A 72,089-nucleotide genomic window follows, 5' to 3' on the forward strand; every position below is an offset into this window, starting at 1 on the left:
TCATCAGCAAGTCTTTATGCCAAATCTAGAACCATCATTTGGGTGAGTCTAGGTCTTGCTGCAACACGAAACCGAGTTTTGAAATCTGTACAAGAAATAGAGTATTTGGCGGAGAAAGAACCAGACAGTACAGATATTTTGAAGACAAACATGTTGGATACATACTATCCAAATAGAAGTACTCATCTTGAGAACGTTTGTCTCTATGAAGTTCTGCAAACCTATACTTTTAAAAGGAACGTCACAGAAGACATCAATAAAGGTGTATATGCTGTAATTGGATGTGAAGGCTGTCTAGTGAAACAAAAAAAACGCCATTTGATTAATCATCGAAAATTGAGTTGTGAATCTCCAGACAAAAGGGAATTTTATTACTTAGCTCTTTTACAACTCTTTAAGCCTTGGCGAACATAAGAGGAAGTACTTGGAGATTTTCTTACTTATGAAGATTTGTTCAATGCAACCAAGGATACCATAGAATGTCCTGTTTTTTCAAATTATCTGCAAATGTTGAACGAGCAAAAATAGAGCAAGAAGCTACAATTACAGCAGAGATTGCTAGAGACAGTTCTCAAGATAGTCAGAGTTCTGCTTCATTGAGTCAGGATCCACTAGGAGGACCAATTATACAAAATGAAGCTGCCACTGCCATGGATGAAGTTGAAAGAGCCATGGAACAAGCTCAGGAGGATGGAGTTAACTTAGAAGATTTGGAAAAAGAACTAAACGTTGAGCAGAGACAAATATATGACGAAGTCACAGAACACATTGAGCATGGTTTATCTCATGAGAAAAAAGAGTGCTCATGTACATCATTTATACCTGTCCGACTGTACGTGAGTGGAGAAGCAGGAACTGAAAAAAGTTTCCTGATTAAAGCAATTGCAACATATCTGCAGAAAAGAACGGAGTCATCGCTCTCTTGTGTTGTTACTGCTCCAACTGGGTTGGCAGCACACAACATTAAAGGGATTACTTTACATCGCTTATTGATGCTGCCAGTAGAGCATGATAACAAATTAGAATACCACGAGCTATCTGGAGAAGCTTGTTGTGAAGTTTCAAGAGTCCTAAAGAAAATGAAACTTCTTATCATTGATGAAGTAAGCATGGTATCAAATGTAATGCTTGCTTTTGTGCATTTAAGAATGCATGAAATTCTTAAAACAGACTATGATGTGTTTTTTGGAGGCAAACACATCATTGTTTTTGGAGATCTACTGCAACTAACTCCAGTGAAAGGACAGCCAGTGTTTAAAATGCTTACGCATGAAGATACCAGGAAGTGCTTAGGAAGCATTGGAAATGTTAACATATGGTTAAATTTCAAATATGCAGAACTGCTTCAAAATATGTGACAGGCAAAGGATGAAGATTATAAAAATATTCTACAAGATGTAAGAATTGGAAAACTAACTGAGCATGGCAAAGAAGCTTTACATGGACGATTCATTTCAAATTTGTTTCCAAATGAAAATATTCTCCCAGAGAATATATTTATGAAAATTAAAATCCTGAAAACAAATCTGTTATATGCTTGATGCCAACTCTGAAAGAATGTTCAATCTTCAACAACAAAATGTTAAAGTTGGAAAATCAAGAGATTCTGACACTGGAAGCTATTGATAAAATAGAACATGAAGGAGCAACTATTATTTTGTCTGAAAAGTTTAAATCAAAATTGGATTCTTTAGGGAAGACAATATCTAAAACTGCTGGTTTGGAAAAGACTCTGTATGCATCTTTAAATTATTGTATAATTTTACGACGTAATTTACATGTGGAAAGAGGTTTAGTAAATGAAGCAATGGGTCATGTTGTTGATTTTGTGAATTACCGAAATAGAGATGGAATTGAATTTATAAAAATTAAATTTGATGGTATTGAAGAAGTACAACAAATCAGTTGTTGTTCTGCACGATTTTTGCTTGTGAAAGATTTATATGTCCGCCGAAAACAGTTTCCTATTTCTTTGGCATATGCAGTGACTATTCATAAATCTCAAGGTTTAAGTGTAGATAGTGCTTTGGTGAATATTGGAAGTTCTGTGTTCAAGGAGGGTATGGCATATGTTGCTTTATCTCGAGTCAGAACTTTATCAGGATTGTACTTTATTGATTTTGATGAGACAAAGATTAATGCAGATCTAAATTGTGTAAAAGAATATAGTAGGTTAAGAAGAGAGTATGCTCCAAATTTACCTCAATATCCTCTATTTGAAAAGCGTGTGAGAGGCCGAAAAAGAAGAAATGAGAAAAATTGTAGTGAAGTTGTAGCAAAAAGAAAAAAGGTAGTTGAACCAGTAATTGTAAGCATAAACAAAATGGATTCAGTTAAAGATGTTGTTGGATTTCAGTTTGAAAATAGTTCTGGTGTCAACTGCTATGCTAATGTAGTGGTTAATGTTGTTTTTTTTCTCCAAACTGTACAAGAACAGATTGCTGAAAATCGTGATCAAACATTTTGTTGTTTATTAAATTCTGTGTTAGAGAAATGTAGCAGTGATAGAACAAAAATACAAAGGGTTTCTGAAATTCGAAATGTTTTAGACATATGTTCTGGTCTAAATCAATTTTCACAGAATATTCAGCAAGATTGTCAGGAATTTCTAATGTGTATGCTTGTTGTTTTGCAAGATGAAGGTGTAGATGTAGAAAATCTTTTTGGCCTTTCTTATAAATGGCAACATGACTGCGACAATTGCTCCTTTTCAAGTAGTACTACAATAGACACTGAAAGATTTATATATTTGACTTTACCAGAATGCAAATCAGTGTAATTTAATAATCTAGTTAGACAACCAAATCAAAGCATGGTCTGTACTCCATGTAAATCAGCAATGCTATCAACATTATTTATACAAAGATATGGACAGTATGTCATTTTAAGTTCCAACGATGTAGACCTGATGGAACTAAATTGACAACATTAATTACAAATGGCTTCTCAATTATCAATTTCAGGAAGAACCTTTACAACTGCAGCAATTATTTACCATGATGGTCCTTCAACAATATCAGGGCATTACACAGCGTATTTAAAATGTCATAAAGGATGGAAACACTGTAATGATACTCAATTGACTTTCAAACAACGTTTGCCTTCTGACTTACAAAATTCTTACCTAGTGTTCTTACAACCAAAATTTTAGGGAAGGTAATTGGCCTATGAAGATTGCAGCAGTTAATATAACTTAGTTTGCTTTACAAAATTACTTTCCGATTGAGAGTGATGAAGATAATAAAAAACATGTAGTTCTCATAGAGATAGTATATATATATCACATAGTGTGTGCTGTGAGTATTATAGAAAATATTTATAAAAAGTAAGCTAAAGGGGGAAATGTTTCATAATGTAAAAGATGTTGGAGCTTTTCTTTCAGAAACTTGGGTAAATGAGAGATTAAGAATACTCTTGACTTATTTCCAAAGAAAAGGACTTTCCATATACTATTTGGCCTCGTGGAAAAGTAGATGGATCAAAAGTGAGTTTAGATATGTTTTTTCTAAATTTTACATTATTTATTAAAACATTGTATGGATTTTTTAAACACAATTATTTTGATTGTGTTTTTTTTTTGCCCGCTGTTATATGATGAGTAGTATTGAAGTCACTGTTTTAAGTGAAATTCAATATATTCTGAGAACAGCAAAAATAAACCATATAACATGTTGTACAAATTATTTTGTATTTTCTATTATTAAATATATATTATTCTCCCCTTCTCTTATGCTCACTCACCTATTTCCACCCTCTATTACTCCTCTTAACTCACCCTCACTGGCCTTTTTTCACTCTCCCTCACCTCCCTTCCCTTATTCCACTTTCCTCACTTATCCTCATTCTCCACTCCTTCACGGCCCTTTCCCTCTCTCCCATCCACCACTTTCCAGCTGTCAGTCACTCTACTTCACTCCCCTTCCCCTTGTTTCCTTTCTTTGTTCCCTCAATAATTCCCCTTCTCTCACTCACCTTATTACACTTCACTCACTCCTTCTCTCACGTCCTCTGTCCTCTCACATCCTCACTCCCCTTCCCTCACTCCCTCTCTCTTAGCCTCACTCTCTCGATCCTCTCACTCTCTCCCTCCCCTTCCGTCACGCTTACTCCCTAAAACTCACCCACACTCCCTTACTTACCTTTCTTTGCTCATTCACTCAGTCCCTTTCTGCCTTCACTACCTCTATGTTCTCACTCCTTCTCTTCCCTTGTCTCAAGCTCACTTGCTTTTATCCTCTCTTCATTTTCCCTTTTTCATCAGCCTCACTGCCCTTCACTCACCTTCCCTCACCCTTGTTCCCTTAGTCCAGTTCCTTCATTTATCCTCATTTATCATCTTTAACTACCCTTCCTCTTTCTCTCCTCACGCACTCACCTTTTCCCAGTTTTTTTTCTCACTTTTCTTCTCTTTCTTCCCTTCCTTTGCTCCCTCAGTCATTCCCCTTCCCTTACTCACCTTACTGCCCTTTACTCACTCTTTCTCTCACTCCCTCTGTTCTCTCATATTCTCACTTGTCTTCCCTCACTCCCTCTCTGTTACCTTCACTCCCATTGTCTCCTCACTGTCTTACAACCCTACATTCACCCTCACTCACCTTCCATGCCTCATTGTCATTATTCCACCGTTATTCACTCCTGCTTCTCTGTCGCTCACTCCCCTTTCTTTACTCCCCTTTCTTCCCTTAGTTTTCCTAATGCACGTTCCTTTAGTATCTTAATCACCTTCAGTTCATTTCTCTCTCCTGCTCTTGTTCACTGTCACTTAATGTATCCATGTCATTATCCTTTTAGTAATTTGCTCTCTCTCTATTTCTTTTTAACTCTCTCTGACCTTCACCATTCCTTTGTTTTTCTTTCTGAGTCCTTCATTTCTACTTTATCTCTTACTAACCTTTTATGACTTTTAATCTCCTACTTTGTCACTTGTATTGTAAAATATATATTATAAATATTCGAACTTATTTTTATTTCTCTTTCAAAGATATTAAATTTAATGAAAATATGTAATTAACTTTACATTACTTATAAGGTAAGTTTGATGTACACAATTTACTTTCCCTATACTCTTTTCTTTAACCTCACTACTCTTCTCTGATGCTCCCACACCCCTGTTCCCTTATTGCGCTTGCCTCACTTATTCTGAATCCCCATGTTTACTCCCCTTTTCCTCACTCCTCTCTCACACTCACCTTCTTTCAGACCTTCTCCTTTACTTTCCTTCCTCTCTCTTCCCTTTCATCACTCCTTTACTCTTTTCCCTTCCCTTACTCTCCTTACTCCACTTCACTAACTCCTTCTCTTACTCCCTCTGTCCTCTTTCTTCTTTTTCCCCTTCCCTCATTCTCTCTCTGTTAGCCTCATTCTCTCCGTCCTCTTAGTCTCTCACTCCTCTTCTGTCACACTCACTCCCTATAACTCAGCCATACTCCCACACTCACCTTCTTTCAGACCTTCTCCTTTACTTTCCTTCCTCTCTCTTCCCTTCTTTCGCTCCTTCATTCTTTTTCCTTCCCTTACTCTCCTTACTCCACTTTACTAACTCCTTCTCTTACTCCCTCTGTCCTGTTAGTTCTACACTCCCCTTCCCTCATTCTCTCTCTGTTAGCCTCATTCTCTCCGTCCCCTTAGTCTCTCACTCCTGATCTGTCACGCTCACACCCTATAACTCAGCCATACTCCCATACTCACCTTTTTTCAGACCTTGTCCTTTACTTTCCTTCCTCTCTCTTCCCTTGTTTCGCTCATTCACTCTTTTCCCTTTCCTTACTCTCCTTACTCCACTTTACTAACTCCTTCTCTTTCTTCCTCTGTCCTCTTAGTTCTACACTCCCCTTCCCTCATTCTCTCTCTGTTAGCCTCATTTTCTCCGTCCCCTTAGTCTCTCACTCCTCTTTTGTTACACTCACTCCGTATAACTCAGCCATACTCCCACACTCACCTTCTTTCAGAACTTCTCCTTTACTTTCCTTCCTCTCTCTTCCCTTGTTTCGCTCCTTCACTTTTTTCCCTTCCCTCACTCTCCTTTCTCCACTACACTAACTCTTTATCTTACTCCCTCTGTCCTCTTAGTTCTACACTCCCCTTCCCTCATTCTCTCTCTGTTAGCCTTATTCTCTCTGTCCCCTTAGTCTCTCACTCCTCTTTTGTCACGCTCACACCCAATAACTCAGCCCTACTCCCGCACTCACCTTCTTTCAGATCTTCTCCTTTACTTTCCTTCCTCCATCTTCCTTTACTTCATACCTTTATTCTTTTCCCTTCCCTTACTCTTCTTACTCCACTTCACTAACTCCTTCTCTTACTCCCACTGTCCTCTTACTTCTACATGCCTCTTCCCTCATTCTCTCTCTGTTAGCCTCATTCTCTCCGTTCCCTTGGTCTCTCACACCTCTTCTGTCACGCTCACTCCCTATAACTCAGCTATACTCCCACACTCACCTTCTTTCAAACCTTCTCCTTTACTTTCCTTCCTGTCTCTTCCCTTCTTTCGCTCCTTCACACTTTTCCCTTCCCTTACTCTCCTTACTCCACTTCACTAACTACTTCTCTTACTCCCTCAGTCCTGTTAGTTCTATACTCCCCTTCCCTCATTCTCTCTCTGTTAGCCTCATTCTCTCCGTCCCTTTAGTCTCTCACTCCTCTTCTATCACGCTCACTCCCTATAACTCAGCCATACTCCCACACTCAACTGCTTTCAAACCTTCTCCTTTACTTTCCTTCCTGTCTCTTCCCTTCTTTTACTCCTTCACGCTTTTCCCTTCCCTTACTCTCCTTACTCCACTTCACTGACTCCTTCTCTTACTTCCTCTGTCCTCTTATTTCTACACTCCCCTTCCCTCATTCTCTCTCTGTTAGCCTCATTCTCTCGGTCCCCTTAGTCTCTCACACCTCTTCTGTCACGCTCACTCCGTATAACTTAGCCATACTCCCACACTCACCTTTTTTCAAACCTTCTCCTTTACTTTCCTTCCTGTCTCTTCCCTTCTTTCGCTCCTTCTCTCTTTTCCCCTCCCCTACTCTCCTTACTCCACTTCACTAGCTCCTTCTCTTACTCCCTCTGACCTCTTAGTTCTACTCTCCCCTTCCCGCATTCTCTCTCTGTTAGCCTTATTCTCTTCGTCCCCTTAGTCTCTCACTCCTCTTTTGTCACGCTCACTCCATATAACTCAGATTTACTCCCACACTCACCTTCTTTCAAACCTTCTCCTTTACTTTCCTTCCTGTCTCTTCCCTTCTTTCGCTCCTTCACACTTTTCCCTTCCCTTACTCTCCTTACTCCACTTCACTAACTCCTTCTCTTAGTCCCTCTGTCCTCTAACTTACTCACTCCCCTTCTCTCACTCTCTCTCTGTTACCCCTATTCTCTCGGTCCTCTTAGTCTCTCACTCCTCTTCTGTTACACTTACTCCCTATAACTCAGCCACACTCCCTCACTTATCTTTCTTTCCTCCCTCACTCAGTCCTCTACTCTCACTTTTTCCTTCACTTTCTCTGTCTCCTCACTGCCTTACTCCCCTTGTCTCACGCTCACTTGCCTTTATCCAGTCTCTATCACCACTCTTTCCTCAACATCACTGCTCTTTTCTTACCCTTCCACCCCCCGCTCCTTTACTCCATTTTCTTCACTTATACTCTTTCCCCTTATTCACTCCCTTTCTCCTCACTCACCTCCCTCACTCACCTTCTTTCAGTCCCCCTACTTCACTTCCCTTCCCCTCTCGTCCCTTTCTTTGGTTCCTCACTCATTTTCCTTTCCTTTCTCACTGCACTCCACTTCACTCACTCCTTTTGAATTTTTAAAGAGTGCAGCACTTTTTGGAGTATTGGAGGCAGTTCTAAAAAGAACTGTTTTTTTCTTCTTTTTTAGGTTTTTTTCTGAACAAAAACAAAAACAGGGAATGCAAAAATGCTCAACAGTAGCAAAAAAAGGGGTAAAATTAGGGCTGGGGAGGGCAGCGGTGTTCTTCCCTTTAGCGTGCAATGAGCGTGATACTCTGCTCACCGTAGCAAAGCAGTTCATCGCTAACGGTGGGCGGCCAGCTACGCTCCGTGCACGGAGTGCGCGTAGTGCCGTCTCCTACGCATTTTGCATAGCGGGCGTAGCCAGGCGGCACTACGCGCGCTCCGCAGACGGTGCGTAGCCGGCCGCCACCCGCCTCCCTCCCGCCCTCCCTAAATATTTAAATAAAAGGATTGAAAGGTTTTAAAAACACTTACCTGTCCGCCGCGTCCCCGGGGCTCCCTCTCCCGTCCCTGGATTCGCGCCGCCGCCATTTCGGATACTAATGCGCATGCGCAGGCGGCCGCGCATGCGCATTTCTCATGAGAAATGCGCATGCGCGGGCACCCGCACATGCGCATTAGTATCCAAAATGGCGGCGGCGCGAATCCAGGGACCGGAGAGGGAGCCCCGGGGATGCGGCGGACAAGGTAAGTGTTTTTAAAACCTTTCAATCCTTTTATTTAAATATTTAGGGAGGGCGGGAGGGAGGCGGGCGGCGCGTAGTGGGGCAACGCGGAGTGCGCGGGTGGGCGTAGTTTTGCGCCCACTTCGCGTAGCTCTGCGGAGCCCCACTCCGCACACTACGCCCAGGGTTATTCATCGCACTGCTTACACATGATAGTGATGTCACTGAAAACAGGCTGAATGTTGGGGATCAGCTCCGCTTCTCTTCCTCTCCCCCATGTTGTTGCTCCTCCAGTGGATGTTGAGGCACCATCCCTTGGGGGATTACGTGCCAGGTCTCTGACACTCTCCCGGGCATAGTTCTGGGGGATGCCTCCCGTTGAACATGGCGATTCATTGTAGAGTAGCCAAAACTGTACTTTCTTCTAGGGTCTCCCCGTGAAAGCACAGTTTTGCAAATTTTACACTCCACCTTTGGAGCATTAACCTTTTTCAATCCTGCTGGTATGGAAAAAAAATTCCATATAAAGTGCTCCTTCACATTGGGCTGAGGAGGCTCTTCCTGGATGAAGTCATCAGAATCCTCACTGCTGCTGGGTGGTCTAGCAGCCATTCTTTTCACTAAATGGAAGAACAGAAAGGAACAGGTCTTGCTGTCTCCAAAGTGAAAGAAGAAGTGAAGGAAATGGGTGGGGTTTTCATTAGTTGTAAAACAAACTGTTAACAACCAATGAAAAGAGTTATTTTAAGGTCACATGACTTGACGCGCTTACGCTGCATGCACCGGAGCGCTTCTGGGGGAGCATACGCAGCACGAACGTAGGCACTTCCGGTGGCGCTTACGTGGCACGACTAAATGACGTTTTGCTAGCTTTTCGGAAATGCATTTAAAGTTAAAATACGGTCATTGAAAATAAAAAATTCTACTTTTATAAGTATGGTACTGAATGTCTTGCATTATTATTTAGTTTAAATACATACTTTTTTTTCCACACGCGGAAATAGCGCTCTTGCTGCGCTCTCGGGTGAGCTTACCGGTGCGCGCACCCTTAGCGCTCCAAGACAAAGGCCCACATGCATCAAGCATTTTTGTAGTCGCAAACGGTGCGATTCCTTAAAATCGGCCGTTTGCGAATGCAAAAGTGCTGTTTGGGATGCATCATGCCATTTTAGAAGTCGCATCTTATTTACGATTTCTAAAATTGCGTTAGCATATAAGAAATCGCAATTGTGCGATTTCTTAAATGCTATGCATCATTACAGAAAAATGTGCGATTTTTAAAATTGGAAGTGCAAATTACCACGAAGTTCAACTTCGTGGTAATTTGCGAAATTGTTTAAAAATGCACAAAAATGCATTTTTTAAACTGTTAAGCTACAGACACACATGTCCTTAGGACATGTGTGTATGTAACTTATGCTGAAAAGTACATTTCATGGGTGCGGGGGGGGTCATTTTGACCCCTCTCTCCACCCTTGAAATGCATTGATGAATTGCAATTGCACATTGTGAATTCGCAATTCCCATTCATTCCTATGGGCATTTTGGCCCATAGGAATGAATGGGAATTGTGAATTCGCAATTGAAAATTTGCATTTTTTTTGCAAATCGGTAAAAATAGCGATTTTTACCGAATTGCAAAAAAAAAGCAAAAATATTCATGCATAGGCTTTTGCGATTTCTAAATTGCGAATCGTTATTTTTCGCAATTTAGAACTCGCAAAAGCCGATATTGATGCATGTGGGCCTAAATGATTAAAAAAAAGTACATGAAAAATACATTGAACAAATAATTTTTGAAAAAAATAATAATAATAATTATTAGTTATAAAAACAGCTAATAAAAAAAACACTTTAAAAATCGTAGGTTACAAATTCGATATACAAAGGAATTAGCTTTTAGAAAACCTTTGAAATTCACTGAAAAAAACATAGGTTTCACAATCGTTATAGTTAGGAATCACCATTTAAAAAACCTTTGAAATTCACAGAAAAAAACCATAGGTTTCACAATCGTTATAGTTAGGAATTAGCATTTAAAAAACCTTTGAAATTCACAGAACAAAACCATAGGTTTCACATTTGTTATAGTTAGGAATTAGCATTTAAAAAACCTTTGAAATTCACTGAAAAAACCATAGGTTTCACACCAGTTATAGTTAGCTAAACATTTACTCATACAAAATCATTGAAATTCCCACGTTATAGTTAGTTGGACTCACTATAACTAGCGCGCCCGCAATCCACTGCTTATGATGTCACATATTACATCATTCATGATATGGTCAGTGACATCACTGATGACATCACTGATGACATCTCAAATGACATCACTGATGACATTTCAAATGACATCACTGATGACATCATCCATGTGATAATACAATACACCTCCTCACACTCTAATCTAACCTTTGATACATCCAGTGTTAAATACAAACTACCATTCCTGAAACCATTGACACAGCAATACCAGTTACCACATACGCACTCACTGATTTCTAGGTCTACACACACATCCACTTATTCACCCATACAATCACTCATACATACAGTCACTCATCAATACAACACTATCATATGCACTCATACACCTATACAGAGACTCACACACTGCCACTCATCCATGGAGTTACTCACACACCTAGTCAGTCATGTAAAGAATCAATCACACTCCCATTTCCTCATCTATACAGTTATACACACAAAACCTTACTTATTTAAACATAGACTAACACATACTTACTCTATTTTACAATCACTGATACAAGTACACATTGATAGATACAGTCACTTATGCAATCACAGGCTGTCATATATAGTCATTTATACATGCCAACTCTCACATGCACTGTGTTTTACATATGTACTTACTTGGACATGTAGCACTGAGATATCCATTCACTCACCAACACACCCAAGCACACAGTAAACCGCCTATACAGCTGTTTCCACATGCACTCTTGAACCCATACACCAAGTGAATCAACTGCTCACACATCTATGCACAGAGTCACACACCTCCCAGCCACCTCCACACACACTCACCCTCACATACAAATACTTGGGCAACCAATCAATAACACATATAGCCACTCATATAGCTACTGATCAACACATGCAGCAACTTACACAACAACAGACATAATGATGCAAACATTCAGACACTTTAGTCAGTAACCCATGCATTCAGTAAGACACATTTAATCAGTCACCTATACAGTCAGTCACGCACCTACTAAATCCTTCATCCAGACACTCATACATACACTCATTCTTCAATATGTAAAACATATTTCAACTTTACAGGAACACACATTCACTGGATGATGTCATCAGTGATGTCATCAGTGATGTCATTTGAGATGTCATCAGTGATGTCATCAGTGATGTCATTTGAGATGTCATCAGTGATGTCACTGACCATGTCATGAATGATGTAATATGTGACATCATCAGCAGTGGACTGCGGGCGCGCAAGTTATAGTGAGTCCAACTAACTATAACGTGGGAATGTCAATGGTTTTGTATGAGTAAAATGTTTAGCTAACTATAACTGGTGTGAAACCTATGGTTTCTTCAGTGAATATATATATATATATATATATATATATATATTCACTGAAAAAACCATAGGTTATAGACCATATATAGTTAGGAATTAGCATTTACAAAACCTTGAAAATTCACTGAAAAAACCATAGGTTATAGACCATATATAGTTAGGAATTAGCATTTAAAAAACCTTATTTTACTCACACAAAACCATTGAAATTCCATATATAGTTAGTTGCACTAACTATATATCGCGCACCTGCAATCCACTGCTGATGATGTCACATATTACATCATTCATGACATGGTCAGTGACATCACTGATGACATCACTGATGACATCTCAAATGACATCACTGATGACATCACTGATGACATCTCATTTGACATCAATGACCACATCACTGATGATATCATTCATGTGACAATACAATGCATCTCCTCACATTTTAATATAACCTCTGTTTCACCCAGTGTTAAATACAGAATATAATTTTTGAAACCATTGACACACCAATACTAGTTACTACATACGCACTCACTGATTCCTACGTCTACACACACCTTCACTCATTCACCCATACTATCATTCATACATACAATCACTCATCTTTACAACACTATCATATGCACTCATACACCTATACAGACACTCACAGTCTGCCACTCATCCATGGAGTTACTCACACACCTAGTCAGTCCTGTAAAGAATCAATGACACTTCCATTTTCTTGTCTATACAGTTAAACATAGAGCACCTTACATTTTCAAACATATACTAACACATACTTACCTTGTTATACAATCATTGATACAAGTACACATTGATCTGCACAGAGTCACACACCTCCCAGCCAGCCACACACACACTCAGTCTCCCATACAAATACTTGGACAATCAATCAGTAACCCATATAGTTAATCATATAGCTACTGATCAAAACATGCAGCAGTTTACAGAACAACAGACATAATGATGCACAAATTAAGACACTTTAGTCACTAACCCATGCACTCAGTGAGACACATTTAATCACTCACTCATGCATTCAGTCATGCACCTACTAAATCCTTTGTCCAGACACTTATACTTCCACTCATTCTTCAATATGTAAGACACATTTTAACTTTACAGAAACATACAGTCACTGGATGTTGTCATCAGTGATGTCATCAGTGATGTCATTTGAGATGTCATCAGTGATGTCATCAGTGATGTCACTGACCATGTCATGAATGATGTAATATGTGACATCATCAGCAGTGGATTGCAGGTGCGCGATATATAGTTAGTGCAACTAACTATATATGGAATTTCAATGGTTTTGTGTGAGTAAAATAAGGTTTTTTAAATGCTAATTCCTAACTATATATGGTCTATAACCTATGTTTTTTTCAGTGAATTTTCAAGGTTTTGTAAATGCTAATTCCTAACTATATATGGTCTATAACCTATGGTTTTTTCAGTGAATTTCAATGGTTTTTTAATAGCAAATATCATAAGCTGTCGAATGTCAAGTACGTGGTAAGTGAAAACATTTTCGTGTTTATGCACACTGATCTGCTTTGAATGGTGCCCCCCCCCCCTCATTTCTATTAGGAGTACTCTCTCTTTGCAGATAGTGAAAGGTAGTTAACGCAGGTCTTTGCCCCCATTGTAATCCGTCGTGCCTGCTTCTCTCTCCATTTGATTGATTGTTATCCAAGTATTTACTGTTTTAGAATTAGTTCTCTTTGGTTCATTCTCTATTTACAAACAAACACAGAGTCGCAATACTCTGTTTAGTCTTTGCAGATAACGAAAAATCGTGTAAAAAAAAAAGAAAAGGAATCGAGCAAAATCAGTAGGCCACTAATGGGATCTCTTTTTGACCTCGCTAAAATAGAAACATTAGGAACAACCCCTCATGACAAATACAAAACTAGTGAGATGAACTGAACTCCACACAATGATGGCTGCAAAACAGCTCGGCTCCGCCACCCACCCCGCCCAAAATAACGATAAAGAACGGCTGCCATGATTGGTTGCGGAATGACCACGACGGAGCTACGAAATGGTGCTGCTCTCATGCTAACCCCAGCTTCAGTCTGAAACATCCAGAAACACTGTAGACTACCAATTCGATCAGTTCCGGTAGCGCCCCAATGTAACCCGGTAGAGAAGAACTAGCTCTCCCCTCTTTGACTGATGGTTCTTGTTGCCTGTCCCTTCTGTTGTCATTTAACAGAACTATTTAGCCTGCTGAAAGGGGTTGTGTTCCGACCGCTGGTTGGTGGAGACATTTTGACTATATTCTGTACCTGCGTTGTCGCGTAATGCGTCATATGACGCGCCGCGTTAGCGCATCCGGAAGTCATCCGGGGCGCGCAGCGCGTAACGTAAGCATAACAAGTCATGTGACTTGTTAATAAAACTTTTCATTGGTTCATTTTACTTTTCTTATTGTAATGATGAAAGGCTTGGTCATATGACCTAAAAATTACGCTTTTCATTACTTCCGAACATTATTTTTTCTTAAATATATGTTATAATGTTCCAGGCTAATGTACTTTCCCGGAAATTTTACAACTGTCCTGCAAGTAAAATATATTATTTTTTCGAGAAAAAGAGCGTTTCTTCGTCCCATGACGGAGCCGTTGAGCAAAAGAGGGTCGACCTGCTGTCTTAGTCGCCGATACGCCTGAATATGAGATTCTTATCGATCACTTTATGTTGCAGGAATAGAAAACACAACAGCCCTTGACCATTTATCTTTACTGCGTTCCTTCGTATTATACCTTTTACCCTTCATGTAATTGGTCTGCTTTATTTCACTTGCCTTTTAATGATTCTAAAACAGTCACTATTATTAAAAACTTTACCAATGTATATACTACTACCATGTTTTCTTTTAAAAACCTTTATTGAGAAAATTTCATTATACAAATACGAGCCTATAACCACGTGGGCCTGCCACAGAGCAAACTGTAATCGTATATGATGAATAGACATTTACACTGTAGAGGAACGTAACGGGCGGGCCATTAGGTTGCAAGAACTAAGGTGTCTAACAGTTACGGAATCGGTGGACGTACATTTTATATTTAAAATACGACAGGGCCAGTTACAATAAAATTATCTAGATATACATTTGCGGGCAAGTACCATGGGTGACGTTAATTCGAACTTTCAACAGTACAGTAATCAATAACACATCAGAACTTAATATCAATAGGGATGTCGAAATATTCAATCAATTCTCGTCCCCGCCCTCCATGTGCTTCAAAACTGCATACGTATCTCGTGATTTCAAGGTTCTGCAACCAGTACACAACAAGGAGTTACGAGTCCCATTTATTCTGGCGCCATTTTGGGCGAGGACGGGCAGGTCCAGGATATAGTCAAAATGTCTCTACCAACCATCGACTATGATGAAGTTCATATGCTGTATTTATTAGAGTAACACTCATCTGTCCACATGAAATTAATTTGCCACAATCTAAACATGTCATTTTAATCTTTCCAAAGTTCTTCTAAATATTTGGGACCGTTTCCCTTGCCTCTGAAGCTCTCAGTGCCACTTCTTTGATGAATGTACTAGCAGGTCAGGGGTTCTCCTCCAAATCTCTCTTTTATGCAGCACTATAATTAATTGGTGCCACCTCTCCATATGACGATGCATGGTATAGTTACCACAACTATATTTTTTTTCGGTTCCTCTGGAGAGTTCATCGTGGCAGATGAAGCGTGTAACGTACCGGGCATTTACCTTTTTTTGCATGTACAGGAAAGGAAAAAAAAATCGAGCGTCCGAGTTCTAAGGTGTCCCAGGGCCATTTTGGTGGACCAGGCCCAAATCCAAAGAACAGCCATCTCACAGGCTAATGGGGCGACCCACGCGAGTTTCAGCATTGTAGGATGACCACACAAGTACAGCAACTTGCTAGACATCACCTCGGTGCCATCCGGATCTCGGCGCCCCACTGCAGATGAAGTGCCTCTCAACTATGAAACCACCACGGTGACATCCGGATCTTGGCGCGTTGTGCTGCCTTCGGCCTATTCGCACATCGGTCCGCTACTGACGCCATCTCACAGGCTAATGGGGCGACCCACGCCGAGTTTCAGCATTGTAGGATGACCACACCAGTACAGCAACTTGCTAGACATCACCTCGGTGCCATCCGGATCTCGGCACCCCACTGCAGATGAAGTGCCTCTCAACTATGAAACCACCACGGTGACATCCGGATCTTGGCGCGTTGTGCTGCCTTCGGCCTATTCGCACATCGGTCCGCTACTGACGCCATCTCACAGGCTAATGGGGCGACCCACGCCGAGTTTCAGCATTGTAGGATGACCACACCAGTACAGCAACTTGCTAGACATCACCTCGGTGCCATCCGGATCTCGGCGCCCCACTGCAGATGAAGTGCCTCTCAACTATGAAACCACCACGGTGACATCCGGATCTTGGCGCGTTGTGCTGCCTTCGGCCTATTCGCACATCGGTCCGCTACTGACGCCATCTCACAGGCTAATGGGGCGACCCACGCCGAGTTTCAGCATTGTAGGATGACCACACCAACTTGCTAGACATCACCTCAGTGCCATCCGAATCTTGGCATCTCAACGCCTAGTGGTATCTTCCATACAAAAAATATTGTTACGCTGCCTTTGGCCCCATTCGCACATCAGTCCGCAACTTAGACATCACCTCGGTGCCATCCGGATCTTGGCATCTCAGCGCCTTGTGGTGTCAGTCAGAAAATATTGTTGTGCTGCCTTCGGCCTATTCGCACATCGGTCCGCTACTGACGCCATCTCACAGGCCAACGGGGCGCCCCACGCCGACTTTCAACATTGTAGGATGGCCACAGAAGTGCGACAACTTACTAGACACCACCTCGGTGCCATCCGGATCTTGGCGCGTTGTGCTGCCTTCGGCCTATTCGCACATCGGTCCGCTACTGACGCAAACTCACAGGCCAACGGGGCGCCCCACGCCGACTTTCAGCATTGTAGGATGGCCACACCAGTGCGGCAACTTGCTACACACCACCTCGGTGCCATCCGGATCTTGGCGCGTAGTGAAGCTGCAGCAGCTGCAAATAAGCTTCAGACAGTGTTACAACCGCTGCTCAGAACTCTCAACTATGACACCACCTCGGTGCCATCCGGATCTTGGCGCGTTGTATTGCCTTCGGCCTATTCGCACATCGGTCCGCTACTGACGCCGCCTCACGTGCCAACGTATTTTCTCCGCATTTTATACCCTATGCCGCATAACAGGTCATGTGACTTGTTTATAAAACTTTTCATTGGTTCATTTTACTTTTGGTTTCCGAATGATGGAAGGCTTGATCATATGACCTAAAAACAACACTTTTCATTGGATGAAAACTTTTTTTTTCCCCCAAACGATGAAAGCCCCACCTTGTTTCTGGATGTTTCAGACTAAACTGGCGTCAGCATGAGAGCACCACCATCTCGTAGCTCCGTCGTGGTCATTCCGCGAGCAATCATGGCAGCCGCTCCCCACCAGAAGCCTGCAGGAGTCGGGGCCCCCAAAACTTTTGATGAATTCTCAAGGCGGAGGGGACGCTTTCGAGAATGGGGTCCAAGACCTAGCAGACAAGCGTCCGATTTCCAAGGTGTCCCAGGGCCATATCAGTGGACCACGCCCAAAAAGGAAAGAGCCTGCCGCCATTTTGAGAGTCCTGTGGCAGCCGCCTATCGCTGCACCGCAAGAGTGGGCGCAACTCAGCTGAATGGCGGATTTTGACACAGTGGACCAAAAGCGGACGGAATGGCAACTGAAACGGTAAAGGGGCGCCCCACTAAAACAGATGAGACTCCACCTGGAGAGGCCCGTTCACGCCGCCTCCCCCGGGGCGCTCCACGCCGTTATTCGGAGCAGCATTGTAGGATACCAAAACCAGTGCGGCAACTTACTGGACATCACCTTGGTGCCATCGTTCTGCTGCCTTGGAACTATTCGCACAACAGTTTGCTACTGATGACCCACCCCCCGCGACGCCCCACGCCGTTATTTGCTGGGTGGCAACTTACTAGACATCACTTTCATGTCATCTAGATTTCGGCGCGTTCTGCTGCCTTGGAACTATTCGCACAACAGTTTGCTACTGATGACCCACCCCCCGCGACGCCCCACGCCGGAAATCTGGACGTTGTGCTGCGTTGGGACTATTCGCACAGCCGACCGCTACTTCGTTGTTTTTCTCTAAAAATGTTTATATGTTATTACTATTTTTGTTTTCTTGTATATATTTATAAATTATTAAAGTTTTATAATCTTACTACTTTGTCGGAGTGCTATATATTTTTAATGTGACACATAATTGTAAAAACTTTGATGTACAAAGAGTCATCCCTGGAATCTTCCGCTTCACGCTCGGTCCCCTCCCCAATCACAATACAGGATGGTTTTCAGATAATAGCAACGCTTCTGCTGTGACGGATCTCATCGAGTGTGGGCCTTGATCTACTATAACTCCTTTGAAGAGGGGTGATTCTTTACAGCTGTGGCCATAAACTACATCTGCAGGGCTAGCTGATAGCCTAGGACCGGCCTGGACAATCGGACACAGAGGAAAAGGAGTGTCAGAGGGTGCGGTAGTGAATAGGGCGAAAGGGAGGTGTCGGGCGGGCACAGGGTGTGATTCTCAGGGAAGAGCAGCGCAGATGGGAGGAGGTTTATTACCCATGCATAAGACAGAGAGCGGGGGTGACCACTGCCTGGGTGAGATGCTTGCGAGGGTGGGGAGCCATGCTAAGGATCGACAGCGTGCACAGAGTGGGTCTGGTCAAGGCATCTAAAATGGCTGCCGTGCACGACAAAAATGTGGCATTTGAAAAAAGACAAGATGGCGCACACAATGTTTTTCAACAATTCCTGATTTCCTTCGAATCGAACGTTAACAGACGTTGGGGCATATTACCAAAGTTAAGCGATATTTATCCCTAACGATGCATTGCAAAGATTTTTTTACCGTCAGAAATTATCGCAGATAAACCTTGCTATTATCAAGGTTTATCGCAAATACGATAAAAAACGAGCGCAATGCATTAATATCGCTGAAAACTCCGCGATATTCATGCATTACCGAGCTAATGCTCTTAGCCATGTTATCCACCTCCCATTGGATAACATGGCTAAGAACTGCTCAGGGCAGCTGTTACTTTTTGGAGATATTCGCGCTTATCTCGAATATTTCCAAAAGTTGATAATAGGAGATAGCGATGTTAGCGACTGTTTCCAGTCGCTAACATCTTGGCATGCCCACTTTGCATGTCATTAGTGATAAATATCACTCACATGCAAAGTGGGACCCAAGATGGTCGCTATCTCCTACTAGCCGTCGCTAACTGGTGTTAGCAACAGCTAGGTAATACAGATATAATTTTATCTCCGCGAAGCGGAGCGCTGTTACAGATATATATCTTGTTTTTGAACGTTAATTTCTCAAAATGCACTGAAGCACATATATTGAGACATAGCAAAGGCACATCGGGCTACCAGTCCCTAATATTTTACCAAGTTTCGTGCAAATCCATTCAGCCGTTCGATTATTATTATTATTTTTTTTTTTTGCCCCGCGGGGCCCTTTTAAAACCTCCACATCAAACCTAGAGGGTCAGCGAGGATCTACTATGCCCCCTTATGGTCATTTGCCCCTTCGCTTTGGCCTCCTCTTGTCTCTCGATCCTACCGAGAGACAAGATGGCGGCCGCTACGTACTGTTTGGAATGTTTACAGACACCGGAGAGACAATCAGCTTCGCTTCGCAAAGCTCCGTAATGCGAAAAGTACGCGAAGCGGTGCGCTGTTACAGATATATATCTTTTTTTGAACGTTAATTTCTCAAAATCCACTGAAGCACATATATTGAGACCTAGCAAAGGCACATCGGGCTACCAGTCCCTACAATTTTGCCAAGTTTCGTGCAAATCCATTCAGCCGTTCGATTATTATTATTATTATTATTTTTTGCCCCGCGGGGCCCTTTTAAAACCTCCACATCAAACCTAGGGGGTCAGCGAGGATCTACTATGCCCCCTTATAGTTATTTCCCCCTTTGTTTTGACCTCCTCTTGTCTCTCGATCCTACCGAGAGACAAGATGGCGGCCGCTACGGACTGTTTGGAATGTTGACAGACGCCGGAGAACCAATCAGCTTCGCTTCACAAAGCTCCGTTGCGCGAAAAGTCCGCGAACCAGTGCGCTGCCCGGTCCGCTGTTACAGATATATATCTTTTTTTAAACGTTAATTTCTCAAAATCCACTGGAGCACATATATTGAGACCTACAAAAGGCACATCGGGCTACCAGTCCCTACAATTTTGCCAAGTTTCGTGCAAATCCATTCAGCCGTTCGGGCTAAAAGTGAGGCCAACCGCCCTATGGAAAACTCAATGTTAAAAACACGTTTTGGGACCCCCCTTTTTTCTCGGCCCCCACTGGACGAACCCCCCCCAAATTTTCAAGGGCTGCTCAGAAACAAAATGTGCCATTTTCCTGAAAATTTCAGCCAATTCCGTCCACAAACGCCAAAGTTATTAGACATAGAATTTTCAAAAAACCCATAGAGAAAAAATCCTAACTATATATACCTACTGGCGACCGCCAGTAGGTAATATATATATATATATATATATATATAAATAACAACAAATGTCCTAGCTTGCACTGATATTACCACTGTGTCTCTTTGTCTGACTTCCTTTACATATGTCACCCTTATAACCTTCATGGATAACAAAATTGTACATAAGACAGCCATATATGTCTGAATCCTGTTCATATATATATATATATAAAAAACAAATTGCGACTGTTTACATTGTATTAGTACCTTTATTTATGTTTGTTAGGGGTGTTGCATAACTGTTTAACTATCATTATGGATTAATGCTTGACTGGTTTTAAACTTTGTTTCCGGCATCAAACATGATACAATTTTTTGACCCAACAGCTTTTGTGTCGTTTTTCATAAAGCAACATATGTAAATACTAGCTAAATTACATCTAATTTCTTCAGCTGCACCACGGAAAAATTGCCACATGCCTATTTACATTTATCGTTGCACAACTCACGTGCATAGGTAATGTCAAATTTTAAATTAATATGTATTTTCTCATATGTTCTCTCCAAAACAGCAACAGTACCTTGAAAGACCAGTTGCCAGTCAAACGCCAAGCTGACGCTAAGTTCACTAACTATTTCAGCCGCCTTCTGAAGGAACTCACTGTAAAGAAGTATTTAAATTCTACGCTTAAAGGAGAACAAAGGTAGTGGATCATTATAACAATGAAACACATGATTTTTAATGAAACTGATATTTAACAAAGTTAACATGTTTCTATTGATTACATATTACATTTTTGGTCACTGGAAGTCCACGAAATGTAAATATTTCTGAATTATATATTTATTTAATTGTTCTCGTTTGTCAACAGAACACTCGAGTGCCTTGAGCGGAAGCGTCTCCTCCATTTGAGCAGCAGAGCATTGCCTCACAAGCCTCAGATCTGAAAAAAAAATGGCAATAAAGTTTATTTCTTACTGCAACCCTTCCTACAATAAGTGGCCCATTAGGATGTCGGTCAAATCGCCACCGCCCTGCGGGCGGTGGCGATCCGCCCGTCATCCTGGTCCGCCCAATATCCTGGTCCACCCGCCAGCCATTTCCCCCCGCCATATTACCATGGCGGGGGGCCCGTGGCGGACGGAAAGACCGTCCGCCGCTTTTCCGAAGCGACCGGGCGGAAAAGGTTTAATATGGTGGCGGTGTCTATCAGACACCGGCAGCCATATTACAATGGGCTAAAACAGATGCCTTTCCGTGGCGGCAATGCCGCCACGCAAAGGTAGGCGGTCTTCACTTTGGGGGCCCCCTGTGGGCCCCTATGGTGAAGGCGAGAAGGGGTGCACATGGGGGTACCTGCATTTGCTTACATAATGCGGCAGGCACCGCACGGTGCCTGCCACTTTGTGTATACAACTGCATACATGCATTTTTTGCATTGTGGCGGGCGGTGCTGAGAGCACCGCCCGCAACAATGTTAAAAATGCAGGATGCTCCCGCCACTGTGGCGGGCGCATCCTAATACCCCCCATGGGACCCCCGCCCTTATGGCGGGCGATCCCAAGTACCATGAGGATGGCGGGCGGGCAAAGTCTGCCCGCCATCCTATTGAGGGCCTAAGTATCAGGACAGGGCAGGGCTAGTGCTGCTGAGTAGCAGCAGCAGGGAACTGTAAGCTTTAAAATGCACGTGTCTCCTTGGCAGACCGTCTTGGGTTGGCCAGCCACACATAAACATTTTAAAGTTCTCTAACCTAGCTGTCTTATTAAGCTGGGATATAGAAAGCGCGGGGGAACCAGTCCCCGTTCTTGACGAAATCGGGTCCAGCCTTGCTCGGCAGGTTGGATCAGTCCATTGCAGAGCCCTTTAGAACTATGACTGTCACCCTGGGGCCACCGTCAAGTCCAGAAAGAAGGACGCCCCCAATAGTGAATGAGAGGCAGGACCCAACACTAACAGCAAAAAAGCCAGCAAGAAGGAACCTCTCAACAACAAATAAAAGGCAGGAGGCAACATTAACAGCAAAAAACCTCAAAAATCCAGTGACCCCCCAAAAAATCAAGGAATACCAACCCCAGGAGGTATCATCCACTGAAGTCTACCTGTCAAAAAATGAGGACCTACAAAAACTGCGGACAGTGGGCCCAGCAAAGGATTGCTGCTTACCATGCAAAACCAAGGGGCATATTACCAAGCAATAGCGATAATTATCGCTATTGCTTGGTTAGAGACAAAATTTTACCGCCGAGCTGCGGCGATTTTTACCGCAGATAAACCTTGGTATTACCAAGGTTTATCGCAAATGCAATAAAAAACGTCCGCAATGCATGAATATCGCTGAAAAGTCCGCGATATTCATGCATTACCGAGCTAATGCTCTTAGCCATGTAATCCACCTCCCATTGGATAACATGGCAAAGAACTGCTCAGGGCAGGTGTTAGCATTTGGAGATATTCGCGCTTAGCGCGAATATCTCCAAAAGTTGGTAATAGGAGATAGCGATGTTAGCGACTGTTTCCAGTCGCTAACATCTTGGCACGCCCACTTTGCATGTCATTAGTGATAAATATCACTGACATGCAACGTGGGGCCCAAGATGGTCGCTATCTCCTACTAGCTGTCGCAAACTGGTGTTAGCGACAGCTAGGTAATAGGGAGATAATTTTATTTCCGCTTTCTTGGCTTTTAAAGCAAAAAAAGCGGAGATAAACCCCCTTGATAATATGCCCCCAAGTCTCCATCTGCCCTCCTGTCAATTTCTCCTAAATCTGTTTTCCAAGGAGTAGAACAAAACAATTTTCTGCAATTACGTCCTCTCTCACAGGTTGAAACACCCACTAACAGAATCAAGGAAAGGATAACTGACGAAGTGGTCAGCATCAATCTCATCCCGGAATATATATCACGGGGAAGAAACGACATATTAAACAGAGGGAACATATTACGACTCTTAAAGTCTATCCCGAGTCTTGGAAATATAAACTCAACAGATTTACTTTCCATAGAATTCCTTCCAAATAATAACTCCCTGGACCCGGAGTTGACGAGGACAAGATGGAGCTCAAGTGAAATCGCAAACAAAATCAAAGAAGAGGAAAATATGCTCAAGTAATGGGGTATAAAAATGAGAGTCAAACTGAAATTTCCTTATCCAACCCCGTTCTTAAAAGCTCTAACAACCGTCCCAGATCAAAATACCACTTCAGTACTAAGACGGGCAAGAAGTAGAACCCCCGGCAAACTCATGGCCCGTATAGAAGGGTTCAATTTAACTAGAAGCTCAGGGCAACTAATTCCAATTGAGAAACCGGGTCCAGAAGTTCGGCCGCAAGTAACACGCACAACATTAACAGATCGTTCAGTGACAAGAGAGTGATATCCCACAGATAGCCCTACTTGGGCAAGGTCAAACTAAACTCTGCATTAGGAACATTAATGGCCTGGCAGCCAAATTGGACGACCACGAAGTGGTCAATTATTTGAAAACATTTGACTTAATACTTCTCCAGGAAACCTGGGAAGAGAACGCCAAGGAACTGCAGGGTTATTCCTCTGTCTTTGTCCCGGCAACAAATGGTTCAAACGTTGGTCGCTGTACCACAATGGGCTCAATAAAGTCCATAGAGGCGGAAATTACACCACCCAACGCAGTTCATGCAATACAGTCAAAGCTCAAATTTAACAACACGATACATGATGTAATAATAATTAACACCTATGTGCACCCCAAGTATAAACAACAAGCTTTAAAAGAGCTGCCAAATGAAAAAAAACGGATTATGGATCAGCAAGAAACTGACCATATTATCATTGCTGGCAATTTCAACCTACATCTCCTTGGGTCAAGCCAAGATGACGGCCCTGTGTACGGACTTACTTCACATTGGGGGATACCGACTCAGGGCAAAGCCAACAAAAGCAAACCATTGAGATGGGCTAAATATCTGCTATAAGAACTAGAACACTTAAATTTAAGAGCACTGAATGGTCGCTTTCCAGAGGATATTACACCAGTTGCCACTTTTCACTCGTCAAAAACATCCTCCTATCTAGATTACACGTTCGTAACACTAGCCATGTTCGATAAAATATCAATCTTCAAAATAGGTGATATGGCTCAGAGCAATCACCTTCCACGGGAAATAACGTTGGAAGCGAGGGCAGCTGCTATACTAGACATCTGGAACCCGATTGCCACCGAAGAAGTCTCTGATTTAATGCGTTTAAGGGGCAATGTCGATAATATTGAAGCTCTTTTAGCCTCTGCTAAAACTTTATTTGAGAGGGAAAAAAAATGGTATCACAATTGTAACAGCATGGGAAAACTTCATTAAGACCTTCAGTTACAACTTTGCAACTAGGACATGGGCCAAATCAAGACAACTAGAAGACGAATGAATAAAAGTAAATTCCAGTCCCGAATCTAAGAGCCTCAAACGCACCATAAACCGAACCCTTCGTCAACTGCGAAAAACACCGGGGAACATGGAGCTGCAGTCAACTCTCAGACAAATGAAAGCACAACTTAGATGGAGGAAGTGAAGAAAAACAAGGCAAAAGAAGAACGACGAAACGTGGGTCAAATTATTGCACGATGCAAAGCAACATAATAGTGCCAAGTTATTGCAAACAATTCATAAGATAGAGGGTCCGAACCACCCAGGAATCAGTTCCAATATAGCAGAGGTCGACTGGGTTGACTACCCCTCCGCTCACTTTAATAACAAGGGAGCAGGCATTGTGGCATCTGACATCGAATCCCCCAAGAAGAGTAAAGCGTCACACTTGGACAGCAGCACCAATATCCATAAGCAACAGGGGATCCTGATGGCTGGGAATTCAGACCCCACAGACCCTATAGCAGAAGAAGGGTACGCCCCCACAGAAAAGCTGGTAAAAGGCCTAATAACCAAGGGCAGAGACATGACAGCGCCGGGCCCTAACGGGATCCCTCCGAAACTGTATAAACATGATGCTAACTTTTGGAGCAAGGCTCTATTACCAGTTTTCAAGAGCTTAAATAACACGGTTACCATTCCGGAATCTTGGAAAGGATCTATTATTAGCCCAATTTTTAAACAAGGCAAAAGAAATGATCCAAATAATTACCGATCGATCGCCCTCCTTGACGTAGACGCCAAATACAACGCCGGCACAATCTTAGAGGAGCTAACATCCTGGGCTTCAGACAACTCCATCATATTAATCAAACCGTGTTCCGTAATGGCCAAGGAACTACAACAAACATACTGGCTCTCACATGGCTAATGGATGCAGCCAAAACTTCAAAAATGCCTCTCTTCCTGTGTTTAATTGACAGCCGCTTTCGACCATGTCGACCATTCAAACTGGATAATTGGGGAATACCAACCACTCTTTTAGATCGGCTAAAACAGCTGCATACAGAAACATGGATCAGGGTCAAACTAGGTGCAAGATCACACATCTCAAAACGTATCATGACCTCGAAGGGCCTCAAGCAGGGGTACGTCCTGGCCCCAACCCTTTTTTATCTCTTTTTGGCTGATCTACCTGGGGAGCTGGATAGCTGCGTATCCCATGCTCCCAAACTGGGAAACAAGCAAATGTCAAACTTGCTATATGCTGACTACCTGGTTTTAATCAGTAGGACACCGATTGGACTTCAGCATCTAATAAACACGACAAGCAGCTTTTCTAAGCGGAACTCCCTTAAAATAAACCTCAAGAAGACGAAAATTATGGCAGTTAACTATCACAAAAAGAAGATCAACAACTGGTTCCTTGATGGCCAACGCTTGGACCAAGTACAAAGTTATAAATACCTGGGAAATCTAATGGATCACAAAAACACATTTAAACTCCAGCTAGAGTCCATTCGAAGAAAGGGGACCACCACGTATTTAGCCCTGAAGTCACTGAAGAGACGGCTCCCCGACCTCACGCTTGAACCCTTTTTACAGGTCTTGAGGGCCAAACTGCTGCCAACACTGACATATGGGAGTGAGGCTCTAAAAGGTAAAGATGTAGCAGTTTTAGATGTCGTAATTGCCAACTCCTATAAAGCAATCTTCCACCTCCCAAAATATGTCTCCCGGCTCAAATCCGGTTAGAATTTGGGATTCAAAGACAAACGGAGGAAAGGAGGAGCGCTTACGTTAAAAGTTCCAAAACTAATAGGGTAACCCAATATTGCCAAGGAACTGGGTATAATCAATAACACAATAGAAAAATGTTCCTGAAGGAGTCATTCAATATTCTTTTTACAATTTTTCAAATTTGTCACAGCAGTGAACACGAATTTCACAGTACTCGAGAGACATGTATACAATGCAGTAGTTATTTTATTGCATTACGTCATATTCTTTTTCATTTGCATAAGTGTAAATCATATGTCCTTTCATATACGGCAACCTAAATATGTACTGTTACTCAGTTCCTTCTTACCTTCTGCCTCTTTTAAATGAACTTCCTAAACAAAAGATGGAATATATATTTATATATAGTCAGCTACTCATTTACATCCAGTTTGTGCATAAAACCATTGCACAGGTCATCGTTCCTACTTACAGTTCACGGGCAGTCACAGAGGTATAATCAATCTGTCTCTTCGGATCTGTATAAAAACAGAACAACGAAGTAAAATTAGCCAACTGCCTCCATCTATATCGGCTTTTAACATCATCAAATCCGTTCCTTTTTTTTTTGTAACTTTTTTATTATAATAAAAGAAACATAGAAAAACAGACAAGGCAATACAACAGTAGTACATCAATCGGGCGAGTGCTCAAGGAGGACGGGGGATACACACTAGTATGATACAGGAGTTGTTGTACACAGATGAGGGGGCTGGAAGCAAGAAACACCAAATCAGGAACAAAATATGCAATACTACATCAGGAATGTCGGGTCAGGGAGACTGGGGGGAACTAGAGAGCTCCGCGAGAGGGGGCGTACATATATCTCCCCGGTACGAGTTCCATTGATTCCAAATTTTTCCCCATTTTCTGGGTCTGCCTCTCGCCACATATACAGTCTTCTCTCTAAACATGCACCAGTCCATGTTCTCTTTCCAGGCCGTCACTGTGGGGGGCCTTTGGGGCCGGCAAAGCTGTGCAAAGTCTCTCTTAGCAATCATATTACCAAGGTAGTCCATCGTAGCTGTGACACATCATAGTCATTTGGCCCCCATACATTCGGTAAACATCGTCAGGTCTCTGGTAACATCACAACACCTGTTACTTCATTCATCACCTCATGTATACGGTTCCAGAAAAACACCATCTCAGGACATTCCCAAATTATGTGGAGAAAGGTACCAAGCAGACCGCAACCACGCCTACACAAGCCATCCGTCGAATTACCCATACGGATCAGGCGGGGGCCGGTAACATAAATCCGATGAAGGATTTTAAGCTAGACCAGGCGGAGACGGGCCAGGATTGCGACCTCCCTGGGAGAGGAGATCGCAGATTGCCAGTCCTCATCATCTAATTCAATGCCATCTGCAATCCAGGTTGCCCTAAGGTGCTCGAGCAAGCTCGAGCGATCATTGATCATCTTTTTGTGGATCAAAGAAATAGTGCACATGACCATCCAATATACGATCTTTGAGGGGGGAGGATTCCGGAACGTCGCTACCCACGGGGAAAACCGAATTCAACGCGTGGCGAACTTGAGCATAGCGAAAGAATTCCCTATCGCCTAGCTTTTATTCGGCCTGTAGTTCAGCGAAAGTCTTTATCCTACCCTTAACCCAGAGATCACGCACTTTACTGATGCCAATCATATCCCATTTCTCGAATCCTTTCGTTCGCCACAGGCAACCCAGTCTCGCAGAAGCGTAAAGCGGAGTCGCGCGGGTCATTCGATCCCTCCAACCCATAGCCGCGGTCGCACTATGCCACACTCGTACAGCTATCCCCGTGGGACCCGAAAGCTGTAAGCGAGAGGATTCAGAATAAAACGCCCTGTTGTAGTCTCCCCCCGGTAACAGCCATCTATCCATTTCAAACGCTGGATTCAACGCCGGGCTATACATCCCGTGGTTAATTGCAGCAAGCTGGGAAGCCCAATAATACCGCTTGATATCCGGAAGTGCTATACCGGCGTCATACCAGGGAAGCGTTAACTTTGGAAGAGCGATACGAGAATGCCCGCCCCATATCAATTGCCTCTGTAAGGATTCTATCTCTCGGAAGTACCTCGACGGAATCACATCAAATGTATTCTGGAGTGCATATAAAAACCTCGGTAAGGACATCATTTTAAAAAGAGCGCTTGCCCTAGTGGAGACAACGGTAATTTACGCCAACTCACTACGTCCGATCGTAACCTTTGAAGCGGGGAAAGTAGATTACGCTCGTAGCAGACCGCGGGGTCCAATGATATAAAAACTCCCAAATATTTGAAACCAGACTGCGACAGCTGAATAGGACATTCACGTGCTCGCAGGGGGATGCCACCAGCGAGCACGTAAATATGAGATTTGGTCCAGTTAATGACGAGGCCAGAGTTAAGCACGTCGAACAATACATTTAGCGACTTTTGAGGCGACGTGAGGTACAGCAAAATATCGTCCGCATATAGCGATATGTGGTCCTCAAAGTTTGGAGTCCAGTGTATACCTCTCAACGAGGGCTCCCATCGTAGCCAGGCAGCGAGAGGTTCCAAGGCGAGAGCAAAGAGAAGCGGAGACAGAGGGCAACCCTGCCGCGTGCCTCTCCCAAGTACAAAGGGCCCAGAGACCCGGCCATTTACCACAACCTGTGCCAGTGGTGTCTCGTATAGAAGTTTTACCCAACTAATAAGCAAATCTCGCCTTTTGATTGTACTAATCTATTGTGCATTTCTTTTCAATTCACCTGAGCACCCCCTTTTTCTGAATCTATCACTTATTCAATTTTATCTATAGTTCTTTGGATCGTCAAAAATATATTTTTTTAGTATGTAAATAAATTTGTGACATACAACAATTTTGTTTTGCAACTTACATGTTGGGTTTAATGCATTTAATATTGCTGGTTGAAAACTATACATCTCCTAAAGTGCAAATTGACTTTGCCAAAGACTGAACTTGTTTAAAATAATTGCAGGGTGTAGATCTATTGTGTCGTGAGTTATATCCAGGACCATTTTCGATATACAACTAATAAATCCAGCGCCAAAACCAAACTTTTCAAGTGCCGGCCAAAGATACGGCCATTCGATTGTATCAAAGGCCAATGTGGCATCCAGGGACGCCAAGATGGCCGGTTCATGTAGTGACGTCGCCCTCGCGAGAACACCATGCAAGTGCCGCAAATTCAAGGCTGTGTTACGATTTGGGATGAAGCCCGACTGATCCGGATGGATCAGCTCACTGACTACTTTTATCAGGCGGTTTGCGAGCAGCTTGGCAAGAATCTTAGGCTCAGCATTTAGGAGTGAGAGAGGCCTGTAGGACGCACAGCGGTCTCGTGGCTTCCCCTCCTTATGGATCACCACAAGGGTCGCAAGGCACTGATCACGAGGAAGGGAGCCAGTTTCCCGCGCTGCCAAAAACATATCTCGGAGATATGGCGCTAGCATGTCAGGGCGCAGCTTATACAGTTCGATGGGAAGACCATTAGGGCCCAGAGCCTTTCCGGAGCGGATAGAGTGCACTGCAAGAGCAACCTCGTCAATTGAGGGTGCAGCATCCAACCAGTCCCTATCGGACTCAGACAAACAAGGCAACGCGATATCCCTTAGCAACAAGTGGGAATCCTCCTCGGGCCTATCAGATACTGGAGAATAAACTTCTCGGAAGTAAGCTGCAAAGCATTCAACAATGTCAACCGGGTCGGTTACTCGCATACCATCAGATCTCTCAATCACTGGAATCACACGGCTTGCTCTCTCCTTTTTATCCAACCAAGCAATCAATTTCCCTGCCTTATCGCCCACATCATACAATCGTCCCTGCTGTTCCCTACTCATCATCTTAGCAGCGTCGGTAACCAAATTCTTATATTCGAGTTGCTTGAGACTGAGGATATGAAGCGTGTCTCGGGTGACATTCCGCTCCAAGGCACTCTCCAACTCAATAATTTCAGTCTCAAGATGAACAACTGCCTCATTTCTACTTTTCTTAGCACACCCAATTAACGACAATGCTTGTCCCCGGATGACCGTCTTAAATGCTTCCCACAGCGAGACAGGCGATGACACAGACCCCACATTTTCTGCGAAGTACCGATCCAATGACTTAATCAGTTCAGTACGGGTTTTGGGGTTGTGAAGATACCATGGATTAATCGGGGCCACCCTCACCTCCGCGCCAATATTCATATTTATCTGAAACCATAGTGGGGAGTGGTCCGATATGCCACGAGCTAGATGTCTAATCTCCCCAATTGACGAAGACTGGGCAGCCGGTATCAGGATATAATCCAATCTAGAAAGACTACCATGTGCGCCTGAGTGGAAAGTGTACTGCGCTTGTTCTGGATGCATCAACCTCCAACAATCCACGAGCCCCAACGCTTCTAAAAATTCACCCAACCAAGATTGCTCACTCGTGAGGTCTCGGGGGGGACAGCGATCCTCCCTCCCGGAGACAACTGAATTAAAATCAACACCCAGTATCAGGACACCATCTGGGAGACCCAAAACAACTCGTCCCAAGTCTGCAAATGTAGTGGTTTGTAAGCCAGGTGGGACGTAAACCGATATCAGTGAGATAGTTTCCCCTCCCATCTGCCTGTGAGTGCAACATATCGCCCCCTAGCGTCCAGAACTATGTCATCAATTTCCAGGGGAAGAGAAGTCCTGACCAAGATACCCACCCCTCTAGAACTAGAGGTGAACCCAGAATGAGCAGCGAGACGATATCCCCGCCTGTTCAGAGCGTAGCAAGCATTTCCAATCAAATGAGTCTCTTGTAGTAGCACAACATCAGGGGAAAGGCGTCGCGACATCTGCAAGACCACCCCCCTCTTTATCCGGTCTCCCAACCCGTTCACATTCCAGCACAGTAGTTTCAACCCCCTACCCCCCATCCATGCCCACGATGATCTCCCACCTCATAACGAGCACCACACCAAAGTCCAAAGTCGTAACAGTTCGTTGCCTTGAAGAAGAAAGAAAATGAAACACTCCCAACATACTTACCCCCCTCCCCCCAACAACACCCCAGCGCAACTCCCCCCACCATGCACCCCTGCATAGCCTCAAAAGCCACCCCAACTTGCAGTGTGCCTGTCGCCCTAGCAAAAAACTAATCTACACAAAGAAACCCAGAGGAGGAAAGGGTCCCTCATACCCCGCCGCCTCCGGGGATGCAGTTAAAGGCAGACGATCACAGAAGTCAGCAAGCCACAGCTGTCCATTGTGTTCATTGTCTGGGACTTGGGCGCCATTGTTCATTCTTGTTCCAATAGTCTCCCTTCAGCACCACCTGTTTGTTCCCTGCGATCGTGAGGGGTAGGCAACGTATCTAGCCAGTCACTCACTCCCTCCGGGCGATCAAAAAAGAGTGTCCGATCCTCATATTCCACACGCAGTCGGGCCGGGAACAGCATCGCAAACTTCAAGTCCATATCCCTGAGATGCCTCTTCACCCCCTGAAATCCCATTCTTTGCTTCTGGACGGACTGGGAGAAATCCGGATAAAAGTTCACTGTGGTGTTTTCGAACTGCGTAGGACCACCCGTCCGCGCAGCTTGCAAAATGGCGTCCCGGTCTAGAAAGTTAAAAATTCTGGCGATGATCGGCCGCGTGGGGAAACCTGGCTTCGCTTGTCCTCCCGGCACTCTGTGTGCGCGTTCTACCGCAAAAATTTTACTCAGTCCCTTGGGGGTGAGGTGATTGAGGATGAGGTCTTCGACACGAAGATCAGTGGACAGTTATCCAGAATCCTCCGGGACCCCAATATTACGCATGTTATTGCGCCTTGCACGGCCCTGAAAATCCTCCAGTCGACGAGCAAAGAAATCATTGGTGGATTTCAAGTTGCGCACTTCCGTTTGCATGTCGGACATGTCCGCCGTGAGGCTGGAGGTCTTCAAATCTAGAGATTTGACCTTTTCATTTGTCTTCGCCAAATCTGTTCTGATAAGATTAACGTCGATGGCCACTGTGTCTAGCTTCAGGGCCAGGGCCTCGTACTGCTGGCCAATAGATGTCTTGATGCCAGCAATGGCGCCCATGACGTCTTGTAACGTTAGATCCGCTGACACAGTAGGGTCATCAATCGCCTCTTCCCGGACCTTCGGTGTGCCACCGGGGGATCCTTTAGGATGAGTGTAACGGTCCATAACATTCGTTTGGGTCGCACCTCCTCGGAAGGTGGTCTTGACTTTCCGTTTGTCACCCTCGGGCTTGCCTGTCATGGCGGGCTGGGTGCCCCATAGGGGCACTTGAGATCTGGTCCAAATGGCTCTTCAGAATTCACCCACGGGATAACCAAAAGCAGCTAAAAGCCAATGTAATTCCACAGCCAAACACTCGTAGGCCCCAGGCCCAGGTGATGAGCACGGGAGCCAGCTGCGCCCAGTGTCTGTCTCGGTGAGGAGGAACGCCAGGCAGCAAAAACGAAACCGAAAGTTAATTCGGGCCGTGATCTGGACCCCTTTAGCCGGTGTTGTTGAATTACCGCCCGGGTACAGCCACGACTCAAGGCCCAGGTGGCTCCACAGGGGTAGGCCCCAAAAGTGCAGGATGGCGTAGCTCAGGAACCCAAAGTCCAAATCAATTCCTGAAAGCAGCTAGTACATCAGCTGGGCTGCGCCTTCAATAACCCATCTTCGGAATCAGGATATTATTCAGGATAAATGCGAGAGGCGGCGAGGGTCTCGGGAGCCCTGTGCTCACGCGGCCATCTCGGATGCGCGCAAAGCTCCTCCTCTCAAATCTGTTCCTTAATTCACACGTAAAACTTACTTCTATGGGAGTTAATTGCCGCACTGGTAACTGCATTAGTCAGCAAACCGTTAGCCGCTGATGGCGTTGTCCCGGCATTCTAAGTACATACTCGCGATCACGTGAGCATGCGTACCACGTAATGCGTCCTCCATCTTGGGGCAACAGAAACTGCCTGACTATTCATTGATTTAACCATAAAGGTCAGGCAACCCAAACGAAGAAAAAAACATATTGGGTTCTAAATGAAGCAAAACTGATTATGAACTTGTGTACACGGAATCTAGTCTTGAATACAATACGCATACTCAAAAGCCCTCTCGGGGACATAATTGTACCAGCAATACAACACATATTAAAAACATGACTCTGGATCATCAAAAACGCTTAGCAATTTTCTGTCATATTTCCGCGGGCATCCGCCCATCAGTACACATCAATCCTATTTAAGACACGAAATAAAGCCTGGTTATTCATAAGAGTATCCTAATTGAACTAGTTCAATCTTATAGTGTTATCCTAAATACGCTGATATGCTTTATAAGTACAATATTAACTCAATACCTTGTTTTATCTGTATCTGTATTTTAATCACCAAAAACTTTAACCCGGACAGTGGACTTGATTAAGCTGTGCCATTCAATCTGAGAAGTTGTTGTAGTCATTGGCAGATAGCACTACATGAGATGAAAGAGTCTATGTGAATAATGTAGTAATCGGGAATATGTAATTGATGATCGTTTTTATATTATGCAGCTTTTAACTGTTTTAATTATATTTAATTGTGTACAATGGGGAATATTTCTTGTTATGTATTTGCAAAGATTTAAACTAATCAAGCAAAAATAAATAAAATAAATAAAATAAAATATATACCATGCTTTTAGGGTCGCCACCGTAACCGGGGCAGAGTAGAGACCCCAGGCTCTTAGTTTACATGACAGCCAAGCATCCCTCCATATATTTGCTCGATCTACTGCCTGATCTATAAAGGTCCAGTGTTTTCTGAGAGCGGACAATTCCACTAAATAATATACCGGAGATAGGAGGCTTGTAGATATCTGTGCACCAACGGAAGGCCCACTCCTCCTTCTTGTTAAGACTGCATCATTTGAGATATGGGTAATCGCCCCTTCTTCCCTCCCCATACACATTTGTTGATGGCTAACTGTATAGCGCAAATAGCTTTCGGAGGGGGGACCAGAGGTAGAGTCTGAAAAATGTATAGAATCGGTGGTAGCACAGTCATCTTTACTGCTGCTATACGCCCAAACCAGTCCAGTTTTAGTCTCGACCTCCCATCCAGGGCCCTCGCTGTTTGTTCCACCAGTGCTGAGTAATTCAGTTCAAGTGTTTTTGACAGACTTGGAGCCAGAAGGATGCCCAGGTAAGTTATTGGTTGCTTCTCCCATTGCAAATGGAATCCCTCTCTTGGGATCTCTTCATGGGCGTGGGGGTATGAGAGGTTAAGAACCTGTGACTTGCTTAGGTTTAAATCCGGATACTTTCCCGAAGGCCTCCAGTTTGGTCTGGAGGGCAGGCAGAGAGGTGAGTGGTTCCGAGAGCGATAACATTTCATTTTCCCGCCTAAAGTCTTATCTTATGGATATTAACTCCAACTCGTAGCCCCTGTATCTGCGGGTGGTCCCTAATCTGTTGGGCAAGGGGCTCCATGTAGAGAGCGAAGAGGAGGGGTAAAAGCGGGAACCCCAGCCTCATGACCCTTGCAATTGGGAAGGGTTTCAAAGACACCCCATTCACTCTGACAAATGCCCGAGGGGCATGATAGATATATCGGACCCATTTTTTAAAGCACTCACCGAAGCCAAAGCAACGAAGTGTGTCAAACAGATAGCTCCACTGTACTCTGTCGAACTCTTTCTCTGCATCGATTAACAGAACTAAGGCTTCCTTACAGGATCTATGTATATTATCCATACAGTGTAGGATTCACTTCATATTACCTCCCCCATGGCGACTGGGGATCAACCCTGCTTGATCGGGGTTGATCAGGCCCACCATTGGCGGGTTCAGAAGGGCCGCCAATATTTCGGCAAAGAGTTTTACAACTCAGTTAAGCTGTGATATTGGGTGGTATGAACCGCATACACTGGGATCTTTGTGAAGTTTGAGGATTACCGAGATCACCGCTTCTGTCATGGTGTCAGTGACTATACTGCTCTTCAAGAAGGAGTTGAATAGCCAAGTCAGCAAAGGCACCAGCTCCACACAGAAGGTTTTATAAAACATAGCGGGAAACACGTTGGGGCCAGGGAATATATGCGATTTCAGTCTAGCGATGGCCGAGATAACTTCCTCCGGATGTATGGGCTTGTCGAGTTGGCTCGCCAGAGGCGTATAAAATTGCTCACCTCCAGGTATGAGCAGGCATCCTGCTGCCCTGTCCCCTGTGTCTGTATATAAAAGAATTGGTAGTACTGCCTAAAGGTATTTACTATCTGAGAATCCGTGTGCACTTCCTTGACCGAGGACTACTTAATCGATGGCATAGCCGCAGCCAGAGTTTTAGCTCTGAGCCTCTGATCAAGCAACCTCCTGCATTTGTCACTGCTCAGGTAGAAATTGTGTCACAAGTGGAGTAGGGCGTGCTCCACCCTATCCAGGTCTAGACGCTTTAAAAGGAGCAGTCTCTTCTCCAGTTCTCGCCGTACCCTCTACGCTCACCTGTACTCTTATGTATAGTCTCCAGCTCTCTCACCTCCTGTACTATGATCTGTAAAGTTTTCGGCCTCCTTCTATTCTCGTGTAGTTCCTATATATTCCAATACAGAATCTGCGCTTTGGATAACATGAACTGTGAGTTTGGTGACAGACTGGCTCTAAACACCCTCACCGAAAATGTTAGCCTGTTTGCATTAGCTAGCTCACAGAGCCACTAGAATCTCATCTTATCAGGGAGATAATAGTTTATGGCAACCTTAGAACATGACATCCCTGATCCCCCAGGATGGTGGAAACAATGTACTACTTTTCGCTCAGTCAATCATGCTCACTTATTCGGTCTCAGAGAGTTACACAGAAGAAACAGTAGAACGTGTTACAATAAGAATTTGTTGCACAGTTGTTCTTCTAGTTTAAAGTATATGTGCTGTGACAAACATCAGATAGTAGCAGAGATATATGATCAGCAGTACAGTGAATATAAAAGGATAGTACAGTTCTACCATTTTGGAATGATCATGAATATATAAATAAATATAAAATTCATTGTGAGAAGTTGGCCTGGCATATGATGCCCACTATTCTAGTGGGCATCTTGCACCAGTCCAAATGACCCTTATTGATGGAAGGTTTAAGACAACCTTTATAGGAAGCTATCCTAGTGGTAGCTGTGGAGAGGAGCCTTCAGGCTAACTCTTGAAGGAATGTAAAGCAGCTTGTTTTACCAGTCTATAATCTCTTGAATGATCAAATGAAAGTACACCACACAAGGTATATATATATATATATATATATATATATATATATATATATATATATATATATATATATATATATATATATGTATATATATATATGAATATATGTATTTCATCTAAACACAATCCTTCTAGTCTTTTTATGAGGCTAGAGGCAAAGGTACAATACAAGAAATTAAAATAGCACACAGTAAATAGCACAGTATACGTGTTGCCCTAGGGGTCTCACAAACCATATACTAAAATAGTGGTATAAGAACTACATGAGGGATAGAAGTTAGGCATAGGACCTGTAGAACCTGTAGAACCACTGGGTCAACCAGGAACCACCCAAGGTAGGGACGCAGGAGACCCACGGGGGACACGTGCAGTGTCTAAACACAGCCGCAAATCACCATTGACTTCTATGGAGGAAATTCAAGTTAGAGATTTAAAGATTTAGGTCACTTAGCAACAAGACACTTCGAGAGTCAAGACCCACGGGAGCACCAAAGTACTCGTGTTACCTCACCCAGGGTAGCCGGGTGCATAGTTGTCTTTTTGTGTCGAGTTTCGTCGTCGATTCCAATGGAGAGCTGCAAAGAAGTGTTGCAGGCGACGAGAGGAAAAGTGTCTGGATGGATCCAAGGGTGGAATGGAGATCTGAAGAACCTGAAAGCAGAGGGGGCAGAGTCTGGGTTTCTAGCCAGTGACCAGGATGGCGACAGGAAGATGCCAGCAGATATTGGGTGCTTTCAAGTGAAGTGGGTGAAGCTTGACTCTTCAGCCATGAGCTCCAGGAGGTGTTGACGACAACCAGAAGCTGGATTTGAGCTGACCCATATCAGATGTCGAGTCTAGCAGCATCGGTATCCAGATTGGACCCAACAAGCCTTGGCAACAGCAACTCATGCAGGATGACAAGATTGGCCTCGTGATAGCTAGAGGTCTAAGCTTCACTGGGGACTTGTGTCAGCCTTGGAGATGTCTGGCAGTTCATGTCCTGTGTCACAGATTCTTTGAGATCCAGTGGGAGCCTCAAAAATGCAGACCGGCAATATGCTTCTTTGGTGCCTGTTTGAACAGGGGGTCACTCCTTGACCCCAAGGAAGATTTATTTCATCTTCCAGTCGATATGGAATGTCACATGTCCAAGATTTCATCTTCTGAGTTTCATCCAGGATAATCTAAAGTCCTAGGGACTGGGTACCTATACTTATACTAAGTTTAGGGGTTTGACTAACTCTAGGGTCCCACCTATGGGAGGACCTGGGGAGGGGGTGGTTACACCCCTTCCCCTTTGTCCAGTTTCACACCAGAGCTGAGGCTGAGTGCCCCAGCAACCGGTGTGAACTGGGAAATGCATGGAGCATCTTCTGTGCACCAGGTAGTGTCTGGAAAGCATTTACTAAATGCAACCCACCTTGCCCCAATACACAAAATTCTGTCTGGGGAGGTGCTGGCACCTCCCTGGACAGGAAACCTATTGTTCAGGCCTCCTCTGCCGGAGTTTCATCGAGCAGAAGGAGGTCAGACTCGTGTCTATAGCAGCAGCATCCATTTTGTGATGCTGAGGCTCTTTTAAACTTCTATCTAGTATACCAGTGTGTACATGTCTTCTCCCTCTAGAAGGGTGGAATGCTACCCCCACCACCAGAAGTGGCATGGAAATAGTATTCCAAAGTGTTTGACACCAAACATGACATGTTTTGATAAAGCCAAACGAAAGTTATCATTAACCGCGAGGATTATAATGCACTTAAGAGTATATGGTATGGCTATATCATAGAACAGCTATAAGGAAGAGATTCTGAAAGCTGCAGAGGGGCTCAGCTCATACTAGGGCACCCTCTCACACAAAACCAAGCACTCTGCCTTCAGGATTGTCAAGGGCTACCATAGGAGTGACTTATAGGTTAATATGTGTCTATATATACACCACCTTACCCAGGCTGTAAGTGCAGACATGTGGTGCCATTTTGGAAGCCTTCCCAGGGGTGGCATAATCTCTGGGGTACCTATGGCCTTGGTGCCTAAGGTACCATATACTAGGGACTCATAAGGGTGTCCCAGTAACCAATCTGGTATGAACCTAAAGAACATGCAATCGATTTAGACAGAGAAAAGCTAGGATGTGGTCCTGATTAGCAGGGCCACAGCCAGACTAAAGTCGAAAAACCAGTGAAAAACAGCAAAAAGTGGGGGTAACCATAGGAAGCAGATCCTACTCTCCTACATGCATGATAAAAGAAAACACATTCTCCTACGATGCCTATCTAGATATACCTCAGTGTACCTAGCATGTGAGTATGTGTGAAGCCAAGAATCCCTCTAGGTTTAGTCTCACCCTATTACCTTAAGCAAGAAAGTATGGGACCCCTTCCTGTTCTTGACTTGGAGACCCTGCAAGGGATGTGTCAGACCACTGTCAGCTGGAGCTTCTGCATGCAGGAGCCTCAGTGTATCTGCTCAGTGTGTTGGCCTGGAAGCCTCAGTTCCCTCTAGCTAACACTAACAAGAGGTGCCGTATTTATACAGAAAGTATATAAGGTTCCTTTGTCCCTTGTTTCTTGTATTATCCATTGTTTATGTTGTATGGTGTTTTAGGATCTGAGCAACATTTTCCGATTCCTTCCCTTATATAGGTACAATTCACATTGCCCTTATATAGGCATAGGAATTATAACCTTATTTAGACATAGCTCATGCAGTCCAAATACAGGCATGGCTACTTCCACCCGTTCCAAAAAGCCACAATGATTTCTTGGAAAATTGGCTTAAGCAGTCAGGGACATCCCCTTGCTTGAAAATTGATTTGTCCAAGAACTCATGGAGTTTTCAAAGAACTACCAATACCTTGGGGTTCTTTTATGACGTTATTATGCCCGACTTTACGTCAAGCTAGACACCTTCAAGGTATAAATATGCCTACACTTCCCCTAGCAAACAGACGGTGGTTCGGAGCAGCTCGACTATCTACTTGCCCGATGCAGCTCGTTACAGCAAGTGCTGAAAGAAGCTGACCCTGCAGCTGATGCACTTATCAAGAAGCTGTCCTTTCTCTCACTAAGAATCCAGCTCCAGCTCCCGAGACAGAGATACTAGACCTCCATCATTCTAAAACCAAGGTACGGAGCTGAGTAGATCCTAAGAGAAATCTTGGATAGATTTTTGGTAAATAAAACTAAACCTATGCTACACCACACTTACTTCTTCCCTCGTACTAGACTTAGGTTAGGTACATCGGGGTAGGCGTATTTTAGAAGCACCAGTTGAGTACTTTTAGCCTTTGTTATTTGTGTATGTATTTATCTATGGTTTAGAAACCATACAATGCTTTTACAGTATCATTTTATAATACTCTTCACGCTGTACGCATTATACTTTGCAGTCTGTATTATGATTGCAGCAGTTCACTTTACTTGCATGAGAAAGAGGACTGTTCATCAAACCTTTTATTGAAAACGCCCATCTCTCTATTTCTCTGCACCTCTGATGAAATGAAGCATGCACGATTGACTGAGTAAAATATTTATCTATTGTTTCCACAACTCTGAAGTTACGTTTATTCTTGGGAAAACAAAATTGTCATGTTTATGCGGTTGTCAGAAACAAATCCCCTCCTGTGTATTCGAGAAAGTTTCTAGTGACCTCTGAGCTAGCTGGCACTCACAATTAAGTTTGATATATTCAATAGACACCTAGTCGACATAAGTCCTACGTCAAATCTATAGGATATATTATTCCATTGCGCAGAACCTATTGGGAATATAGGAACTACACTACATGGTGCCCAACGTTTGGTAAGGCACTAATTTAACGCTAGATACAAGAGTAACTCAGTCGTGCTTTTCACAGAGACCTCTTTTTCCCTTAAAATACTCCAATAGATGTCTGGAGTGGGTAAAAAGATAAAATATCTGCCATAACTGAGTAGGACAAAAATCCTATGTATTCGTTGTTGGTTTGTTCAACGTTGAAGGATACAGTGTTCCAAAATATTGTGCACCTTATCTTTATTTCCTTGAAACTTGCTCTGCAAACTTTCATAAAACCATGTCGCTTAACGGCGACATTAATGCGACCGGTGGAGCTGCAAGAACAGCAACTCATCCGGGCATAGACGTTACAGGTTTCCAAGAAACTGACCCGGATGCTATAATCATCCTGGAAAACTTAAGGACAACCATCACTATAAAGCGTATAACAAATGGCCTATCACCAAGAGGTGGTAGGGTAATTTTTGTCATGGAGGCACATGGGGCCCGATTCACAGAATGAATTTAAGACTAAATCCTAAACTTACTACTATTTGGTATTCACAGAATGCACTTACAACTTTCGGGATTCACAGAGTGAACTTACTACTTTCGGTATTCACAGAATGAACTTACTACTTTCGGTATTCACAGAATAGATTTAAGACTACTAACTTTACGTCCGCACTCGGGCTGGAAATTCCGGCCCGGAGGCGGAGTGTCCGGACCGGAGGCGGAGCTTCTGGCTTGGGGGCGGAGCTTCCCGCCCAGAGGCAGAGCTTGCGGCTCGGATGAGGGGATTTATCCATGGCTGAAATCTCCACCTCTGGGCCGCAAGCTCCGCCTCTGGGACGGAAGCTCCGCCTCCGGGCCGCATGCTCTGCCCCCAAGCCGGAAGCTCCGTTAGTAGTCTTAAATCTCTTCTGTGAATACCGAAAGTAGTAAGTTCATTCTGTGAATCCCGAAAGTAGTAAGTTCACTCTGTGAATCCCAAAAGTTGTAAGTGCATTCTGTGAATACCAAATAGTAGTAAATTTAGGATTTAGTCTTAAGTTCATTCTGTGAATCGGGCCCATGAATATCAGCAGACAGAGGTTTTCTATTCATGGATATTCTTTCCTGAAGCAAATTCAGTAACACATGTGTTTCACTTCTACAAAGAAGAGGAAACTCCAATGGAATACACTCCTTTCGAGTACGTTGAAATTCCACTAACATACGAGGAGCATTTACTCTGGTTTAAAGGCGCCCTACAACATCAAAATCACATTACCAGTCTCGGTCCACTAGGTAGACCAGGAGCAACATGGCCAGTACTAGCCAGCTATACACCACACCCTGCCATTGAAGAAATGTCAGGTGCGGACTATTAGTTCAACTAAAACAACTAATTGAAATACATAGACAATTGTTTCAATATGTCATGCGGACTCTAACGGTCCAACCTTCTATAAGGGTTCCACAAAAAAACCCTCACCAGGGGAACACAAATAAAATCACATCACAGACTATACAATCAGTCATTGGTAAATTGCCCGCGAAAAGGGAACAAATTCCATTCTGGATAGCTCAAATAATTACTCAAATCGTGGCAGTATTTCCCGATACTACCCCTCATGAGAAACACAGAATTTTAACAATCTGTTTACCAATGGGGATCGCTCCACACCTGGAGGACTGCGACACTTGGAGTACAGTCTTTGCTGCAATCTACACAAACGTTATGGGTATAGGATCGTGCACCGCTTTTACACTTATGTTTATCGTTGTTTTCGTGCCTCCAGGGTTCACTCCCCGTCTGGAGTGATACGTAATGAACCACAAGTAGCAGCTGTACCTAGATGGGTATTGCTGTCCCCCTGGGCAGCGATTTGTGCTGTGTCACCAGCTGGAAAGTAATTCTTCCGGTTCAAATGAATGAAACGTGATGCATATTCAAAATAAGTATGATTAATCCATTACTTCATTTTATTTTTTCAAATCCAATGCATTTCGGCAGAGAATACTGCCTTCATCAGGGAAATAATTTTTCTACAATGATCAAAGGAAATATGAGTCAAATTAGCAACCGTAATTTCATTGAATTCATTACATGTGCTTTTATACATTTCTTAAGTAATTCTTATTTAAATTCTCTAGTGCGCATAACATATTAATTAATCACTGGTTACATAAATCCTAATTAACGGTTGGAGGTTCTACAGTGGCTATTTCTAACTTTCTGCTGCGCAGGGAAAGTACTATGGGCGAATTACACCTGGGGTCACCGTCTGTTGTTTGGTTCGTCTTGTGACTTCTAAAGCCTGATTTATAAACTCGCCCAGTGCGCTGACTCGATGCATTGACGGCTAAATCCTTCGGTAAAGGAACTAGATAAATGGGGCTTTCTTACGCGCTTATGTGTCTATTGTTGAATGGCTTATCGGCTCACCTCGGCGTTTGCTACGCTCTGCCCTGCATCTCGATCCGCTGTCTCTCCTCTCTTCCGGTATTAGGAAGTTCACGCATGAGCACTAATGTAACCTTCACGGCTTTTTTTGCTTACTGTGTAACTTTATTGTGCGTTAGGTACCTAGTCGATCCGCCCTAGTGCTCGCTTCCACTATGTTATAATACTGCTAAAAAGCGAGTATTGTGCTCTTAGTTTAAATGTTAATCAGCTACTACTGCAAATGTCAAAAATATGTATGATTATACATAACAAAGAAATTCAGTACATTCTGTTATGTGTGCTTATAAATAACACAAAAATTCAGTACGTTCATTAAGTCCGCCCGGTTTCAGGCTGCCCAAAATGTAAATCCAATAATTCTCCTGTTTCAATAAACTCGTTTTGTTTGAGAATCCTTCTTTTCTTGGTAGTGTTTCTAAAACACACACTCTTAGTTGGCTTACATTATGTTGCATCTGGGTAAAATGTTCTGCAATGCTGGTCGTGGATTTTAGTCTTATAGTACTTTTGTGTTCATTAATACGTATTTTCAGTTTTCTTTCTGTGTGTCCTACGTAAACATCTCCACATGGACATTTGATCATGTAAATTAAATTCGTGGAATCACATGTTGCATTCACTTTCAATGGTAAGGGATAACCCTTTTGTGGGTGAGTTATGATCGATCCTTTTATAATGTTATTGCATGTGTTACAATTGTGACATGGTACAGTTCCACGAAAAAGAGTTTTGCTAGCGTCTTCTTTACTTGGTTTAAAAAAATCTGCAAGATTCTTCGAACGAGTGTGGGCGAAAATCGGTTCTTGTGAAAAGATGCCTCGAAAGTCAGGTTCCATTTTTAACATAGGCCAATGTTTCTTGATGATGTGCTTGAATTGAGGGCTGACTGTGGAGAATTTACTCACGCATGTGATGCGGTCACTCGGTTTTATTTCTTTCCTTTGGAGGAGGTCTTGCCTCAACTTAGATTGAGCTCGAATTAACGCTTTGTGAGTAACGTCTTGAGGATATCCTCTGTCTCTGAATCTTTTTGTCATTTGATTTAGTTGTTCTGTACATTGTGTGGCCTCTGAGACCACTCTCTTAACCCTAAGCATTTGAGAATATGGCAGATGTTTCTTAAGGGCCGGAGGATGATGACTTTTGTATTGTAATAGATTATTCCTATCTGTATTTTTGCGGTACAGATTGGTAGAAAATGTATTAGTCTGTTTGGTGATTTCCACATCCAGATATTCTACTCTTGATTCATTGATATTCCATGTAAAACCAATTTGATCGAGTTTAGTGTCCAGAATTTTCAACTTTTCTTCTAATGACTCTTTTGTACCTTTCCATATGGTGAAAATGTCATCTATAAATCTTACATACATGACAGTATGATCGTTCCAGATGGGGTTTTGATATACGTATTCCTCTTCAAATGTTGCCATAAATAAATTTGCATATGCCGGGGCGGCACAATTTCCCATGGATGTGCCACTCTTTTGGATGTACCATTTTTTTTCGTGTTCAAAATAACTATGTAGTAGAGTAAACTGCATAAGCTCTAAAATAAATACTTGCAATTCTTGTGAATACTCGCTATCTAAAAGGGCCCTTTCGATAGCTTCCAATCCGTGTTGATGCGGTATCGAGGTGTAAAGTGCTTTTACATCGATAGTGGCCATGATCATGTTATCCTCTGGGTTGATCATTGATAGTTTTAGTAAGAAGTCTGTGGTGTCTTTCAAGTATGATCTGGTTTTTAATACCAAAGGTTGAAGGTATCTATCTAGATATTTCCCCACTGGTTCGTGGATGCTTTGTTTGGTGGACACTATTGGTCTACAAGGTGGTTTTTGTAAGTCTTTGTGTACTTTAGGTACTAAGTAAATTGATGGTGTTTTACAATTTTCTTGAGTTTAGTATTTTTGAGTTTTATCTGTGATGATGCCCAACTCGTGTGCTTTATTTACAATGGTTGTCAAATTTTTTTTGATTCCTTCTGTGGGGTTTGATTCCATCTCCATGTATAAATTGGTGTCTTCAAGATGTTCAGACATGGTTTCTTCGTAATACGTTTTGTTGAGTATTACTAAGGCTCCTCCCTTATCTGCCTTTTGACATATAATATTCCGGTTGGTTGCTATTGATCTTAAGATGCCAAACTCTTTCTTTGTCATATTCATTTTGTGTGCCTTTTGTTTGGAAAGGGCCCTTTTAGATAGCGAGTATTCACAAGAATTGCAAGTATTTATTTTAGAGCTTATGCAGTTTACTCTACTACATAGTTATTTTGAACACGAAAAAAAATGGTACATCCAAAAGAGTGGCACATCCATGGGAAATTTTGCCGCCCCGGCATATGCAAATTTATTTATGGCAACATTTGAAGAGGAATACGTATATCAAAACCCCATCTGGAACGATCATACTGTCATGTATGTAAGATTTATAGATGACATTTTCACCATATGGAAAGGTACAAAAGAGTCATTAGAAGAACAGTTGAAAATTCTGGACACTAAACTCGATCAAATTGGTTTTACATGGAATATCAATGAATCAATAGTAGAATATCTGGATGTGGAAATCACCAAACAGACTAATACATTTTCTACCAATCTGTACCGCAAAAATACAGATAGGAATAATCTATTACAATACAAAAGCCATCATCCTCCGGCCCTTAAGAAACATCTGCCATATTCTCAAATGCTTAGGGTTAAGAGAGTGGTCTCAGAGGCCACTCAATGTACAGAACAACTAAATCAAATGACAAAAAGATTCCAAGACAGAGGATATCCTCAAGACGTTACTCACAAAGCGTTAATTCGAGCTCAATCTAAGTTGAGGCAAGACCTCCTCCAAAGGAAAGAAATAAAACCGAGTGACCGCATCACATGCGTGAGTAAATTCTCCACAGTCAGCCCTCAATTCAAGCACATCATCAAGAAACATTGGCCTATGTTAAAAATGGAACCTGACTTTCGAGGCATCTTTTCACAAGAACCGATTTTCGCCCACACTCGTTCGAAGAATCTTGCAGATTTTTTGAAACCAAGTAAAGAAGACGCTAGCAAAACTCTTTTTCGTGGAACTGTACCATGTCACAATTGTAACACATGCAATAACATTATAAAAGGATCGATCATAACTCACCCACAAAAGGGTTATCCCATACCATTGAAAGTGAATGCAACATGTGATTCCACGAATTTAATTTACATGATCAAATGTCCATGTGGAGATGTTTACGTAGGACACACAGAAAGAAAACTGAAAATACGTATTAATGAACACAAAAGTACTATAAGACTAAAATCCACGAAAACCAGCATTGCAGAACATTTTACCCAGATGCAACATAATGTAAGCCAACTAAGAGTGTGTGTTTTAGAAACACTACCAAGAAAAGAAGGATTCTCAAACAAAACGAGTTTATTGAAACAGGAGAATTATTGGATTTACAATTTGGGCAGCCTGAAACCGGGCGGACTTAATGAACGTACTGAATTTTTGTGTTATTTATAAGCACACATAACAGAATGTACTGAATTTCTTTGTTATGTATAATCATACATATTTTTGACATTTGCAGTAGTAGCTGATTAACATTTAAACTAAGAGCACAATACTCCCTTTTTAGCAGTATTATAACATAGTGGAAGCGAGCACTAGGGCGGATCGACTAGGTACCTAACGCACAATAAAGTTACACAGTAAGCAAAAAAAGCCGTGAAGGTTACATTAGTGCGCATGCGTGAACTTCCTAATACCGGAAGAGAGGAGAGACAGCGGATCGAGATGCAGGGCAGAGCGTAGCAAACGCCGAGGTGAGCCGATAAGCCATTCAACAATAGACACATAAGCGCGTAAGAAAGCCCCATTTATCTAGTTCCTTTACCGAAGGATTTAGCCGTCAATGCATCGAGTCAGCGCACTCGGCGAGTTTATAAATCAGGCTTTAGAAGTCACAAGACGAACCAAACAACAGACGGTGACCCCAGGTGTAATTCGCCCATAGTACTTTCCCTGCGCAGCAGAAAGTTAGAAATAGCCACTGTAGAACCTCCAACCGTTAATTAGGATTTATGTAACCAGTGATTAATTAATATGTTATGCGCACTAGAGAATTTAAATAAGAATTAGTTAAGAAATGTATAAAAGCACATGTAATGAATTCAATGAAATTACGGTTGCTAATTTGACTCATATTTCCTTTGATCATTGTAGAAAAATTATTTCCCTGATGAAGGCAGTATTCTCTGCCGAAATGCATTGGATTTGAAAAAATAAAATGAAGTAATGGATTAATCATACTTATTTTGAATATGCATCACGTTTCATTCATTTGAACCGGAAGAATTACTTTCCAGCTGGTGACACAGCACAAATCGGTGCCCAGGGGGACAGCAATACCCATCTAGGTACAGCTGCTACTTGTGGCAATCTACACAAAAACACATGGTGTTCCGTCTATGGCGGTTATACCAGATGTCCAGAAACAGATTCAAAATGTATATGGGGCAGAACCTGCTTTAAATCTGTGTATGAAATTACTGAGAGATTTCAAACAGGTCTCAGCTATAATATTAGCTAATATTAAAGGTGAGGCAGCATCTGTGGCGATCCGCCAAAAATTAAGAGAATTTGATGTAACTGAGCAACCATATGAACTGGCTAGAATAATGGAAAAATCTTATGAAGAACTAGGTAGAGATAGTTTGGGTGGGAAACCAGTTAAACCCCAACTAACAGAAAGTCCTGAAAAGGTCTTTAATAAAAATACTCACACTACTCCTGAAAATAAGTGGGAGAACACTAAACAAACTTCTAAAGAGAAGCATTCTCAGTCCCAAGGAAGGTCTCCTCAAAAGGAGCCCTCTGAAAAGAGGTATAACCTCAGGAACAGGGATAATTTGAAAAAAACTGATAGATATCAAAATACTGATACACATTCCTCTCATACCTTTCAGACTTCCTCACAGAAATCGGAAAGAAGAGGACGGTCAGAACACAAGGAAGAATGCGTGAACTCCAAAGATGATCAACATGTTTAAAAAATAGGAAAGCTCAATTCACCAAAAAGAAGGTAGAAGGTCTAAAAATCAGACATGCCGAGGATCTTGGGGACACAACTCAAGAACCCAGAGTGGGCCCAGAAAATGCTGGACAGCGCAGCAGAAGTTACCATAGCTCGCAAGATCTTGAAGGATCATCTGGAGACTGTGAACTTGAATGAGTACATTCAAGTTAAAAAAGCTGATACCAGGGTTAGTGTCCCCCATAAGTAATATGAAGGAACGCTTCGGATGGAGGGGGACATAACGAGGAAAGTAAGAGCACTCTTTTGGGAGAAGCTCTCTAAGGGTTATGACATTCTACTAGCTGAAAAAAGCTGGCCTCCAAAATTTCTCAGGAAGTGCCCACATGGCGAAGACATCATTATGCCAGCCTTCTCTAATCACATTCCAATTCACTAAAAATACACCTATGCCAGAAAATAGGCTGTAGCCCAGGCTCCAGCATTATATAAAAATCATGTAGGATGGGATGAGAATTCCCCTCACCATAAAGTCCAGTTAAAAACTCAACCAACTGCACAGAGGCAGTATCCAGTAATGCAAGAAGCTAAACAACAGGCCAGGGAGATGTTAGATCAACTTGAATACCAAGGGGAGATTGAAACATGCACCTCGTCAATGAACAATCCTTTGTTTCCTGTCTCCAAACCAGACAATGCATATCATCTAGTTTTGGACTACAGACATTTAAACTCTTGTTGCAAAACCTTTGCAGTACAAAATGCACACAGTGCAGCACTAATGAATAACATTGTGCGTAAAAAATATAAAACCAATTAGATATTTCTAACAGTTTCTTCTGTCAAAACATTGCACCTGAAAGCAGTTACTTGACCGCTTTCTCAATTATGGGGACACAGTGTCACTTCTGTCGTCTCCCCAAGGATTCAAGAATAGTCCGGGGTTATTTTCAGCTAGAGTAACAGAGTTACTACAAATGTATGATGATGAGGCATTATCTTATGTCGATGACATCTATCTAACAGACAATGACTTGGACAGGCACTTGAACAGAGTCAATACCATTGTACTTGGATTCACCGCTGAAGGGTATAAATTCAACTTTAAGAATCAAGAACTGTCCACCTCAACGTCCTTTTTCTAGGATATGAGTTATCAAGTGATGGCAAAAGCCTGGCAGCCAACTTTTTAGAAGAGTGTGCTCTACTTCAAGCTCCAAAAATGATGAAAAACTTACAGTCAATTCTAGGTTTTCTGAATTTCAGAAGAACTTACATACTAAACTACGCAGAAAGGGTTAAACCTCTCTATGAATTAATCAAACCTGATTTCAAAACAGTTCATTGGACTCAAAAACATAACGAAATTTTGCGTTCAGTGCAAACAGACATGTTAGCAATAACACATTTACAGACACGCGTAAAAGTACCCAACCTTGTGATCTGAATCATCCCTGGAAGATGTGGATTAACGTACTTAACCTTCAATGAAGGGGAAAAAGAACCAATTGCTTACAATTTCCACTTGTACACACAAGCTGAAATGAAATTCACTTCAACAGAAAAAATTCTGACAGCGGTTCAAACTGCAGTAGCAAAAGAGAGAGCTTTCGCGCACGGTAAACGCATAATGTCCTATTACTTACCGGTAATCTTCATTACTCCTGGTCCCGTTGACCTTGTCCCATTCCTTAAAATATGGAGATGACCATCTCCACGACAGAAAAAAAGAAAAGGAGCATGCTGGGAAACCCTATCTGCTCCCTCCCACTGGGAGTACATAAGCGGTACCAGCCCAGCATGCAGCCTGAAAACACCAAGCCAACAACAGGAAGGCCGGCCGCAAGGGAGGGAGGGAGGGAAGTAAGGAATAGGACGAGGTCAACGGGACCAGGAGTAATGAAGATTACCAGTAAGTAATAGGACATTACCCCCAGGTCCCTCCTGACCTCGTCCCATTCCTTAAAATATGGAGAATACCAAAGCAGAGAACCCGGCCTTCCGGAACCCCACAAACAACAAGGGCACCAGACCAAAAAACAGTACCCCACAGGCCCGAACTAAGACCCCAAAGGCCAGAAGGGGACCGCCACGCAGAAGGGAGGCACAGAAGCAGAGCCAAGCCCCCAAGGGAGCAAGCAGAGGGGCCAAAACCAAGCCCCCCCCATGACCAAAGGAAGCCCAGGAGAAGCGCACGCGCCTCAACAGAGAACGGAGCCAGGAAAGGGCAAGCAACCAGCGAGTAACCCCCAAGGGAGAAGCCCCCGGACCCAAGCCGCCAAACAACCAGGGACCAACAGGTCAAACCAGCCCAAAGGACAAGGGCAGAAAGGAACAGCCCGCACAGGGCCGATGAGCCGAAGGAACAGGAAGGAACAAAGTAGAGGGACGACCCCAACACAGCAGGGGAAGCCCCCAGCAGAACCGAAAAGAGGGCAGCAACAGGGAACCACAGAGGAACCAGGCCACAGGGTAGGACCAACCAAAGGGCCAGCCCCCGCAGAGACTCCGAAGAGCAGCAGCACCCAAAAGGCCAACCAACCGGGAGAAGAACCCGGCGCCCCAGAAACGACCAAGACCGGGGCAAAAACGAGGGTGCAGCCAAGAAAGACAACAAAGGCCCACACGGAACCAGGGAAACCAAAACCCCAGAACCGGAAAGGAGGAACCGACCCCAGGAGGAAAAGGGAGACACCACGGAACCACCGAAGGCGAGAACCCAAAGGCAGAAGGCCAACAACAAGGCCCACAGCCCAACCCCAAGCAACCAGCCATAGAACAGGCAGGCCAGCTAGCCAGGAGGCACACAAAACCGCACCACCATGACCCAGAAGGAGAGGCAAAAAGGAACCCCCAACCAGGAAGGGGCACAGGAAAGGCACAACAGCCAACCACAGCCAGACCTCCCCGAGAAAGGAGAACCAGAGGAAGGGAGCCCAGAGCCCACACAACGGACCCAGCGCCACAGCCAACTGAAGGGAGCGGACCCAGAAAGGACCGAAGACCAACCCAGGACCGCGACAAAGCCCAGGAGAAGGAGAAGCCAGGAAAGGACCCCAGCAGGGACCAAAAAAAGGACCCAAAGCAAAGAAGGGCCCCACAGCACAAAGCCCAACAGAAGCAAGCCAAGAGGCGCACCAGTCACCCAAACCCAAAGCGAACGGGACGCCCAAAACAGGGACCAGAAAGGCAAAACCAACAGAGGCAGAGCCACGGCCCCCAGAGCACACGGGAAAATAATCCCGGCACCAACGAGAGGGCAAAGGGCACAGGCCGAAAACAGCCCGCGCGGGGGCATAGGACCAACGCCAGCCCCCCCCAAAGCCCCAAACCCGAAGCAAAGCCAACCGCAACCCAAGGCAGAGCGAGAGGGGCGGGAAGCAGAAACCTGGCAACACACCAGGGGAGGCAGACACCCAAACCCCACAAGGAGCGAAAAGGCACGGCCAACAGGGCAGGGCACAAGAGGGGAAACAGGGCAGCAGGCAAGAAGAAACCCGAGCCAACACCACCAAAAAGGCCAAGGCCCACCAGCACAGAGGAAGGGCACATCAAACCCAACCCCCCCCCCCCCCCCCGGAAACCAGGGGGAGACACCACCAGAATGCAGACACCCTGAGCACGGGGCAAGCAAAAGCACCTGAAGGGAGCAAAAAAGCGCCCAACAGCCAAAACCAGAGGCAGGCAGGCAGGCCGGCACACAGACAGGCACCCACCCCGCTCAAACCAAGAGAATGGCAGGAACCAAGGGGCGAAAGGGAGGCACAGAAAGCCCACACACCCGGGGAGACCGACACCCAAAACCCACCAGCAGGGAAAGGGCACAGCACAGCCAGGACCGGCAGACAGGGTGGGGCACAGAAGCCAGGCACACGAAGAACAAGCGCCCACCCAAGGCAGAGCCAACGACCCAGCCTCCACCGGAGGCAACAGCGGCCAGTGAAGCAAAGCCCCAAAGAACAATCTGCCATCCAGAGAAACAAGAGGGGAGAAGGAAACCACAACAGGAAACCAAACCCCACCAGGCAGAAGGCAAGAAACAAATCCCACAACAACAGGACCCACCAGGAGCACAACCAGTCCGGCACGGGGTCAACCCGAACCAGGACAAGGCGCCACCAGGACAGAGGAAGGGCCCGACCGCCCCCCCCACAAGGAAACAAGGGGGGGACACATGAACCCACCGAAAGCCAGAAGGCCCGAGCAGGGCCCAAGTAAAGCACCCGAGATGAAGCCAGAAGCGACCCGCAACGGACACCCCAGGAACCTGACAGGCACAAACCAGGACCGAACAAACAGGAACGGCAGGAACCAAAGGGCAGAAGGTCGCAGAAAGCGAGCCACGGCCCAGCAGGAAGACACCTCACCAGGGACGGCCAGGCAGCAGGAGGACCAGAAGCCAAAGCCTCCAGGTAACACAGCCGCAGAGCACAGCACAAGCGGCAAACGACCCACTCCATGCGGAAAGCGCCAAAGGGAGAGGCCAGACGGGAACAGCAAAGAAACCAGCAAGAACCCCGGAACCAGAAAGCACAGGGAGCCGCAGCAGCAGGCGAAGGATAGAACACGAGCCCGACAAGGCCCAACCGGAACCCCCAAAACAGCACACAGGCCAGGGGAACAGGATGAAAAAAGCCCAAACCAAGGCACAAGGGCAAGCCAACCAAAGAGGCACGGCAAAGGCACACAGGAGAAAACAGATGCGACCCCGGAACACAAAAGAACACAGAGAAGCAGGGCGCACAGGAAGCGAGGACAGCCCAACCCCAAAAGAATAAAAGGGGGAACGCACACCCCTCCAAGGGCACAAGCGCACCCACCAGGGGCGAAACAAGTGCAGAGCAGGGGGGCCCGAGCAACTGGGGAACCCCCCCAGCAAAAAGCTGGGCCGGAGAACACCGGAGAGAGCCAAAAAGAGGGGGCCACCCCAATGAAGCAGGGGGCCTCCACCACAGGAGAAACACCCCAGAACCCCTCCAAAGGCGAAACCCAAGAGGAGGAGAAAAGGACTCCAAGGTGGCAGGAAAAACGCACCACCAGCCCACCGACCCGACCAACAGAACACAACCCGTCGAGGAGGCACGGGGAAGGCAAACCAAGGCAGCAAGCACGTAACAGCAACCCCAGCAGCAGAGGAGCCAAGGCAGCACAGGAGACCAAGCGACATGTGGACACGAGTGGAGGAAACAGCGCAGGAAAACAGCACACACCCCACTCAACCGGCAGGGAGACGCCCAGAGGACGACACCCACCATCAACAGCCACGGACAACAGCCGGCAAAAAGACGGAACCACGACCAGCAAGGCCAACCCGATCATACACAGCCAGAACCGCCACACAGCGTACAAGGACAGCGAACAGGAAAGAAACAGGGAACGCCGACACACGGCACTCACCAGAGAGGCAGGAACAGGGCCACAACAGCACCCCTCCCCACCCCCAACAGACTGTCCAGGCGCACACCAGAACACCAGCGCCAGGCAGAGAAGTCCGCCCCGCCAAGGCAAGATCCACACCGGCCAGAGGCAGGGAGCCAAGGACCAGGCCCAGGAGATACCTGCAAAAGAAAGACAGCAGGAAAGCGTACAAAAAACAAGAAAGAAACAGGGACCGCTACGCGGTACTCACCCGGAGGGCAGGAGGAGCACCCCAACAGCTCACCGGCCCCCAAGAAACTGCCCAGCCGCCCTCCAGGACATCAGCGCCAGGCAGAGCAGACCACACCACCGCGACATCAGTGGAAGACACCTGGGGAAGACATGCGGCAGCCAGGCAAACACACCCATCGGAAGCGGGGCACAGTGGCCGACATAGCTGAGGACACAAAGGAAAGCACAGCAAACAAGGAGCAGAGCGAGGCAGAACCGGGAAGGAAGACTCGGCTCCAGTGAATGAGGCCGGCACCGAGAACCCAGGACCAGGCACACCAGGGAACCGAACCCCAGACCACCCGCAACTAACGGAGAAGTGCCGGTCCCCACATCCCTGGGCAAAGCACTCAAACATTGTGACTCACAGAGCCAACATCGCAAAGCGGGACTCACCCAGAGCGGGGGCCGCAGGAAACTAACGGTGAAGTGCCAGTCCTCACATCCCCGGGCAAAGCACACAACCATTATGTCCAACACAGAGCCAACACCGCAAAGCGGGACTCACCCGCAGTGGGGGCCGCAGCATGAACAAGGCCCCCACACACCCAGTCGGCACCAGAATCCATCCAGCGCCGCGCCTGCAACAACAGGAGCAGCGCGTCTCCCACCTGGCCAAGCTCGGGGAGACGCGCACAGGCGACCCGGAAGTTCCATCGGGAGACGGCGCACCAGCCGCAAAGGGCCGGCAAACCGGAACAGAAGCCAGGAAGAAGGCCCGCAACCCAGCAAGCCAGGCAGGCCGGGAGGCAGACACACCAGGAGACAGCACCTCTGCCCGCAAAGCCAGGCAGCCGGGCAGGGGGAGCAGAGAAGGACCAACACGCCACCCCAGCCCAGCAGGCGCAGGTAAGTGAACATCAGAGCACACCAGCAAACATTCTGTCGGAGACAGAAAAAAAGAACAGGCTGCATGCTGGGCTGGTACCGCTTATGTACTCCCAGTGGGAGGGAGCAGGTAGGGTATCCCAGCATGCTCCTTTTCTTTTTTTCTGTCGTGGAGATGGTCAAATCCATATTTTAAGGAATGGGACGAGGTCAGGAGGGACCTGGGGGTAATGGTTGTTACTCCTGTACCGCCCTTAGAGGAAATGACAAAAGCAAGCATTCCAAATGCAAAGGCTTTACATCCAAGATGGATACAATGGGTTAACTCGCTTGCTCCAACAGACGTTGAATATGTTTTCGACCCCTACTTAAAAACAGAAGAATTTCTACAATACACACAAGAATGTCCTCTGCCCACTGAGATTCTGCCTCTAGAACAGTACAAATGTATCATTTATACTGATGGATCAGCACAACCCGCAATTGGGGTTAAACAAGTTTATAGGGCTGCGTGCGCGATTGTTAAAGGTTGCTGGCGCAATGGTAAATTCCGACCTATGGTAATAAAAACGCAATCTCTCAAAGATTGTTCAGCTCAGCGAGCTGAACTACAGGCATTCAAGATGGCGCTTGAAAATACTGATCGCAAATTCCCCACACTCATAGTGTGTGATTCGTATTACTGCGTCCAATCTTACAATGAATACTTGCAGAATGGGATTCAAAACGGATTCAAAGATGCAAAAGGTGGCACAATCAAGCATAAGTTGCTTTGGCAACAAGTAGTTCAATTAAAGAAAGAACTACAAAAGAGTCACGTGATCCATACACTGAGTCATCAGCGTGATGGCGTTCATGTTGAAGATAATTCATTGCCTGATGTAGCCGCGAAGGCAGCTGTGCAAATGGCTTTCGTAGCTGCAATAACTCATTCTAAAACAAAAATAGACAGTGAAATAATACCGGCTGTCGCCGCTTCCAGCAAAGACAGCTGTAAAACGTTACCGAAAGGCTTTCCACTAAAATACTTGTATTACTGATATGAATACTGATGCAAATAATGTTCCTTTTGCTTAAATCCCTGGAGTGAGGGATAGGGTAATTCCAAACATGGAACATAGATTAGGACAAATCTTAGCAGCACATGAACGGCTAGCCTCTGCACACGCAGGTGTTTCCGACACAGTGCCAATATTAAAACAAAGATTCTGGTGGCCACGCATGAGGAAAAAGACCAGCAACTATGTTTTGGAATGTGAAATCTGCCAAAAAATGAAGGTTTTAACCATGAAACGCCCGGCGCAGACGCCCCTTTTAAATTCAGATAAACCATTAGCATGCGTTTACCTGGACCATTGTGGTCCCCTACAGAGGGATGGTAACTATAAATATATCATGGTCGAAGAGGATTCATGCTCAAGATTCATTTGGATGTGGCCTCAGTGCTCGGCTGACGCCCGACCTGTTATAAAAGATTTGTGAGTCTTTGTCAGCACATACGCAGTCGTCATGCAACATTCTGACCAGGGTCCTGCGTTTAGCTCGAAAGCTTACAAGGAGGCCATGGCCAATCTGGGCGTTGCATTGCGGTATTCTAGTCCATTCCATCCTGAGGGAAATTCTGTACTGGAAAGAAAAAAATGGGACATAAAGCAATATTTAAGAGCGAGGGTATTAGGCTCCGGTGACGGGTGGTTCAAACATCTAATAAGTGTCCAACGTAGTCTAAATAATCTGCAGAGAAATTCTCTGGGTGGAATCATTCCATATGAAATCCTATTTCATACTAGAACGCCTGTCCAGGACCTTGATCGTCACACTTCAGTGGTAGAACAAAAAACCCTTTGATATCAAAGACCCTTTGGCTGTTTTGCAGGACATAAATAAAACAAGGAGAAGTCAAAGTAACACATTTCAGAAGCCAAAGAAAACTGAAGGGGAACCACCGGTCCCAGCAAGGCCTGCCTGGATTCCAAAGACTGGGGTTCTAGTCAGAGAAAATATTGTGGATAAGGAGGCGCTAGGGGGCGCACAGCGGAATGGCTGCCTGAACTGCAGCTCCGCCGGGCGATATCACACGATGTGATCCATTGCCACTAAAACCCCACCATTCCACACTGCGCGACCAGAATTTGGTGTGGGAAGATGTGGAGCGGAGGCGGACAGGTGTGGAAGTGGTCGATACCCCCAGGGCGCCAATAAAATACCGAGGTAACCGCGGCGTGCACCGATATGCCTGACAAGATGGCCGGCGGACGACTGCGAGAGTGGAGCGAACAACGCAGGTTCAGCAGCGTACTGCCCGAGTAGCCCAGCAGGTATCGCCCGAAGGTGAGCGCAGATTGCCAGGCCCAACGTGTCCGATTACACCGTTCCAGCACCGAGGCACACGGGCGGAGAGCGCCCAAACTTCGGCCGGCTGCCTGACAATATGGCGGCGCCCACTGCCGTCACAGCGGACCCCGGGGTTTAGCGCCGGCGGGCTCCTGCACGGAGTACTGGGCTCACTACTGGCGGACTGACGGGGTGGAGAGCGGGATACACCGTCCGGTGCATGTGAGACTGAGAACGGCACAACGCAGGCCTCCTGCTCTCAATCGATCCAGCAAACAGTGAAATTTACGTCCATAGTGCCGACAGGCATAAGGAGCGAGATAACGCACGAGCGAGGTGGCGTCCCAATGCCGGGTTGATCGCGCAGTGGCACCCCAAGGTCACGGGCACATATCTCTCCCTTCCTTCAAATTGCCGCAGGGGTGACCAGACCGCATCCCCCCGTGGTACTCACACGCTGGCGAAATACAACTGGCGGAGGCCATCTTGGAAGAGAACTACCACCACGTGCAGCTGCTGGCTACCACTAAAGAGGAAACACGGCGACGGCGACCAGAGTAACGAGGGCGACTGGACCCACATTGAGGAAAGTGCACTCACCGGCCACCACTATGGGGAAGCCGGACAAACAGCAACCAAAACTTTCCTTCGACAACAAGAAGGTAACTAAACCTGCGAACGACATGGCGGAGGCCGGCGGTTCTGCAGATCCACCGCCAACTACTAACATTGAGAAGATTCTGCTGGCTATCCAATCAAATCTGCAGGACATCAATGGCAAGCTGGACAATCTGACGTGCAGGATGGATGGCATGGCTGCCCGACAAGAAAAACATGGCGAACGGTTGGACGAAGCTGAAGCGAGAATATCTGCCGTCGAGGATGAGGCGCATACGTCCACCACTAAATGCGCGGGATTTGAACGCATTCTGGCAGTGATAAAAGCGAAGGAGGAGGATTTGGAAGCGCGCTCGAGGCGCAATAACGTGCGAATCACGGGCCTGCCAGAATCTACCAACACAGGGCGCATGGAACACTACATCGAGGGTCTCTGTAAGGATATCTTTGGGGCGGAGGCCCTATCGCAGATCTTTATTGTGGAAAGAGCCCATAGATCATTGGGCCCCAAGCCACCGACCGGCGCGACACCCAGGCCGATAGTGGCGCGGATCCTCAATTACAGGGACAGAGACGTGATCCTAAGGCTGGCAAGGGAAAAGGGCAAAATCACTCATCAAGGCAACTCTCTGGAGTTTTACCCTGATCACACGGTCGCTGTGCAGCAGGCACGTAAGGAGTACGCCACAGTGAAGGCTAAGCTACTGTTGAAAATTAGTACGTTTTGGTGAACATTATCTGCGCCATCTTGCCTCTTCCCCTGATGCCACACTTTTGTCGTGCGCGCCCGCCATTTTTTTAAGATGCCCCGAATCAGAACGAACCCTTTTTGCATGCCGCTGGCCCCTGACATAGCCCTTCGCCTTCACTAAGCCTGCACGCTGACCACCCCCTGCTTGCACCTGCCCTGAGTCATAAACCCCTCTTCGGCGCTGCTCTGCCCCAGGCCCTCATCCTGTTCCCAGCGCGACACCCCCCTGCTTCCCTTTCATGATCTCCGGCCCTTAGATGCAAACCCCTTCTTCCCCGTGTGCCCGTTTTGTCTTCCCCGTTCCCAGGCCGACACCCAGCTCTGCCGATACCATTCCTTGCCCCTCCCCGTACAATAGAAAGCTTCCCCCATCAAAGGATCCCCGGGTTGATCAAAGCCCCCACTCCATGAGATCCGATCAAACCCCCCACATTCCGTGAATCGGCGGAATATCCAGCTGCGTGATACTCATCACCTGTTATGACTAGGGTGGGGACTTCAACTGTAAATGTGTGTGGGAACGGGCCCAAAGGGGATTTCCGGGAATGTCTTTTCCATACATCAAAGCTTTAACATGAATGTGTAATCTACAATAAAGTCATAAAACAGTGTATAAGAGGCCAGGCCTCAGAAATGTATCCAGAGCACCTCAGAACGATACCTTCTGCCGGTTTTGTTGTGTTCTCCTCCGGAGAGAATAAAAACCTTGTTTCCTGCTTTCCAGTCTCCAGCGCCTGCCTCTTCATTGATTAAATAACTAGAGGGTCACAGAGGCAATACCGCCGGGCAAATATCGATTGTCCCCGACCCGACTCAGTTTTAACAATTGGCGTCCCAAGCGTGGGGCCCATCAGCGACTCGTGGATCCAGTGGGAGAGGTCCCGACGACAGAGTGAACGACTGCAACGATCGGGAGAGCTCTTGCCCAATAGACCCTCGTCTGGCAGCCGATCATCCGAACTTCACTAGTTCCGAACAGACCTCTCTCGAGTGATCTACGGTCCTGACTGGGGACCATCAGGAGTGCCGTGAGAAATACGAGAAAAAGAGGACGATCGGGCGCTGGATTCGGAAGACAAGAAACTGTCCACATGGTCCGGGTAAGGTCGTGTAATCACGACAAGTTGCGAAATGATTGCTTGATTGTTTGATTGTTTATAAAATACTAGTATTGCTCTTTATTTATTTGGAGATTCACTGTCTACAAACGGAGAAACAACGGGCTCTCTCTTTGCAAGCAGTGGAGGATAGGTAGGGCAGCAGCCGTGCTTATTTTTTCTCCCCCACTCAATAATTACTTGAAACTGAACTGTTGTTCGCAAAACTATTGTTTCCTGGAGATTCCCTGTCTGCAAACAGGGAAGAGACCACCCTTTTTGCAGATAGTGAAAAGGGTAGGTAACGCAGATCTTTGCGGACCTACTCATTCTCCCCATTGTTATTTATTGGTCTTTTTGTTATTTTTTGATCCATGAGGTATTCACTGCCTGCAAACAACGTTGAATAGAAATATTCTGTCCAGTCTTTGCACCTAGTGATAAGATAGGCAGTGCTGACTTTTTAGTCCCTCGTTACGAGCCGTCATGTCTGTCTTCTCCCCACTGATTAATAGCCTGTTTAGCCCGGACCGTGTATTAGAGGTGGACCATATAGCTCCACTAGAAGGCACCCCTAATAAGGACATGTTCATAAACTATGGATTAGTCACCATAGCCTATAATAAATTGTGGCACAGGTATACCGAAGAGAGTCAAGACAAACAGTGGCCACTGGCAGGATCCTTTGACCTTGATAAAATAGAAACGTTAGAAATAGCCCTTCGAAATAATAAGACAACGCCAATTATGCTCGACAGTCTCGGTATGTGGCGCAGAGAGGCTATGCAACGACAGAGAAAAGACGAGGACAAACCAAGTAGAGAAATATACCGACAGGACAACCCCAGGACACCGCTACCCACAACTTATCCCCCGACACTATGCAAAAGACGACCAGACTTAGGGCCAGACCAATGCGCTTTTTGTAGGTATGTCGGACACTGGAAAGCCCAATGCCCGACTCTACTGAGCGTGAGTAAAGGCAAAGGGCTGACAGGAACGACAGACCGGCAGTACGAGAAAAAGCGCGAGACAAAGAAGAACCCGACTTACATAGACAGACCAGACAGAACCACCACGTTTGATTATGCCCGATGGCACAGATTTCGCCAGGACAATTTCAGCGGCATGCTCAAGTTCTCCTAGGTCGGGCAACGTCAAGACGGGAACCCAGCCTCGTTTCAAATTCGCAGACGGAAAGAGATAATTATGACCAATAACTGTTTTATATTCGTCTTGGGTCTTTGTATGTCGTACTTGTACTGTCCCCCGTCTGAGTTTGTGTGTATGTAATGTACAAATCTGCGTCATCCCTCTACACGTGTTTCCGTGTTACTCAACCTCTGTTAGCAGAAACTTAGCATAAAAGCAACCTGGAAAGAAAGAAATGGTAAAACAAAATCCGTAGACCATTAATGAACTTGAACTTTTAATTTAGCACAACAAACAAGGAATAATAACGGTAAACTGTAGAAAATGAAAGTCAAACAGAACATTCGCCCCCCCCCCATTCTGGAACCTTCCAAAGTAGGGCAGGGTTACGGCTACGCCCAACCAACGGCAACCCATATAAGGCGGGCCCGGCCGCCAACTCTTGGTCAGGAAATCTTAACGTATGGGGGAGCCGGAGGAGAGGCAGGAGCCAGCAGCCCGGGCAGTTGTAGGTAGTCCCGCCACATGTCTCCTCAGCCAGCCGCAACGGGCCTGGATAGACTTAAGTAGTCCCGCCACATGTCCAGAGAAGAACGAGGCACCTCTTCCTTTTCCCTTCCGTAACAGCCGCAGCAGCTCTGGACGGCGGGATGTCCTGCACGTACCTCCACAACAATTTGTCCAAGTTGGGCTGGGAGGGAGAGGCGACGCGGACGAGCCTCTCCCACCTCCACCGATAGGAGGTCTCCCAGCCCCCGGCCCGACGCCGAACACCCCAGTCAGGCGATGGTGCCAATACTTCCACAGCACCGAACACACCATGGTGGCGCCCCAGTACTTGCGCAGCACCGAACGTGCAATGGTGGCCATATTTTCGGAACACCGAACCTGCAATGACTGCACTGATACTCGTGCCGCGCCGAATGCGCGCCACAGGTGGCCATACTCCCACAGCACTGAGCACAGGACCTGGGGAACACCGGATGTGGAGAGACCTTCATGCGGGGCGATGAAAAGGAGCGGCATGGAGTGCACCGGGAGAAGGAGACGATGCGAACGAGTCTCCCTCGCCCCCCCCCCAGGTGGGGGCATCACAGCTGCACCCCAGCTGAACGTCCCGCTTTCACACAACAGGGACCTCTTCCGTTCACTCCGAAGGATCTCTCCCACTCTTGCAAACTCGACGAGAGTGGCCCCTGTAGGGCCTCAAAATGGCGTCTGGGTCCGCTGGAAGGCGGGCCCCGGCCACTAGAGTAACTTTGACCAGCAATATAACTCGAACATTTGCCCCCTGGAGCACGAGCCCCCATCTCCGACAGCATCTCCGCAGCCTTGAAGATCCTACAAAGGTCCCCGGCGGAACCTTCGGCCTTTGCAGGCTTCCGGTAAGGGACGGCTGCCTTGATCGCCAACGAAACAAACATGACATTGCCACTCCTTCTGTTAGCATGAATTCTAGAACTGCCGAAAAGGACTCTGGTCCAAACTGCCAGTAATGGGAAACATTTCCCCCTGATGCTGCTTCCGGACTGAGCCGGCCCCGCCCAAAATGGCGCTGGTATCAATCGGAACTTACGAACACCTCGTGGTGTTCCTTCGCACTAATATAAACTTGATGTTCTGAGATTTTATATGATCCTTTGTACACTTGGCTAGAAAAGACAAGGAGAACTCACTCGACGAACAGTATGAAAGGATCCCCGTTGCAAATGTTGATTACAAATGTACAATGTATTATATTTTTATAACTGATGTAAACCTCATTTATGACGCACACGTACGGTATGCATATAGGAAATCTGATTACAACTATTATGATTATGCTTCTAAATTATGAAAATAAATGCCCCCGAACCCCCAGCCAATTAATAGACGTTTTAGTTTCTTACAAATGAATGAGTAAAACTTTCCGATGTTTTTATTGCTGCAAACGACACCCCCCACTGTACGCACTTTAGCCATTGCCACGACCGGCCAAATACGACCGCACCCTCATAATCCACATGCTGAAATGATTTTGCAAAATAAAGTTTTTGAAACTATGGACGGGTATTGCATGCTTTATTTTAAAAATGTGGGATCGGTGGGAAAGTTCTTTTCTGTGCACCCTACTCTGCTCTCTCTTTAAGGTTAAAAGAAGATGGTTGCCCAGCCCTGGAGGACGGATCGGATCGACAACGCGACACTCCGCCTTCAAAGTACGCGACTGACCCATGAACTCTCGCGCAGAGGAAGACCTTGACTTCCAAGGATGGGTAAAACGAACGGTGTAAATGAGGGAATGTAAAAAGAGGGTGAAATGAAATAATGTAAATGTTATAAAGTACAACGTTCCAAAGTATCAGGGAACGGAGCTGACCCAAGAACCGAAGAACCTTAGAACGCCACAGCGTTGAAAGAGGTTTAAGGATCCCGATAGTGAGATACATCCTTTGACTAGATACCTCGCACTAAGCACCTCTGGTTTCCTTTTTACGTTTCCCCGCACACGACCTATATGGACACACTACCCCCCTCGACTCCAGAAACCATATCCCCGGGGACCCTGCCCCGAGGAGGAAAGACGAGTAAGAGGTAAGTAAAGGACTTATGAATCCATGTATTTGAATATGCGCGAATGCTGTCTCCCCCACCCCCCTTTTTCCTCCCTCTGCAGGTTACATCAGAGATTACAGCCGAGGTGTGGCGAAGATCTGAAGCCTTGCCATGTCTAATACACGAAGCGGACTAGCGCCGCAAGGTGGTGTCTAAGCACGCCTGCAAACTACTCACGTATCGAACAAACCCGAAAAATTAGCACAACCTGATAAAAAGTGATCACCCTTAAAGCCAGACCGGACGAATGAACCCATGTCACGTATGATGCGAAACTATGAGGGAATGTGTGTGTGTGACTGAGGCGTTGACCCAACTGGTCGAAGGACCGAGAATGCGAGAAAGTGCGACAAAATGATACCTCCTTTCTTCTTTCCTTTTTCTCAAGGCACGTCCCCTCTACCCTGTCTAATGCTCAAACTGCATGATTACAAGATTCTAACGCAGACCCGTGAATGCCCTTTACTGTGTAATGCACTAAATAGCCTTTCTTGAATACACTGCCACCCTCTCTGTTGCACGTGTGCTATTTAGCCTGCCGTTGCTCTCTCTCCCTCTCTCTCTCTTTCTCTCTCTCTCTCTCTCTCTCTCTCTCTCTCTCTCCCTCTATTTTTGCACTCCCACTCTTCCGAGTGATTAACCCCGAAATTGGCAGACTGCCACCCCTAGCACACCACCTAATTGGCTTCAAATACCGTCAGTATTTGCACAAAAACTTGTCTTTAATACAATCACCCTGAGGCCGCGTCATTACCTCTCCTTTTCCGCTAGAAGTCAATGAACCGAGGTTGGGCCGCAAGGGAAAGGACAGGCAAGACGACAGAGGTTCCCTAATCTGACCCGAAATAAGGGAACTACATGTCAACGGCTCCTATGGTATAAAACAAGGACCTCAGAATACGCGACCCTCCCCGCCCCGAATTGTCACAATACCCAAACCGGAAAAACGATCACCCCTGTTACCTCCCCTGTATCAGCCGCCCAAAAACTGGAATTATGAAACTACCCCTCATTTCCGGTTGTGAGAGATGGGTCGATTTATGCCCTTACCACAAGTTTCCTATGTCCCTGGTTGTTTCCCATAAAACCCCTGTCCTTCCTAATTAAGTAATCGGGCTGTAAAAGGTTACGTAGGATCCAGAATGATGTTTTACAAGGTTAACAGACTAGTCCAAGGTAAAGAAATCATCGAAATGAACCCCGTAGTAGTTGAAAAGCAGGATGCATCGATAGAAAGGAAATGTTTAGCCATGTTCGTCTCTCAGCAAAATACCTGTGTAGTACCATGTTGACGACTCACAGTACCCTTTGTAAATGTAAAACTCTAGAGAACGGCATATCTTTGCCAGGTTCGTCTCACGAAGGTGGGTCACCATCAGATGAACTGTCGTGACTGTAATAAATGATTGTAAAGGAAAGTCATAGTAAATCCAACAGGCCCGTCACCGGTCATTCATATGCCAGTTGTGAACACTAATATAACGGGCATTTTTCATTCTTTGCCTGGAGCTGGGAGAGAAATAGACTTTTTGATTATCTTCATCTGCAAATTCTCTAAAGACTGTCTTTTCAAACTTGTTTAAGGGTACTGCTGTTGGAGGAGAGAAGGACCGGATGTGGGAGCACGAGGCCTGACTACAGACTAAGGAACACCTGCGACATTAGCCAAGGCGAGACCACGACAGAAAAGAGCTGCAGGACGAGGCACTGTTTTCGACAACATGAGAAGAAAGGGTCGACCTGATGCCCCTGCTCGATGTCCAGTGTTTGTCGACAAGTCCCCGCTCTCTGAATTCGGTCACACGCCCGCCTATTTGAAGTCTCTCGTTCCCCTAGTTTGTTCCTAATTTGGCCTTGCTCCATCCCCCTTTTCCTCTGACCTACCCTATGGACTGTTTTGTACGCTCTTCTTCCATCTGAACTTTCTGACAATCACCTCAAAGGACACAGGGCGAAAAAGGACCTTTCCGACCAGAAACGCGAGGAAAGAGTCGTGCCCTGCAACGCAGAACTTAGAACAGAGCTGGACTTGTAGCTCCACCGCCGGTGCTCAACAGCGCCAACGAAAGGCAACAAAGAATGATGAGAACTCGTTAAACTTCGAACATTTGACATCCCCAATCGCCGTTTCTACTAGACCTCATTTCTCTCCCAGCCGCCATTGTATTGATCATGCTCCAATCCGAACCTGATATATATGTAATCACCTGCCAGTATGAAATATACTTGCTCTCGCTACAGAATCGTTTTTGTATTGCATTCCTATGACTTTCCTGCTAAACAAATTGATCAAAGTTTATCAAATAGGCTCACCTCCTAAAAACTAGAAATGTTAAAATGTATTGTTTACAACTCTTTTCATCTAGGGTTCCTACCGTTTTCTTTCTCATGCCCACCACAATAGAACCGAGTAGAAAATGAGCCAGCAAGATGTCTTGAATATGTTAAAGGGAGGACTGTTGAAAATTAGTACGTTTTGGTGAACATTATCTGCGCCATCTTGCCTCTTCCCCTGATGCCACACTTTTGTCGTGCGCGCCCGCCATTTTTTTAAGATGCCCCGAATCAGAACGAACCCTTTTTGCATGCCGCTGGCCCCTGACATAGCCCTTCGCCTTCACTAAGCCTGCACGCTGACCACCCCCTGCTTGCACCTGCCCTGAGTCATAAACCCCTCTTCGGCGCTGCTCTGCCCCAGGCCCTCATCCTGTTCCCAGCGCGACACCCCCCTGCTTCCCTTTCATGATCTCCGGCCCTTAGATGCAAACCCCTTCTTCCCCGTGTGCCCGTTTTGTCTTCCCCGTTCCCAGGCCGACACCCAGCTCTGCCGATACCATTCCTTGCCCCTCCCCGTACAATAGAAAGCTTCCCCCATCAAAGGATCCCCGGGTTGATCAAAGCCCCCACTCCATGAGATCCGATCAAACCCCCCACATTCCGTGAATCGGCGGAATATCCAGCTGCGTGATACTCATCACCTGTTATGACTAGGGTGGGGACTTCAACTGTAAATGTGTGTGGGAACGGGCCCAAAGGGGATTTCCGGGAATGTCTTTTCCATACATCAAAGCTTTAACATGAATGTGTAATCTACAATAAAGTCATAAAACAGTGTATAAGAGGCCAGGCCTCAGAAATGTATCCAGAGCACCTCAGAACGATACCTTCTGCCGGTTTTGTTGTGTTCTCCTCCGGAGAGAATAAAAACCTTGTTTCCTGCTTTCCAGTCTCCAGCGCCTGCCTCTTCATTGATTAAATAACTAGAGGGTCACAGAGGCAATACCGCCGGGCAAATATCGATTGTCCCCGACCCGACTCAGTTTTAACAATACGAGACTTGAACATTGGGTATTCTATGCTATATCCTGCCCGACTTCGAGTGGTGTGGAAGGAGCAGACGATCGTGCTAGCGACGCCCAAAGCGGCCCTCGACTTTGTCAAGAGAATACAGCGTGAGGCGAGGTCGGAATCCCAGGACGACCAGAACGAAGTCTCGGACTGATGTCACTGAAGGTCTCCAACTTTGCGCAATGGTAAGGGTTGCCGCACAGATGACTACGTGGGACTGCTTTATGGCCCTCCTCAACTGCATTGCACAGGGTATGCGGACACGAGGCTACCAAAGGTGAGAGGATAGCGTTTAAAGTTGACAATGTGCGGTGGAAGGGCAGGGACAAGCTGGGATGGCAGGGGAGGTCACACACCACTGTCCTGAACTGCCACGGATATTCATAAATTGACCTTGCTGCTATGCCTTCCCCGCTGAATTTTTGATCACACGATTGTATCAAACTGTAAATAATGCCACCACTGCGAGCGATGGGTCAGGACCCTTTATTTCAAAAGTGATCGCAGACCCTCAGAACTGGAATAAGATAGCGGAGGGAGTGGCAGACCACTGTACACTATGACTCACTTTGCATTGCGCTGTGTAAACTAACGGTGGTGTCATCGCCCCCACACGCTGCTGTGTTCCGTACAATGTATAACCAAATGATTGCCATGTGCGGGGAGGGCTGTGCACTGGTTCTATTGGGCCTAGACTTTTCCGCACACGTATGTTCGCTGCGAGAAGCAACAGCATATCCTCTAGAGCTACTCCACTACTTGCACCCAGCGGGAGGATGGTGAGGGGGAAGTGGAATTATGGATTGATGGACACATATATTGCGATTATGTCTGATTCTATCAAGTATCGCCTACACCCGTACATCGGGTGAAGAGCTGCACTACTGGCGGACCTCCATGAGGGTAATACCCAACACAAGTTCTGCCATGAGCACCGAGTTGTTGGTTCAGTGGTTGAGGGAGTTGTGCTCAGAAGGGGTAAGGCTTCGGCAGGTTGGGGATGCTGGAGTGGGTGGGTTTTGGGGAGGGGGGGTGTTTGACTGTTTACTAAGACCAATTGCATTGCAAATGTACACAACATTCAGATATTCCTTGAGGGGGATTGTATTTGCAACTTACGACCATGGTAATGGGTGGGATCAGGATCCGGGTAGGGTACTTGTATGTGCTGGTATGTGTGGTATAGCATCATTTGTGTACACCAGGTTCTAGAACTGGCAGCGGAAACTGTCTAAACGTCCTCACTTGGAATATTCGTGGGTTTTCTCGCCCACAGAAAATTAGGCAGGTATTTGCCAGTCTTACTAAATGGAATATTGATATAGCATTCCTGCAGGAATCGCACTTAGCACCGCACACTCACACTACATTGGGGTCGAGGTGGGCAGGTACTTCATACAGAGCCTCATACTCGTCTTATTCCCGGGGGGTGCTTATACTGATTAGGAAGGGGGTCAATTTTGAGGAGGAGCATTTGACACAGGACCCAGCTGGCAGATATGTGCTAGTAACGGGTACACTAAGTGGCCAACACATAACACTCCTAAACGTGTACGGCCCGAATATTGACGCGCCGGAATTCTATCGTGACATTTGGGGACACCTGCAGAAACATGCTTGCACGCACATTTTATGCGGGGGGGACTGGAACGTGACACTACTGGACGGACTGGATCGCTCCTCACAATCAGTGGAACAACACAAGCAGTCGAGACTAATGGTGGGTCACATGATGGAGGATCTAGCGTTGGCGGACATCTGGAGACTAAAACACACTGACGACCCAGGTGCTACACACATCACAGCATCCCACAATAGTTGGTCCAGACTGGACTACTGGTTGGGTTCCAAGGATGTTGCTCTGTGGGCGCGTAAGATACAGGTGCTGCCACGCACACTATCGGATCACAACCCGGTTCACTTACAACTGGACATACCTCATTACACACCCCCCCCCATTCCAATGGCGTTTCAACTCCCAGGCCCTCACAGACCCAATATATGTAGACACCCTGACTAAGGCGATCAAAGACTACTTTGCTAATAATTCTCAAACTACAGAAGACTCTTGTCTCCTCTGGGAAGCCTTTAAGGCCACGATAAGGGGAGTCTGTATTAGCACTACCATAGGAGTACTCAAAGACATACGGTGCCAAATTCGCCGCTGCGAAAGCCAGATGAGGGATTTAGAATTGCACTATGAACAAACGCAGGACGTATTGTTGTTACCCAAGCTGCGCGAATTACACACAGAACATGCCGATTTTTTAACGGCAGAAATCAAATATCTAGATCGCAGACACGAGGCCAGGGCTTTTGGGGAAGGGGGTAGACCAGGGAAAGTGCTGGCGCGGAAAATATGTGAGGGACGAGGACACTCAACGATACTCCGAGTCAAGTCAGGGGAGGGGATTTTACAAACACATCCAGCAGACATAGTCAAATGTTTTGTAGACTCCTACAGCACACTATACCAATCCCAACCAACAGCTACTACTGAGGAAACATATGACTACTTACATGAGGTGGCGATTGGCTGGCTGTCGGATGCCCATAGGGAATATCTGGCTCGACCGATCACGGTCGAGGAGGTCACTGAGGTGATCGCCTCGCTCCCCAATGGAAAGGCCCCAGGCCCTGACGGGTACACGTCCGAATTTTATAAAAAATGTGTGGATATCATCGCCCCCTATTTGGTGGACATGTATGGTAATTCCTTTGAGGGATCATTACTCCCCCCCCTCTGCGGGAGGCAATGATCATAGCACTCCTTAAACCATCCAAAGATCCGGAAAATTGCGACTCCTATAGACCCCTTTCCCTAATAAACGTAGATTCGAAAATACTCGCAAAGTTACTGGCCGTTAGGCTGTCCCCACTGATGACTCGACTAGTACTCCCGGATCAGGCGGGGTTCGTGCCCACTAGATCCACCTCGCATAATACCAGAACCCTGTTCGCGCTGGCACACTATCTGAAGCCCTCGGTTAAGGCGGTAGCTGTCATGCTCGACGCCGCGAAAGCATTCGATTCGATCGAGTGGCGTTACATGCTGACTGTCCTCAATAGGATGGGGTTCCCTAAAAGGTTTGTCCAGTGGATTTCCTTGCTGTATACTAAACCATGTGCAAGAGTCCGAATCAATGGTTATGTTTCTGCTCCATTTGACATTGGGCGGGGCACAAGGCAGGGTTGCCCCCTGTCACCCCTGCTCTTCGCGCTGGCGTTAGAACCACTAGCGTGCATAGTACGTCAAAATTACAAGGAGTCGGCACTGCAATTTGTGTCTAGGCCACTGCACATATCACTCTACGCAGACGATATGTTATTATATGTTCGCGATCCAGAGACACATCTGAACCCGCTGCTTAGAGAGTACATCCGGTTTGGGGGTCCCTCGGGTTTAGCAATAAACTGGTCCAAATCCTCACTCATACCTCTCACCGATGCCACTACCCCCTTTGCAATGGATTATCCACTAGAGTGGCAGCAGGACCCGATTCGATACCTAGGGGTCATGTTCCACAGGAATCCAGACGAAGTCATGCGAGCAAACTATGGGGTGGTACTCTCCAAACTGGACGATAAGGTCCGTCGTTGGATACACTTACCATTATCAATAGCTGATCGTATAGCGATAGTTAAAATGAACATCTTGCCCAAGATATTATATCTCTTTAACAACATACCCATTACGCCTACGAGAGAGGTCTTTCAACGCATAAAGTCACTAGTACTAACCTTGATATGGGCGGGTAAACAGGCTCGTATTGACCTGCAAACACTGACGCTCCCGATATCGAAAGGTGGGTTCGGGGTCCCAGACTTTCTCCTATATTACCTTTGTGCCCAGGCACAGTACGCAGCATATTGGTACCATGAGGTCCCCTATATTACTCACGTGGCCATTGAGGAAGGGGATGCCCATCCCGTTCCCCTGTCGGCGATATTATCACACACCAGACCTCCACTCCACAAACAGGACATCAACACTGTAGACACCACGATCAAAGCTTGGAACAAACTAGGACAACTGGCTCACAAAACCCCATTGTATGCACCGGACATGCCATTGCAGCACCATCAGGCTTTGTTCAGTCACTAACGAAAAAGTGGGGATGTCTCTGCTGACAAGAGCTGGAATCGACAGGATGGGTGACGTGTATCAGGGAGGCACATTTATAGACATCGACAACTTGCATTATATCCGGAACCAATCTCCTATGTTCCGATTCACGTACTACAGGTTGAAAAGGGCGTTGAGGGAACACTACCCATCGTTCCCAGCGGAACCGGAAACTCTAGCGCCCTTACAGATGCTGATCACTACTAGGGATCTATCTCACTTGGTGTCCAGATTGTATAATGCTGCGCAAACGGAAATAGCAGGCCACACACTGAAAGCTAAGGAGAGATGGGATGCGCAGTTTGATACTCCCCTGACAGATGAAGAATGGTACAGCACATGCGCACTGACACAGATATTGACACCCAATGGGAATCTGAGAATTATACATTTTAAGATCCTCCACCAAGCCTACTACACACCGGTGAAAATGCGTAAATATGGGCTACAAGAGGACGACAAATGTAAGCGCTGTGGTAGTGAGGGTGCGGACTTTGTACATCTGGCATGGCAGTGTGCGAGGGTAGCGGATTACTGGGTGGAGGTCACAGCCGCACTATCGGCCATATTGGGAGAGGAGGTGCGGTGCACACCACAGATCTGCCTGCTGGGTATTGTACCTCAATTCAGAGCACTGAAACGCAAATTCTGTGCAATCGCACTACTGCTAGCAAAAAGACAGGTGGCGCAATGCTGGCACAGCCGTAGAGTACCGACTACAAAAGTGTGGCTGCATGACATGTCCATCTGCCGGGATAAACTACAAACTTACGAGGAAGACTTACCTGTAAAATCGAAGCCGAAGGACATGTGGGGCTTTTTATCAGACTATCTAAATTCCTTGCAGGAACATGAGGAGGACTAGCTGATACACTAGAATGACTGGAGTGTGGATGACTGCTGCATGCATTGGAGATGACTGAGGGTGGCACTGGGGAAATACCGGGATACTGCTCCACTCACTGTATAGGTTGTATTCGAGAGCACTGTAAGGTCTAGAGTTGGGGAATGTTATAGTTCTGTTTATAAAATTACAAAATGTAAGACTCATGCCGACTGACTGCTAAGAGTTCTGCGTAGGGCAAATGAGACGGATCTGCCTACCGTATCTGCACAGTTTTTTCATGTATCGCATATGCTATATTGGACGAACATAGTAACGTGGCGAGCCGGCCTCAGGGTTGTAGGCTCATGCAGTGTAACTTGCTTTATGTTAATAAAGGTCTTACAAAGAAAAAAAAATAAAATAAAAAAAAAAAAATATTGTGGATAAGAAGGAATTTGGGCCTTCTTACAGAAAACCATTACCTATGCTAGCAATCCACGGATCAAGAACAGTGTTACTGCCGCCCCTTGCTGGAAGAAAGGAAAACAGGTTCATATCTATCGACCTGATAAAACCACATCATGTGGCCAATAATAAGTAGTCGGCCCAGTGGACTCCAAAGATGTAGCAGACGACCAAATCTTGCTACTATCCGAGAGGTTCAAACTGAGAGACTAATCACCTTTGAGGAA

This window comes from Lissotriton helveticus, chromosome 6 (genome assembly GCF_964261635.1).
Source record: "Lissotriton helveticus chromosome 6, aLisHel1.1, whole genome shotgun sequence".
In the NCBI taxonomy this organism is placed as follows: domain Eukaryota; kingdom Metazoa; phylum Chordata; class Amphibia; order Caudata; family Salamandridae; genus Lissotriton; species Lissotriton helveticus.